Source organism: Euleptes europaea, chromosome 5 (assembly GCF_029931775.1).
Source record: "Euleptes europaea isolate rEulEur1 chromosome 5, rEulEur1.hap1, whole genome shotgun sequence".
In the NCBI taxonomy this organism is placed as follows: Eukaryota; Metazoa; Chordata; class Lepidosauria; order Squamata; family Sphaerodactylidae; genus Euleptes; species Euleptes europaea.
Genome location: NC_079316.1, coordinates 45,429,342 through 45,492,617, shown reverse-complemented (window position 1 = coordinate 45,492,617; position 63,276 = coordinate 45,429,342). Strand labels below are relative to the sequence as shown.

The 63,276-nt window shown below is 42.8% G+C and overlaps 2 protein-coding genes across 2 annotated transcripts; one reads left to right on the top strand and one right to left on the bottom strand.

Annotated features, from left to right (window-relative positions):
• Nucleotides 1-13,203: 13,203 nt before the first annotated feature.
• Nucleotides 13,204-49,544, bottom strand: CEP63 (centrosomal protein 63). Its single transcript, XM_056850028.1, has 13 exons — nt 49,480-49,544; nt 43,083-43,260; nt 41,053-41,148; nt 37,472-37,600; nt 31,850-31,963; nt 29,356-29,589; nt 28,951-29,096; nt 23,046-23,160; nt 22,107-22,304; nt 21,777-21,842; nt 18,098-18,303; nt 17,306-17,594; nt 13,204-13,504 (listed from the first exon to the last, which is right to left on the bottom strand). The coding sequence occupies exons 1-13, from the start codon at nt 49,521-49,523 to the stop codon at nt 13,346-13,348; spliced, it is 1,974 nt and encodes a 657-aa protein (XP_056706006.1). The 5' UTR covers nt 49,524-49,544; the 3' UTR covers nt 13,204-13,345.
• Nucleotides 49,545-56,298: 6,754 nt separating this feature from the next.
• On the top strand, nt 56,299-58,806 carry ANAPC13 (anaphase promoting complex subunit 13). Its single transcript, XM_056850164.1, has 2 exons — nt 56,299-56,419; nt 58,571-58,806. Exons 1-2 carry the CDS (start codon nt 56,321-56,323, stop codon nt 58,694-58,696), a joined length of 225 nt encoding a protein of 74 aa, XP_056706142.1. The 5' UTR covers nt 56,299-56,320; the 3' UTR covers nt 58,697-58,806.
• The last annotated feature ends 4,470 nt before the right edge of the window (nt 58,807-63,276 follow it).

Genomic DNA, 63,276 nt, shown 5'->3' with positions numbered 1-63,276 from the left:
TTGGGCTAGGGAGAGAGAAGGAACGTGCACTTTGTGGCATCGATGTGAGGAGCTATAGAATCCAAGCAAGACATGCTTTTACAAGATGATCATCATCTAAGTGGAAGTTTTCTTGTGCACTTCATTGTCTTACAAATATAAATGACACTGCGAAATAAACAAGTTTTTACACCAGTTCTTAAATGCGATTAAAAATATTAGTTTTGATCTCATTAGGTTGTGTTGCTTTTTAATCAACCAGTGCCTATGAAATGCTTTTGTATGAAAGAGTCATCATGGCTGCTTCTCCATGGCATTCACAGCAGCGGAGAATCCACACCAGACTCTGTATTTTCCTTGCAGCTGCCAGTCCCTCCCACCACTAGGGTTGCCAACTCTGGGTTGGGAAATTCTTGGAGATCTGGAGATGGAATTTGGGGAGGTCTGAGTTTATGGGGGGAGGGACCTCAGCAGGGTTTGTGATGCCACTGAGTCCACCCTCTCGCGTTGCCACTTTCTTTAGGGGAACTAATCTCTGTAGGCTGAAGATCAGTTGTGATCCCAATAAGATGTGTAAATCAGCATTTGCAAGCTAAGAATCACCCCCTTTTCTCCCCTCCCCTTGGAGCAGCTTTTGAGAGCATTTCTCCTTTGGGTTCTAGTTGCTCTGTACCTGGATGGGGAAAGTGGTAAATGGACAGGCAGAAGCAGAGGCAGGACTGGAGCCTAACGGAGAAGCTCTCTCAGCAGGAGTTCCAGGGGGAGAGGTGAAGGCGGCAATTCCCAGCCTGCAGGTGCTGATCACCACACAGCCCGTGGTGGGAGGGGGAAGAGAATACCATTCTCCAGTCCTGCTCAGCTTCTAACCCAGCTCTGTGTACTAGTCCTGTAAAAACAAATCATAAAAAGCCCTCTGATGGAGGGGAGGCAAATGACAACCCTGAGGAGACAAGGGCCTTGAAATAGCCCTGATGTGGGCAGGGAAACTCAAAAATCTGAACTGTCCCATCCACACAATGAAAAAAAATCTTATTTGACTATGATCCATTAGGAAAGGTCATAGTGAAGCAGGTTTGAGAAACAATGGGGCAAAGTAGGGGAAGCCCCAGAAAGTGGACAATTGGGGGATGATCCCGTGTAGAGCCTCTGTTTTACCTGTTTTGTCACTGTATCCAATATAAAACATCCTTGGGTTGGATCCAATGGTTCCTTTCCACTACATGAGAAATCTTTTATTAGAGGAAGAGTCCTTCCTCCAAACAGGATTCCTCAGTTAGTGGAAAAAAGCCACTGGATCCAAGACACAGTCTCAGGTTACTATCACTTTGCTAAAGCATGGCTTCCCTGTGGAGCATAATGGGGTAAACCGAGGACAACATGCAACATCAAAAGAAAACTCAGTGCCCTATCTAGAGACAGACATTTGAATATTTAAGTTAAAAATGAGTAGATTTCTTTAAAGAAACCCATGTACTGATACAGAACATTTTTTTAAAAAAAGAACATCTTAGATCTAATTAAACATGCAGGTGCTTGATGGCCCTGGAGGTCTTCCAGTGCGCCAACATTAATTTTTGATTACACACTTCATACATTCATTGAATAGGATGGATTCCTTGCATCAGCCAAAAAAACCCCTTCAAAACTAAACTAGTAATGAATTTTCCTGAATGCCATTAAAATAGTATGCTTTATCTGATTTCATGGGAATGTACCTACTTTGTGAAAAGCCCTTATCAAACAGGCCATTCTTTCTGCTCTATTGCTAGGATAAAACTAACAGGTACCAGCTTAGAGTTTATTGCAAGGATTAAGGGCCCATAACTCAAACACATACCAAGTTGCTTGGCTATATTAATAACATACACTATCCCTGTGTTATACACATGTGTCACCCCATCCCAAGACTCCCATGCCTCAATTCATACAAATAGGGTTGTGCAAAAAAAAAAAAAAAGTAAATTTCAGGATCAGCTTTATTGGGCCCGATTTTTTTTCCAGTACACCCGGAATAAGCTGAATACCCATACCGGTAAATATTGGTATTCGGCTTTATTTCCGGGTTTACTGAAAAATTCGGGTCCGTTATAGTCTATGGGGATTTTTTTTGAAGCTCCTGTGGGGCCATTTTTGGAGGTAGAGTCACCAAATTTGCAGCGTGGCTGCAAGGGACTCTCCTTAGACGGTCATCGAAGTTTGGTGAACTTTGGCACGTGAGATCCAATTTTATGGGCCAGCAAAGGGGTCACCCTCGTCCTCCAGGCATTTGCAAGCTGAGTTGTCCATCGATTTTCAGGTACAGAAGTTCAGCGTTGCCAAGGACTGGCGGAAGTAGCCGATTGGCAGGCTGGTGCTTCAAAGTCTGGGGCTCCCTTTGCATCTGGGACACATAGTATGATGTCCATGCAAATTAGCTTCCACACTGAGGAAAAAGGCTTAAATGCAAGAAAAATAAGGCACGGAAAACATTTCTTCTGGTGGCAAATGACATCCTGTGAACTGTCCTTTATTGTGTTCATCAAAAATCTGATTTCAAGAGATGGTCATGGTGTGGGAAACAAAGCCTCTACTCGGGGAGACGGGTTCTTGTTAGTTGGAGGGTATATCCTCTGGACTGGACTGGGTGAGCCCCAACTTTTAAAAAACCCTTATGCTTGATCCAGATCAACCCACTGAATGCTTGGTCAGACCAAGTTGGCTCCAATTACATGACCCCAACCTCAAAAGGGCCCCAACTATGGGGCCCTAACAAAACTAGTAAAAAAAAAAAGATAGAAAAATGGGAGAAAGCACAAAGCTGTGCATCTGAGCAAAGGCGAATACTCGAACCCGAAAAAGCCAAATAATTATGCAGCATATTTGGCTTTCGAGAGACCCACAGTAAAACCAAATCCCAAATATTGCGAAAACGGCTAATTTCAGGTTTATTTTTGGTTTGGATATATCAATATGCACAATCCTACACACAAATCTCCCTCCTGCGTGCAAAATGCAACACTGGGTGCACACAGCTGGAAGAAACTTGTGTAATGACTGCTGCACTAACCTGCCTCGTCCTGCACAGGTGCCACAGCTGAGTAGACAGAGGTTTAACACACAGCATCATTCATTCAGTAAAGAACTGTTTTTAAAGCGTAAGTAACAAGGGACGAAAGTTTTTTAAACAAAAGTTGGCAGTGGGAAAACACTTTCCTTTCACAAATAACATTTTCCAGAAGCTCAGGTAACAAAGCAATTAAGAACACGCGCAAAGTGCCTTTAAATTATCACTAATGGTGCCACGCTGTGCAGGTTTAGTCAGACGTAAATCTGCCTATATTCAGGATAGGGTTCCCAGCTCCGGGTTAGGAAATGCCTGGAAATTTTTTTGGGGGTGGAGCCTGAGGAGAGTGGGGTTTGGAGAGGGAAGGGTCTTTAATGCCATAGAGCCCTGTCAAGGAAATGGGTTCCCATAATCGCTTGTTTTTTATAATTTCTTTGGTTCAGGCTCTTGGCCTACTTTGGTTTGATGTTGGACTCTGAATAGTTGGGAGTTCAAACATGCCAGCTTGCAACTTACTGCCATGGGAACAGTTTCACTTCTGAAAGATTCACTACTGTGGGGGGAGAGATAACGCTCAGCTGTGAATCCTTTACAGCCCTCCTTCCTAAAATTGGAGGCCCAAATTGAAGGCCATCTATTAGTTACTAAGGCAACAAATTTGTCGAGCAAGGCCGTATCTCTCATTGAGGAGGTTCAGGTGAATTGAGTTCTGCAGGCTCATTCTCACCTTTGACATACCCTGATGCAATAGTGGGGCAATGTTTGACACATCATTAATTACCGGTTTATGGATTTCTTCACAATCTCATTGGACCTTGTGAGCTCACCCTAATGAAGTTGGGACGATAAAAGTAGGCCAGTTTGTAGCCAAAATCTCGAACGCTTAGGGATGGCAGGTACCATGCCCTGCTTCAGCAAAACCCATTTTGATTTGCCCAAACTTTGTCAGACTGACTTTTGGAGCAACTTTGGATGCTGAACCAAGATGCTATGACTTTTGTGGAACTGGTAAACTTATTTGAAACTTGCCTAAAGCTTTGCCAAACTTTTGAACCTAAAGAATCTTACTGTGTAGTTATCTGTGTTAAACCTGTTATTTTCTGCTTAAACCACTTCATTAGTCTTTTGCTTTTCTGTAATGAGCACAAATCTTAGGAATAAATATTTAACCTATATTTTGGCTGTGTTCCCTGACTTCGGGGGCTTCAAGTCTAAATCGGAGTGCCTTATTGTTTTGTGGGTCCACCTACCAACACCCAAACATTTGTGTGTGGATTCTCCCCCTGCAGAGCCTCCTACCTTGCGAGGTGAGTTTTGCACACTAATTTGGTATCAGCAGGCAGAGGTTGCCCTTATCCTCTGCCTGAGGCTAACTGATTGAATAAGGGCTGGTGGCAGCTTACCCGCTGAGCTCAGGAAGGCTTCCTGTGCTCAGTGTTTTGGTTAGAAGTAACTTTGGGACCACCTTTACAGAGGACCGGCCAGCACAGGCAAGGCGGCTTTCCTCTAGACACCCATCTTCCAAATCAGCCATTTGCTCCAGGGGAAATTATCTTTGTTGCCTGGAAATCAGTTGTAATAGCAGGAGATCTCCAGCTACCACCTGGAGGTTGGCAACCCTAATTCAAGAGGATTCATTCTCTTAAGTGTGTATAGGATTGCAGTCTGAAAGAGGGTTGGCTTTCTTTGGGCAAGGAAGCTTATCTTGCAAGGTGTGTGTGTGTGTGTGTGTGTGTGTGTGTGTGTGTGTGTGTGTGTGTGTGTAAGCTCCAGCCTTTTTTCTTAAGCACATAAATTCAACAACTGAATCGAAATTTTGTTCCATAGCCCTCCTTCAGCTTTGCAGGCCAGGGAAAAGGCTGAAGGACAAAACCTTTTCTCCCTCACACTACAGAGAAGCTTCTCTTTTCATTCTGCAGCACCAAGATGTCATTGCAGACACATACCTGTCAGAATTCATCTCTCCAAGATTTCCCTTATTACTGAAAATGGCTCTTTCCTCCTGAGTTTGAAAGGGAGGGTGAAATGTCCTGAGTGTGATGGGCATTTGTTAAAAAAAAACAAAAAACCACGCTCAATTTATTCTGTTGTATAGGTCTGATTCTAAAGGGGAGATGCTTTAAAGAGAAAGTACACTAGTTCATTGGAGCTTTGGTAGCCATACAATTTCTCCGTCTGATCAAGCCCCTGGTCCCCTCCCTCCACCCCCAAAAAAGAAAATTGACGGGCCTAGACAATGGATTCTTATGGATCCATTGACCAATCAGGGACTTAGAGGGAGACATAAAGATGGCTCTTTGCCACATCTCCTGCTATGGCAGAAGAAGTCATGCTGGCAACCCTCTCTTCCCACTGCTGTTTTTTTTAGTAGTGGAAGAAAAAAAATTAAACCCCTAGCATTGTGCATGTGGCGTGACATCACTTCCAAGGAAAATCAGGAAGTGATCTCATAATTCTGGGAATCACTGGAAATTTTTGTAAATTCTTATTATATAAATGTAATATGTATCACTATGTTTCATTATTTTATGTTGTAAACCACCTGTGCCCTCTTTTGGTGGGAGGAGGGTGGGTTAGAAGTGTAATGAATAAATAAATATTTACCATAAAGTTTCCAACTATGCCTAGAGTGATGTGACACTTCCTGTTTCCCCAGAAGTAACATCACACCATGCATGGCATCAGCACTTGCCTGATGTCTCCCTCCCCATCTCTCACCCTACTGCCAACTAGTGTACTGTGTGGATGGGTCAGGTTTAAATGAAGGGGACTCTGAATCAGGGGAGAAAGTTACTTGATTGCAGTGTTGAGTTGAAGACAAGACACTTACCAACCGAGCCAACTACACCCCGAACTATCTGGTGAGGATCATAGGCAGGCAGGAGCTGAACTGGTAAGGGCAGTACCCCCAATGGACCAGCCTCCACTTGTGTGTATAGGATTGCAACCATATTTCACCAGTTTTTAACACTTGATGTACATATTCCCTGGAAGGGCTGCATACTGCACAGGATCAGACTCCGTGTTCATAAGGTCCCAGTACTGGAGCTGCATTCAGTGTCTGCCTACAGTTGTTACTGTGGGACAACAGGCTGGCCCCAAAAGTCAGAGGCGGGATTCTGGTGGCACAAACCACATAAGATGATGGAACAAAGCTGGTGCATGACACCCATTTTGCATTCTTGATTAGGGTCCTTTGGCAGATGTTTTTCCCCATCTTTCCTTTTGATGTAAAAAGGGGGAAGCTTTCATGCATACAATCCTAAGCTCATTGGAGAAAGAGCAGGATATAACTGCAAAGAATTGAAGGGGGAGGGAGAACATGTATGGTGCACATAGAGATAAAACAGTTTGTGTGAGTTTGTTCATTCCCCACTCTGGATCTTCACAATGCATAGAACAGTCCGGTCAGCTATTTCTTTGTTGCTGTTCTGCTCCTCCCACCCCCCAGGATAATGAGGCAGGATTCAGACCTCTGTTTAATTCTGCTACCCAAATCAGTCTCCACAATAGGCCTTGTACATACAGAGTACCCTAGACGTACAGAACTTAAAACACAAGTTCAAGGGCATAAAGGAATCATTTTACTTTGTTGTGTATATTAGGCTGGTCTTATCTCTGTGTTGAAGACTGAGGCAGCTGGAACTGGGGGAGGGGATGGCGATAAGAGGTTCTGATAGACAGGATGAGTATTGGACCAAGCCATGTGTGCATGTGTGTGTGGGAGGGAGGGAGGAAGGGTGGGTAGACAACTGGCTAAACTACGATCATACCTGGAGTCATAATATGAGTTGGTCTGGATACAGTCAACAAGGCAACATAGGCCAGATTGGAGGTAGGTGGGGAGAAGGCAGCATGATATAGCCAATCTCATCAGATCTCAGAAGCTAAGCAGGGAGACCACCAAGGAAGTCCAGGGTTGCCATGCAGAGGCAGGCAATGGTAATCTGCCTGTTAGTCTCTTGCCTTGCAAACTCTATAAAAGGTTGCCATAAATTGACGGCAGCCTGACAGCACTTTACACACACACACACACATACGCACACAAGGTGGTAGGTAGGGGGTGGGTTCCTGCCCACCAAGTAATTCAAAATGAAAGAAAAAAGTCCTTAGGATGGGGACAATTTTCAACTATTTTTATAGCATTTTTCAATATATGTTGGCAAAATGCAACATCTTTCATACCCATCAGTGGTAATATGGCTGCATTCATATATCACAATAAACCTATTTTTGTTGGGGGGGAGGGGTTACGACAGGCACAAACTCAGTTTGCTTTCCTGCTTGCACACTGAGCATGATCAAAAGCATTTTGGTTTGTGCATTCCATTGTCTGAGCACAGGCATTCAAGTCAGATTGGAGTTTTTCCTTCCCATAAATCATTATTCTAAACCAGGGCTTAATCCCAGTTCACTGTGCTGGCTGTAGATGACCTGCCCTGTGCCCTATAATATAATCTGTATTTATTGTATGTACTAAACTGTTTTTAGTGCATTGCTACCTAAGTTTGTAATTCCATTTCCTTACATTGTTGTGTATGATGCTATTCTTATTGCATTGTCTTTAACTGTATAATTTGCCTTGAGTCTCAACAAGAAAGGCAGACGAACAATGATGTAAATAAATAAATAAATCATGTGCATAAAGATTATTCCTGATCACCTCTGAAAAGCTTAATGGTCAGACAAGCAAGCTGTTGGGTGCTATCTTCTATGTCTGATAAATACTAAATATTAGCCAAAGCAGAATCCTTAAATACTCTTTGAACTCTTACAATACAGATTACCAATTAAATGCACTAATGTACAAGTTGATTTCCAAAAGATTTTTAAATGTGTAGTGTAGAAGGCATACATCTGGCTCAGCCTCACAAATTAATAAGAAACTCTTTGGTGTTCTTAAAAGTCTCAGTTCAAAGACAAAACTCCCCTCCAGCCTAATTAATTATAAAACCATTAAAGCTAACTGATTATTCTTAAGGGATGTTCAACATTCAGAAGGCATGGAAACCCTGCAGCCACAGATAAAAGCGCCTCAGAAGTTTGCAGTAGCTTTGTCATCCCCCTCCAGGATAAACAAACTTCCTCCTCTTCCTCCAAAATATGCAAATTTAGAGTCTCCACACATTAAGCCCACTCAAGAGACATTTTGATAGTGCTCATGAGCTACACATATACCCCAACTTTTCACTTATCCGGAACTATCCGGCAGCTCTAGTATTTTCTGCACCCCTGTATATGCAGGGAAGGACCAGGAATGACAACCCCCTAGTGCAGTTGGCTCATCTCAAATTGCATGTCCATTTTGGGACTAACAGATTGCTCTGCCAAAGTTCAGAACTGTCTCAGGTTCTTGGCACCTGTGTTATTCCAGCTCTCTTTCCAAGAACAAGTCAATGTTCCCCTAGAATTAACAGACAAAACTATGTCTATTGCTGTAGGAAAATACATTAAGCGGCACAAGGCATGGGAGGAAATTTTGACAGTTCGTAGCCCGTTGTGGGCCACAGATTATCTCAAATATGTAAGAGGTTTAAAAACAACTCCGAATATCAACGTTTAGATGTGGTTGGCTCATGGCAGGGGAGATGATCAATCTAAAGTAAACTTCCTCAGATGCACTATAGCTGGCTCAAACTAGGACAGGGTTTTCAAAACGTAAGATGCTTTTCAAGATTAAAGGGCAGGAGAGACACTTAGGCACCATCATCTTAACTATGAAACCCCAAAGAAAACTAGGCTGAGTTCACACATACTTATTTTTGTGCCTGGAATATATTCACTCAGTTGAAACTTAAGTTTCAATCTACTTCACGTCAAATCTCTCTTCCCCCACACCCCACAATAATATCCTTCATATTTTTCCTTGCCCCATCCACTGCAGATGACAGTAGCTGTCATTATACAATGTGAGAGCACCCACTGGTATCACATGACTTTTACATATAACGTTGCAGGACCTTTGCAAACAAAGTTAAATAGTTAGGTATCAACCGGAGCCACTCCTAAAGAGTTGGTTTTTATACCCTGCTTTTCTCTACCTTTAAGGAGTCTCAAAGCGGCTTACAATCGCCTTCCCTTCCCCTCCCCACAACAATCTTGTGAGGTAGGTGGGGCTGAGTGAGTTTGGAGAGAACAGTGACTAGCCCAAGGTCGCCCAACTGCTTTTTATGTGGAGGAGAGGGGAAACAAACCAGTTCACCAGATTAGAGTCCGCCACTCTTAACCACTCCCCACGCTGGTGGGGAGATGTATAGCTGTGGCATTACAGTTATATTGGCTGCTGCTTCACACAATGCAATGCAATTGTCTTATACAATATGCAGGAAACTGTTGCAAATGACAGAGTACATTTCCCACCATTCATACCCAGTAGTATAGCCTTGTTGAAACCTCAAACACCTCAGTTTGTAGAGTTTGCAGCCCAACATTGGTGGGGCTACAGTGGCAATATCAGTGACACTTCAGATCAACAATAATAAACTCACTCTATCTGGCTGCATTGTATAATTTGAGTGGAATTCCAGGGGGTGGCTAGTGTGCCCCCACCTTTCCACCCTAAGTTGGAAAGAAGTTTGACTTCCAAGTCACAAGTGTTATTTTTCTCAGCTGCAGGAAGGAAAGGAATGGGCCTCTCCTATATTTCATACTTTATCACCTGTCTCCATTTCCGACTCCATTTCAAACATTGAACCTAACTAAATGAATGACAAATCACTGCACTGATTTAATAAAATTAATCTGAAGCTGCATTGGGAAGGATCTATAAGTACTTGCAAGTTAGGGAAACTCCATTACCATGAAATTCATTTTCTCGTGCAAGAAAAGATGTAGAGCTGCCTTATAGGTATTCAGCCATCCGGAATCTGTAATGATTAGGGCTGTTGGGAAAAAAAATTGGTAAAATTCAGATTCAGCAAAATTCGGCCTGTTTTGATTCGGGAAATGCCGAAGTCCGAACTCCCCCAATTCGGATCCATGGATTTGGCGCGAGATTCGGAGTTCGGGGGGAAATTCGGCCGTTTAAAGCCATTAAAAACACATTTGCGCCTTTCCGCGGCTCCGTGGTGGGGCATTTTTGGAGGTAGAGGTCCCAAACTTTCAGTGTAGCTTGAGGGGACCCTTCTTGCAAGAACCCCCAAGTTTGGTGACAATTGTGTCATGGGGTCCGGAGTTATGGGGCCCAGAAGGGGTCCCCCCATCCTTAATGTGCATCTTTATTCCATTCCTTCATTGGAATAAAGCCATAAAGATCCCCCCCTCTCAAACCAGTTCGGCTCGGCCCCAAATGGGAAAAAAACCAAGGAGGCGGCGGAGCGGGTGCCAAGCGGCACCGGGGACTCACGCAAGCCGCACTCAACCCCAGGCTAGGGGCAAAAAACAAAAGCAGAGCACAGCACACACTCCCACAGAGGCGAGCGGGCACCCCCCCAGGCAGAACGGGTGAAAGACCCCCCCCCTCAAACCAGTATGGCTCGGCTCAACCCCAAACGGGAAAAAAACTGAGGAGGCGCGGCCCAGGTGCCGAGCGGAGAGAGACTCGCTAGCCACTGCACAGACTCAACATTAAAACTTTAAAAGCAGAACACACACTCCCGCAGAGGCGAGCTGGCACACACCCCTCGGCAGAACGGACAAAAGCCCCCTTTGGCTCCCCCCACACACACACAGACTCTGCTTTCCCCCCCCCCCAACACACACACACAGGAGAAAAGGTATAGAAAAAAAAAACCAAAATCAAACTGTGTGGATGTTTTCCAGCAGGAGCATGGAGAAGTAAATCCAATCCTATTCCGGTAAGCACCGGCAGCTCGGCCCAGTCAGGAATCGGATCTCTCAGCAGCACCGCCACCAAATTGGAAGGCAATTAATACAGTCGGGATGGGAGGGGAGGGACGGGAGTTTTTAGACTCTTCTCCTGGCCATTTCAAAAGTGAGAATCCCTGCTCTGTTTGGCCAGGAGAAGACCCAGCTTGGCCACCACTGGCCGCAGGAGAAGGCTGCTTACTAACTGATGGTTATGCTGCTGATTCTGAGCCCCTGAATTTGCCAAATTTATTCGGTACGCCCCGAACTCCCGCCTTTTTTTAAATTTGGTTCCATCCGAACCGAAAACCGCCGAATCGGGGGAAATTCGCTGTTTTTCGGTTCGGGACGAACCAAATCGACAGCCCTAGTAATGATAACTACTAGAGGCAAAATGCACATGTGCTTCCAGCCACTTTACAGGAAAACAGGGCTCTTGCACAAGGACAGGGCACATTCATTTTGTTGGGACAGAACAACCAGCTTTCAACCACTTCTTGTTTATTTTGACAGCCATTATTTACCATCCCTACTGAACAGAGTAAATCAAAACTCATGTTATTGTTTCAGCATGTCTTCGTGTTGTGAGTGATTCTGTGTCATCCATCAGCGTCTGTGAGTGCAGGTGCTGGGAAAGAGTGGTGTAAAGCCATAATAAGAAAAACTCAGCAAGCACAGCACACATTAGCAAGCTGAGAAGACGAATGCTCTTGCAGGCAAAATGCATATATATGGATACAGACCAGTGGTAGAGCATCTGCTTGGCATGCAGAAGGTCCCAGGTTCAATCCCCGGCATCTCCAGTTAAAGGAACCAGGTGATGTGAAAGACCTCTGCCTGAGTCCCTGGATAGCCAGTGCCGGTCAGAGTAGAAAATACTGACTTTGATGGACCTAGGGTCTGATTCAGTAGAAGGGAGCTTCATGTGTTTAAATCATGATCTGAGTAAACAGTCGCTAGTGAAGCCCAGCAACAACGGTCTCCGATCTGGCACCAAGATTCACTGTATCTAAAAATACAAGCGTCTCAAACTTTCTATCAATGTGACTAAGATCATCATATTGTAGAGGCAAATGAGTATGGGGGGAAAAGCAACTCCACATCATGAGTCCACATTTCCGAAGCTATACATTATAAAATGAGAGCTAGTGTGGTACAGTGGTCAGAGTGTCAGACTAGGATCTGGGAGACCCAGGTTGAAATCTCCACTCTGCCATGAAAGCTTGCTGTGTGTCCTTGGGTCTGTCACTCTCTAAGCCTACCTTACCTCACAGGTTGTTCTTGGGAGGATAAAATGTAGAAGGGATACTGTAAACTTCTTTGGACCCACATTAGGAAGAAAAACAGGGTATAACTATCTGAAATTTATAAAAGAAAAAATAAGTCTTCTTTGTCACATTCATGGGCTTCTTTGACTTGTGGGAATAAAGGCAGGCTAAAAAACAGATCAACAGAAAATATTGAATAAGAAAAGGTTACAAGATTTAGAGCTCAGCTGAACACTTTTGCTTCAAGGATTTGGGTGGCAAAAGCCTGAATGTCTCTTCACATTTTGAAATTTCACTGTAAAGGAAATTTTAGGTTTAGTAATTCTGAGATATTAAATCTTATTAGAAAGTCAGCTAAGATTACCCAAAGAGCAACTGGTAGACAGGATGAGCTGGAGGGAGGAAAGGGTAATTGGTTTTTCCAAGGACAAGGTCCAATACTTGCTGGAGCTAAACCACCTCTTAAAAGCTATCTGGCACACTGACCAAGCTCCTAAATTTGCTCTTATGGCTGTGAACAGCTGCTTTGTACTCCCATAAGGCAGCTGTTGTGTAAGTAAAACTGATCTCATTTATCGGTGTTTATTGCTTACATAGAATTTCACCTTCTGAACCAACTTACCTTATACAATAAAATGCCTTCCCTTTTTAAAGAACATTCCAGTGGAAACAGCTGATCATTAATTCAGTGTTTGGAACGCAAGTGAGAACAAGAGCAATAAAACACAGGAAATGTTTACCAACACCACAGGAGAACAAGAATCAAATCTGCAGAACTTTTACATGTTTACACAGTTTCATAACATGTAGCAAACAATCATGAAAACAGACTGTTACGTGATACACTAAGCAGCCATTGTGATGGGTCTTTATTTATATAAAAAGGAAGATAAAATGAGGAGCATCCTAACATTTCTTCATATATATATATATTATATATATATATATATACACATAAAATTAAATTCTTTCCACAGTCTCTGCTACACAACTCCCTCCTTTGGGAATCCAAGTTAGCGTATTCTCCAGGGCAACAGAACACAATATGGCAGCCGGGAAAGTTTTTTTTGCAATAGTTCAGTCACAACAATCAGACAAAGAATTTTGCTTCAGATAAAACTCACTTTCTTGGTTTTACCACTGCTGAACAGCCCAATAACAGCTGCATGGGCCACAGGCACTTCTACCCACTGATGGACGTGTCTCAAATTAAGCTGGCTCTCACCAGTCCATACCCTTTAAAGCAATGTCACTGCCGGTGTGTGTACTGTTGCACTGTCTTTTCACTCTTCCTTTTCAGTTCCTCAATATGCGCATCTAAGCGTTCCAAGATATGCTGAGATCGTACTTCCTCTTCTTCCAGGAACTTGGTAGCAATCACACCAATGTTTTCAGTAGGAAGGGGGCTCTAAAAAAAAATGCAAGTGTTGGAGGAGTCTTCTGACCTACATGCTAAGTTTTGCCACGAAACTGTGATGGAGAAAGCACTGTACTATATTTCAGGATTACAATATTCTTATGTTTCTCTTGTTTTAGTTGTTGCTAATTATGCTTTTAACTACATTATAAACTGCCTCTGCCCTGACCTGGATGGCCCAGGCTAGCCTGATCTCATCAGATCTCAGAAGCTAAGCAGGGTCAGCCCTGGTTAGTATTTGGATGGGAGACCACTAAGGAATACCAGGATTGCTGTGCAGAGGAAGGCACTGGCAAACCACCTCTGTTAGTCTCTTGCCATGAAAACCCCAAAAGGGGTTGCCATAAGTCGGCTGCAACTTGACGGCACTTTACACACACAAACAGCCTCTAGAACCACTAGGAGGCAGTAGAGAAAGGTTTAGATAGCATGTATGGTCTATTGCCAAAAGCTTACAATCAATCACATAACAGTGAGCTGTTCCGCCAGGCATATGGTTGAGGACAGTGTTGGTTTCCATCTTGCAGGCCTCCCTTCCCCTTCCTCTCTTTTATTATTACGGAATTTGCCTATTTATTTATCTTCTGTTGGAATATGCTTATTTCCTTATATTCCCCTCTGCGTGGTTTCCCGCTATTGCCATTATGTGCTGCTTATGGTTTGAGGGGGCCTGGATTTTTAAAATCATGTTATAGTTTTAATTGTAAATTGTGGTTGATTTTAACTGTGTTGAAACTGTTTGTGAGCCACTATGAGCCTGACCTGGTCAGGAAAGGGCAGCATAAAAGTCCAATAAACAAACAAACAAATAAAGGAACAGCCACGGAGCTTACAGAAGTGGACTGCAGGCCCCTGAAGGCTTCTGGCAGTCCTTCCCCTCCTTGCCTGGTGCCCAGCTAAACTCATACTGAGTCTCTGAAGTGGGGCATAGCCAGCTGCCTTTAACAAGAAGAAGAAGAGATGGTTTTTATATGCCGACATTCTCTACCACTTAAGGCAGAATCAAATGGGTTTACAATCACCTTCCCCTCCCCACAACAGACACCCTGTGAGGCTGAGAGAGTGTGACTAGCCCAAGGTCACCCAGCTGGCTTCATGTGTAGAAGTGGGGAAACAAATCTGGTTCACCAGATTAGCCTCCGCCGCTCATGTGGAGGAGTGGGGAATCAAACCCGGTTCTCCAGATCAGAGTCCACCACTTCAAACTACCACTCTTAACAACTACACTACGCTGGCTCCCCGCTCTTAACCACTACACCACGCTGGCAACACCATGCTGGCTAGAACGCAAGGCTGCAGCTGTGTGCCAAGATGCTTACTTTCTTGCCCAGCTCAGCAGCAGCTAGCTCCGTTGTCATCCTAGGTAGATAGCTGAGGTGAACTTTGGGGTGATTGCAAAATGCATTAATCAGCAGTTTCTGCTCCAGCTGTTTTCTACCTTTCCCTCTCCATTTGCCAACTGATAGGAAGAGGGACGGAGGCTGGATGCCGCAATGCAGGAGGGAGGGAATGGGCAATGGTGAACTGCTTGGGGATATATTAAAACAAAGGACAGGAATGCCCTTTGGAAACAAGGGGAGAGGCCTGAGAGCCCATCGGATATAATGGGAGCCAGGAACGCCAACTGACTTGCCTGGGCTCCACTGAAATACATTACAGCACACAAAAGTTGCAACAAAAATGCAGGACACTTTGAGAAACCTGCCTTAGGCTTGGAATGACAGCCCCCAAAGTGGAATTACGGTCCCTGGGCCCAGATAATGCGTTTATAATTAAAGTCCCGAGTGGAAAGATGGTCCCTGGGAATAGAAGTGTTCTAGGATGGGAATGACAGCCCCCAAAGTGGAATGGCAGTCTCTGGAAGTGCCAGAAGTGTCCGCTGACTGGAATGAGTGTCCCCAGAATGGAAAGATATTACCTGGAACCAGATAAACTGCTCTGGGATTGGAATGACAACCCCCACAGTGGAATGACGGTCCCTGGGAATAGCAGAAGTGTTTTAGGACTGCAATGACAGTACACTTCTGATATGCCAAAGGGCCATCACTCTACTCTGGAGCTATCACTCCAGTCCCAGAACACTGATTCCAGTGTCAGGGGCCATCATTCTACTCAGAGGACTGTCCTCCTAGGCCAAGAGCAGTTTATCTGGTTCCATGGGCTGTCACTCCACTCTGGGGACTTTCATTCCAGGCACAGGACATGTCTCTCTCTCTTAAACCGTTCTGCATTTTTGTTGTAACTTTTATTTGCTGTAATGTATTTCAATGGAGTCCATGCAGGTCAATTGGATTCCTGGCTCCCATTATATCCAATGCACCTTCAAACACCTCTCATTGTTCTTAATGGGCATTCTTGTCAATCGTTTTAGTATACCCCAGCTGCTTGGAGCTTATCCCCCTGCAACATGTTAGGCAAGTTTAGCTGTTGCTTTGAGGCTCCTTTTTAAAGTTGTCATTTCACTGGATAAGGTTTGTGATCAGTGCAGTAGCATCGACGGAGGAATAGAATGATCTTGTACCTTCCTCTCATATGAGTATATATTATTTTTTAATCCAAGAAGGATCTCTCTGATGTGCTCCCCAAGCCTGTATCTCACAAGCTTAAAATGCCAGCTTCATTCCCTCCCTCACACCAGCCACTGACAGAGACAGAACGTGTCTGGGACTCTGGATAGGATGTACTGGCCAGAGCTGATGATCAGAAGAAAACAGAAGGTGCTTAATTCTCGGAAACAGATGTGTTTCCCAAAAGGAGAAATGTTCCAGTGAAGTTAAATAGAATACCAGGGGGACAGGGGAGAGATCCTTCAATTCTAAAACAGTTTTGTAAGAGAGAGGAGCTTCAGGTTTAGAATCTGAAGCTTTCAACTAATTAGGGAATGACCCAAATAAACCCCAACCTATTTTCCATGTTTTGCTTTCTTAATCTCTACTTTAGAAAAGAAGTAAATGGGGTGGCAGGGGCTGAGACCTGGCTCTGTATGCCCAGGTGAGGAACTCCCCCGACCCCTGCTTCTCTGTGTTTTCTCTGAAGTAAATCCTATTTTATTCAATTAGGCTTATTTACAAGGCAATCCTATGCTCACTTATGTGGGAGTAAGCCCTGTTGCATACAATTACTTACTTTTGAGTAGACATGCATTCTGACAGGTATGGAAGAGATGCATTAATTCTTAGTGATGTTTTTTTTTAAAAAAAAAATTAAATCTTAAACAGCCAAAGAGTAAATAGACCTGGGAGCCTTCAAGGTTCAACAAGATCCTTTTGCTATGCCTAGGATTTTTATAGCTCATGAAACTATAACCTGCAAATAGTTGTGTTCTTACATTTGTATTAAAAAAACCCTGTGAATAACTATGTAAGTGCAATAAATATTTCAATAAATTCTATATTAGGTGCATCAAGTAAATTTTTGCTTGGCTTAATTAAGTAATGGTTATAAAATAGGCAAACTTGCAGTTAAAATGCATAAAAACAATCACTGTCAAAAACCTCTGGTCCAAAATTCATGTGACAATAAATTAACAGGTCACTGCACCAAGTACATTTGATTGTGTGGGTCACCATACCAAAATGGCTGGGAACCAATGACACAGGACATAAAACATGACCCATAAATAACATTGTTAAAATAACCAGATCTGAAAATCCTTGTCAACTTCACTTGAAAGACATTTTTTGTTTCATTTAGAGGAAAACTTTTCAAGTAGGTTATCTGAGAGACAAATAAATCCCAGCACTCTCACTGTGATGTCAGATAGTGCATTCATATTTTTTTCTTACTACTTACCAAAGACAAAATTTCCCTTTCATTACTTATGTCACGCTTTTCCGACTCATCATCAATACATTTCTTGTTTCCAAGCTGCAACAAATCTGACTCCAGGTGAGGGTCACAGGACAGGGCTTCAGGTGAGGCACACCTACTGATCTGAGGGGATAACGCAGCTGGAACCTTTCTGACTGACGGACGCTCTGCTTTCTGGATTTCTTCTTCACAGCGTTGAACAATTGTGTCAAGCTTAACCTGAAGGGCTCTCATTTCCTCGTCATGCTTGTACTGCAGCTCCTCCACTTTCCTGGACATAAATTAGCAACAATAATTTAAAATCATGACAGGCCAGCAGCTTTTACCTACAAATATTACACACAAATGCCTGGAGTTCCATTGGAATAAACTCCATTGCTTCAGGTAAAAATTACAGAAGCAGAGAAAACATGTAGAGAATTGAAAGTGTAACAATACAATGACTCTTAGTGGTACTCAGTATATAGATTAATATATAGTGTATAGATGCCTTTGCCACCATCAATGATCCATCAGAAGACCTGCAAGGAGTGGGGGGAAGATGGACAGATACCAACTGGTTGAATGCATACATCTTTTTTCAGTGTTAACTCCAGACCTGCTTTGATAACAGTGGCAATAAATGGAAGCATAAATCAGAGCTCTCCCACAATCCAACAGAAGTTATTAAAAAGGGTTGGAGGTTCTAAAGAAGTATTTCAGAATGGTTTCAGCATTTAATACTGGCTAAAACCAGCTGCATTATAGACTTCCCAAGGCTGTGCAGATTCTTACCTGGCCTCTGTATTCTTGAACTCAGTCAATTGTTGCTGCAAATGTTGCAAAATATTCTCATATTTGTCCTGGGAGACCTGAGAGGAAGCTTCCAGTTTGGCTCGAGTTTCTGCTAGTTCTTTCTGTAGTTGCCGGTTCTCAGCCTCCACTTTATTTAGGGCCTTGGCATAACTTTCCTGGAGTTCTGTCACAGACGTACTTTTCACCTTACAAAGACAAAAATAAGTCACTGAGTGGTGCCTGGTTTTGTTCACAAGCCCAGGTCTCTCTAAAGTTAGCACTGCAATTTTAAGAACTAAAAAATCCAAGCCTTCTACTAGGGAAAAAAAAATCCCTTCAGAGTAAAATAAATCACAGGTTGTCTGACCGAGTCTATATCTAGACAGACTGAACTAATCAAACCTACAGAGGTACCAGCTTCCCTCATTCATCTCAATTGGGTGTGAACTTCAAGACCAATTTGTGATCACTTAAATGACAGTCGCATTAAATGTGCTCCAGCTGTACAGCTCGCCATTTTACACCCAAAGCCAATGGGCTGCCTGCTTGGAGCTGGGTGTACTCTGAACCTTCTGACATTCCATTCGTTTGAAACTGCTGTGTGATTAGTGTGTTTGCTGCCTGGAGAGAAAGGCTTAAATAACCAGCTGGGAACTTACTCCTCTAGAGCAATAAGTCCAAGATCCTATTACAGACAAAACCAACAACACTTGCAAACACAAATCAGAGCATCAGGATACCAGCTCCACAGCCTGGAGTACAAAAATATCAGTTTTTAGAATGCCACTTCCAATTTTTCAATTTAACAAGTAAATTTGAAATTATGTAACTCAGTTCATACACACTTCATCATAAAGAGCTTGCACAGGTTCAGGACACACTGAAATCTCATCCCAATTTTTCAGGTGAGGTTTTCCATCTTTGTTTCAAGTGGAAATGTACAAGTTCATAGTTTTTCTTGTTCTGATCCTCTCACCTTAGGGCCAAACTGGACAAGACGCTGATTACATTCATGTAGTGAAACACCTCACCCCACAGATAGCTTGTGTGAAAATTTATAATGTTGGATAAGATATACTAAATTTCTAGTCTCCTAGCCGCTCAGGGGCTAGTTTAATACAGGCATACCTCGCTTTATTGCCCTTCGAAGATATTGCGTTTTTTTTTTTTTTACAAACTGAAGGTCTGTGGCAACCCTGCGTCGAGCAAATTTAACAGCGCCATTTTTCCAACAGCATCTGCTCACTTCACGTCTCCGTGTCACATTTGTAGCAATAAATTATTTTTAATTAAGGTATGTACACTGTTTTTAGACATAATGCTATTGCACACTTAATAGTACAGTAAACATAATTTTTATATGCCCTAGGAAACCCAAAAATAAATAAAATTGTGCCTCGCTTTATTGCGGTATCTGGAACCAAACCCACAATATTTCCAAGGTATGCCTGTATAGCCTTTCCTGCTAGACAAAGTTTGCTGCACAAGTTCTCTAATTAATTTTCAACCTGCCTGGATGGGGACAATGGTGAGTAGCCCCCCCCCCCCCGTCAAATTAGAAATCTTGCGTATGCAATGGACTTCTGACTTATGGGTCCAAGAGACCAGATCAGATGCCTCCACAACTTCAGCTTCCTTTTAAAAAGCACTGTGAAGGTCCAAGCACAGATGTTCCAGCATCTCATCCAGATTGCCCTTTATCCCTCCTCTATAGCTCATTTGCTTTCATGCAACAAAAAGCATGTCATGCCACTAGCATAAACTTTGCAGCACTCTTGGTACATTTCACCCCAGTATATGGAACGTTTGTAAACTGAAACAGACAAGACTAGGTACAGGGAAATCTTCTGCCCCACTCTACCTACTGGCCTAATAAAATACTACTCCCGGCACTGCATACAGAGGGACAAGGAATGGGTAGCAAGCTTACCCCTTTCCACACACCCCTTACCACATGTACATGAATGCCTGACTAAGGTGTTTCCAGGTCAAGGAAGATGCTTCCTTCACATAAATACAGGAAATTTTGGTCTGAATGTTCACTTCTATTCATGGTAACATGAATGAGGGAAGATGTGAGGGGAAGTGTGCAGGACCAAGCCAAAGGAGAATCAGTGTTGTATAGTGATCAGCGTTGGACTAGGCTGGGGAAGACCCACGTTCCAATCCTTGCTCATCCATGAAGTTAACTGGGTGACCTCGGGCCACTCACACACTCTTAGTCCTTACAGGGTTGTTCGGAAAGTGAAATGGAGGTGGGGGACAGATATGCACACCACACTGAGCTGCTTTCCCACTGCACTGAAAATGAAATTGTCCAAGTGTCTTTTAGACACTGAAAAACATTTTCATCTAGGATACACTGGGTGAGCCTTGGGTGAGCCCAAGTCTAGGGCCTTGAAATGAAATTGGCCAAGGCTTTTAGCCATGGAGATGTGCACCTCCAGGAAATAATTTTTTTAAAAGGATAGGAAAGACCCTGGATCTGGAGATCAATAAGAGGAGTGGGAGGGAAGATGCCACCGACTGATGAATGTCACCTAATGTGCAGGAGACATCCAGCGATGGCTTGGGGCAAAGTAATCAAGCATGCCTGATCAGCAGCTTCCCAGGTATGTGGTAGGGGGAGGGGATGTGGCTTAGTGGAAGAACATATACTTGGAATGCAGAAGGTCCCAGGTTCAATCCCCAGCATCTCCAGTTAAAGGGACTAGGCAAGTAGGTGATATGAAAGACCTCTACCTGAGACCCTGGAGAGCTGCTGCCAGTCTGAGTAGACACTACTGACTTTAACGGACTAATTGTCTGGTTAAGTATAAGGCAGCTCCATGTGTTCATGTGCCATGCCTGATACTATTACAGTCCAGATGCAAACTTTCTCACAAGACTGCTCATTGTAAATGGCTGGTTTCAAGAAAAAGAAGAAGAAAGAAGAAAGCAGGAGGAGGAGGAAGGGGGAAGGAGGAGGAGTTGGTTTTTATATACTGACTTTCTCTACCACATAAGGCAGAATCAAACCGGCTTACAATCACCTTCCCTTCCCCTCCCCACAACAGACACCCTGTGAGGTGGGTGAGGCTGAGAGTGTGTGACTTGCTCTAGGTCACCCAGCTGGCTTCATGTGTAGGAGTGGGGAAACAAATCCAGTTCACCAGATTAGCCTCCACCACTCATGTGGAGGAGTGGGGAATCAAACCCGGTTCTCCAGATCAGAGTCCACTACTCCAAACCACTGCTCTTAACCACTACCCCACACTGGCTCTCTGTGGTTCAACCAAAACATCATGTGGACAGCATTTAAATGCCACTTTTCACAGCTATTTCCCAATATAGGTTTCTTCACAAATCTTCACTTAAGACTACTTACACTGACCCCTAGTGGTCACAACAAATAAAATACATGTACTGGGAGTCCCATGCCCTTTTTTATCCCAATCCTCGACATGTTTACTCAGAAGTCAGTCCTGCTGATTTCCCTTAAGCTCCACTGAGTCCTTGTACACTCTCTGTCCCTAAGTCTCCCAACTTCAGTAGAAAAAATATCAGATCGCCTTTCTGCTTTGTGTAAATATATGAAAGATGTTCTTCTCTGCACGACAAACACAAGAGCTAAGTGCTATCCAAAGGCAACAAGTATACTTCACCGCAAATGTCACATCCCTGTCACTTCACACCCTACCTTCTGCAGCATTTCTGAGAGATGGTGATTTTCTTGTCGGAGAATTTCCAACTGAGACAGAACAGCCTTCAGAAAGAGAATTTTTTAAAAAAAGTTAGCACTTGATTCTTCCAATTGTTATTACATGCCACCCACCAAGATAATTGTTGTTCAATCCATAAACGTATTAGACTGCATGAATCCCAGCTCCTATCTTGGGAAAATGTTTAGTCCTTTGTACATTTACATTTTCAAATTTAGCCAACAGTGCTAAAGGGCCAGAAACAAACAGGCGTTCAGGGTTTCTATCATAATGAATCAGAATATCTCAAAGCAGACAAGCCATTTTACCCTGTGCTCCACTGCCTTTCGCTCTGCTTTTTCAACCTCCAGTCTTAGCTGCTGATCCAAGTTCAAGGAAGAACCATTAGCTGAGGCAATTGTGATGTCGCGGTGGTGTAGTTCCCATGTTAGCTGGGAGACCTCCTGCTTCATTCCTTCCAGCTCACTACTGTGACTTTGCTCCATGTGGGACAACTGCTCCTTCAACTAGGCAGGAATGCATATGAATTTTCAATTACACATTGCAGAGATGATCGACAAATGGATTGGGGATACTGCCGCATGGGCCAACATCATTCTCTGGAAGCACACCATCCCCAAGTCTCCTCACTGTTTGTTTTGAATCCTGAACTGCAGTCTTATTATGCAATGTCATACTTCTGTCTCATTTTACAGTTCACAATCACCTCCTACATTCTGAAGAAGACATACTCAGCTGAATCAGGGATTCATTCTTGATAAACTGGCAAATTAGCCACAAGCATATCAGCAAAGTGTCTTATTCATGTGCCGGTAATTGTAATAATCACTGTCCCACCCTCACCCTGCAGCTACTAGGCTTCTGTGGACACACTACTAATAAAAGTTGTGGTGTGATAAAGTAGGAAATACTTGCTCTGATATGTGGTTTTGTAGTGCTGATCCAACACTGACATAAGAAGAATAGAACAGGACAGCCTCCTAAATATTGTAAAACGTTTCAATTGTTTCAATGTTTCAAATAAATAAAATATACAGTGCCTAGAGAATACGAGAAGGTTAAATGTGATGCAATCGTGGCACAGGATGGCATCCTATACCTTATTCGCACGTCAACATCTTCTAGTACCTAACAGCCTATATTTGACTCCAACAGTCTACATTTGACTTTCACACATACCCCAATGTGCAAAGCTATTTTAATGAAAAAACAACATACAACTTCTTTTTGCAAGCAAGGCCCCTTACCTTTTTGATCTCAGACTTTGCCTGGGAAAGGCATTCTTCAGTCAACTGCAGCTCAAGGCATTTCTCAGTCAGTTCTTCATTCAGCTGGATACACTTTGCATTTGCTGGCCCTAGACTAGAGTCCAGAAAGATAGGCTAAGCAAAATCATCTATAAAACTACTGTAGCAGCACAACACAAGGCCCAAGGAATTTGTCAGCTGTTTTGCCTTCCTGACACCTCACGTTTAGCCCAGATCATTGCGAGGCAAATCCCACCCCCGTATGCTTCTGGACACAGCCAGATGATAGGAATTTTCCTTGACAGTTCATGATTAGCTCAAATATTTTAACTGAAGAAAACTCGTTATTTTTTTTGACAATATAGCAAGCATGCATGATTCTTCAACCTTATGTTTATCGATTTATAGTATTTTATAGTGCTTTATTCTAAAGCAACACATAAAAGCCATAAACGGTATATGTCTGAATTCTAAATGACTCACTGTGTCATATTAAGCAGATTGGAACCTTTCTAAGACCACTTATGGCAACGTACTTAAAAGAGTGTAACACTACTTAGAATGGCACTATAAAGCATCCAAATTACCAAACTTTTAAACTATAGCTTAAAATTTTAGATTTAGTTTAGATATTTGATATAAAACCACCTAAGTATACAAAATCAAACAACAGGCAGGCAGGGGTTAAATAAGCCACTAACAACAATTATGAACAGCAATGAAAACCAATGTCACCTGCCAAAGGCCAATTGAAATAGATCACTTTTAACCAATCTTCAGTACATCAGCAGGATATATCAGATGAATCGCTCAAGGCAGGAAGTTCTGAAGTTCAGATAATATGGTATCTGAAGTAGAACCTCGCCTACTGATCTCAAATTTTTGGAATCCTTATACTGGAAAAGACGCTCCTTGAGATACAGTGAACCAATGCCACTTAGGGCTTTATGGCCCAGACCTAAAATCTGAATTGAGTTCAGAAATTATTCAGTAGCCAGTGCAATTATGTCATTACAGCCACAATTTAATGGTATTTGCTCTCAAGATCTATCTATAGCTGAAACAGAATGCCTCTGTTTCCAAACCACCTTCATAGCCAGCCCCATACACAGTGCATTACAGTAACCTAATGCAGATATCATGAAGACATGGATGGCAACGACCAGGTTTCTTTCAGAAGCAGATACAGCTGGAAATTGTCAAAGTCTGAAAAAGTGGCTCCATACCACATCCGACATAAGAGCATCCAGGAATAAGGCAATGTCTGTAGCACCGCAACCTGATTTTGCAAGGAAAGATAGGTCTCACCCCTTTCTAGCTAGTCTACAAAGTCCCACACAATCATTATTTCCATTTCATCTGGACTGAATTTAAGATTTTCACTCTTATCCAGTCCATTACAAAGCTCAAACACAGATTCAGAATAGATGTCACCTCATATGGGGAAGATGAAAAGGTCAACTAGAGCTTTGTGTTATCTGCATACTGATGGCACTGCACTCCTTTGCTCCAGGTGACTTTATTCAATAGCTTCATATCGATATTAAACAAGGTAGAAGATAAACTGACCTTTGAGGAACTCTGTAGGACAATTCTGATGGGAAACAACAATAATCTCCTAAAACTACCTTCTAAAATATACCCCCAAAGGAATGGAACTACTAGCAAGCTGTGCTCTCAGTCTCTACCTCTGCAAGGTGTTCCAGAAGGCTACCATGGTGTATAGCATCACACTGAGATATCAACAAGAACTAACAAGGTCACGCTCCCCATCCTTCTCACAATAAGAGCAAGGTTGTTGCCGTCCCCAAACCTGGCTGGAACGGATCCAGGTAATCAGCTTAATCCAGGAATGCCTAGAGAGGTCCAGCCTATTAGATCGTCTTGCCCCAAAATTGTAAATTTTACAGTACTCTATAATTATTCATGTCAAATGTATTGAAATCAGAGTCTGACAACTGCTTCTTTCAAACTGTAATCAAGGTCTGACAACTGCTTCTTTCAAAGCAGCTTGCAGACAGCCCTCTAACAAAAAAAAGTAGCTACTACCTGGTGACCCAATTGGCCCATCTGATACAGATCACTGTCACAAGCAGTGAAGGACAAGGGCTGAGGTGGTAAATAATAGACGGACTTCCCCAAGCACCTAGTCTGCATCCTCAGACAAAACTGGAAGAAATCTATCCATACAATGGTAGTCAATGGGTGCCTCAAGGATTTCAGATACAACCAAAATAACATCCAAGTCAGACTGGACATAAACACTTTATCCATGAAGTTCTTTGCAAAAGAAGTCATAGCAGATTACTGATGATCCCAATGGGATTCTGTGAAGGACTTTGAGTCAATTTCTTAACTAACTGGAATAGCTCCACTGGACAGTGACTGCAGATTCAATGTTAGCAGAGAAGTAAGTTTTCTTATACCAGCTCTGGAAAAAAAAGGCCTTCAAATGGGCTCTATTAAGTATCTGGCTGGAGTCAGCCTGGGTCTTCTATCACTTATGGTTAGAGCATATTTATTATTAATTTAACAGCCAGCTATCCTTTAGGACAACGGTCACAGCTAACATAGCCAAAGAAAATTCCAAAAACGTGCAAATGAGCATTTTTAAATAACCAGACTATCCAGGCACATTAAGGATGCAAACCTTATTTTCTATATACCAACTACTTCCCAGAGATGACACATTTCTTTTGTATGATAAATTTTTGGGTTGATCATCTACCTGCCCTCAAGGTGAGTCACCTCTGCTTGTAGACTGGCTTTGTTCAGATGTTCATGATCTAGCTGCAGGAATATATGCTCCATCTCTGGCCCATCGTGGCAGATTTCTTGTGCTCCCTCATTGTTGCGTAGGCGCTCTTCCAGTGACCTGTACAGAAATACAGGTCAGCCTCTAAAAACCTTAACCTCCTAGCATACAAACAAAAACTGCCACACCATTTCCAGTCTATAGGCAGCCTACCCCTTACACAGGAAAAAAACTGCTGCGCTTTGCATATCCAAAGTGTCAATGAAACCATAGCAGCAAGCTACTGCTCTCACCATCAGCCCTGCAAACTGAGGAAGGCAACAGGCACACCCCTTACCTCATTTACCAGCCTGAACTCTAGGCTGGCAGAGGCAACAGTGAACTGCTACTGTCTTTCTCCCCCTCAAAACAGTGACTATCAGTCACTGAGTTTTTTGGAATTTATATCTAGATTTTAGGATTTAGTACAGAAGGAAGGAAAGAATAATTCCATCCCAGTATTGTTACCACCCAATTTCTGCCATTTGGACAGTGTCCAGCTTTAGAAAGCTCAATGCCTGACGAAAAGTCGTCATCTTAAACAGCTAACATGTGGAGGAATATATAGAGATGTTTCTTATGCATACTCAGTAGACAATTTAATAAAATTGTTTCTGGTTTCATAGGTATATCTATTTCCAGAATTTTCGATACAATATTAATCACTTTTTCCCAATAAGTTGTACCTCTAATACATTCCCACCACATATGATAAAAATCTGTCCATTTTACAGAACCACAATGAAATGCAACAAGTGCACCAGTTATCCTTGTGCTATCTTAACAGTTCTCAGAAGAGTGAGATGGGTCTCCCAAAGAAGAAGCTGCCAGTTTTCAAAGGAAGTTTTATGCTCTGCTGAGACCTTCCCATAATTTCTTAAATGGACTGCATATCGAACTAGAAATAGTCGCGTTGATCATCAGTGGACAAGTGAAAAAAGGAATCCTTCAATTTTTCTATCCAAGAAGCATTTTCACCGACACCTTAAATTGTGCTGTAGGCCACTCTCTGCTCTTATGTTCCTTATAAACATTGGGTTGGATTTGGCACAAACATTCCATTTGTGCTACAGATCTTGAGCAAGCAAAAACACAAGAAAAAGGCTGCAATGTTAACCTTACAGCACAATCCTATGCAGAGTTACTCTAGTCTAAGCCAGGGGTCAGCAAACTGCGGCTCAAGAGCCACATGCGGCTCTTTGGCCCCTTGAGTGCGGCTCTCCGAACTTGGTTCGGAGCCCCTGCTCTCGCGCCCGCTCGCGCCGGCAGCCGGGCTGCAGAGCCGGCGCGCTTGAGAGGGAGAGAGCGAGCGAGCGAGAGAGAGCAGGCGAGCGGGCACGCTGTCTCTCCCCCCCCCCCCCGCCATGGAGAATGTCCGGGTCCCCCTTTCCCTTGCCCTCAATGGTTGGGAGGCTAAAGCCTCCCCTCCCCTCTAGCCGCGCGACTGCTGGGCGGGCGGCTGGGCGGTTCCTGGCCCGGGCCCGCCAGCCTATCAGCTGTTGGGTGGGGCGGGCTTCCTTTGGCGGCACGTCCCCAGCAGCGGCGCTGGGTCACGGTGCCCCGTCTTCTGCGGCACCGATTCAGTTCCCCCGTCGTCTTCTGGGCCTGCGGGTCCCTGTAAGCCGGGAAGAGGCACACTTTGGAGCCAGCGCAGGGGCTTGTTTGGTAAGTGGAGGGTAGCGGGAAAGCCCCGGGGTGCAGGGTGGGGCCCCCGACCCGGGACACATGTAATGCTACAACTCGGGGTCGTCTGCTGAAGCTGGAGGGTGGGAGATTCAAAACTGATAAAAGGAAGTATTTCTTCACACAACGCGTGGTTAAATGGCAGGACTCCCTGCCCCAGGAGGTGGTGATGGCTGCCAACTTGGAGGGCTTTAAGAGGGGAGTGGACCTGTTCATGGAGGAGAGGGCTATCCATGGCTACTAATCAAAATGGATACTAGTCATGATGCATGCCTATTCTCTCCAGCATCAGAGGAGCAGGCCTATTATATCAGGTGCTATGGAACGGAGGCAGGACAATGATGCTGCACTGGTCTTGCTGGTGGGCTTCCTGGAGGCACCTGATTGGCCACTGTGGGAACAGACTGCTGGACTTGAAAGGCCTTGGTCTGATCCAGCACAGCCTTTCTTATGTTCTCATGTGTTTACTGCGTCTGTGAATCTAGAAGTTTGCTCACATTGTTCACATTGTTTGTCAGTCATTGTCATGATTTAATTTTATGGATACCTTACTTACTTTTTTCCCTCCTCAGAGGCCATGTCTACCCACTGGCTTTCTTGGCGGTAGACCTGGACTCCGAGGAGGGGGAAAAGTCCCCCTTCAGAGGCCAGGTCCACCAATTGGCTTCTATGGGCCTCCGGAGGCCAGGTCTACTGCCAAGAAAGCCAATGGGTAGACCTGGCCTCCCAATGGGACTCAGCCGGAGGCCAGGTCTACCAATAGGCTTTTATGGCGATAGACCAGGCCTCCAGACGAGGACTCCGGAAGGGGAAGGGGAAATGGCAGAGACTTACAATTTAATAATGATCTTATTTATTGATAAAAATTAAGTATGATATCAAGTTTTATTTAGTGTACCTAAAGACTTAAAACTTTAATTAAAGTTTATTAAGTTAATAAACAGTGTACCTACCTATATAGTTTAAGTTTAAGAAATTTGGCTCTCAAAAGAAATCTCAATCATTGTACTGTTGATATTTGGCTCTTTTGACTAATGAGTTTGCCGACCCCTGGTCTAAGCCAACTGAAATAAATGGGCTTAAACTGGCGTAACTCTGGTTAGGGTTGCACAGTCTCTGCATTCCCACATACCTTTCATCTTGTGCAACAAATTTCTGGTCACTATATTATATATGGAGGAAAGTGTTAGTAGGTGCACAAGATCTTGCACTGTACTAAGTATGCTAATGTTTATGTTGTGCAGTATTGAATCCAAGCCTAATCCTTTTTTCACATTTAGATACAGTAGGCAGCCTTTTTTGGACTTGGAATGGAGGGGAAAAAATCAGAATCAAAAGAACCAGACTTTTACCCTGGGGAGGAGAATATATCCCAGGTTACAGGCAAATGCAAATGATTTGGATAAGTTCAGAGGACAAGGACCATACCTGATGACAGCTTCTTTGTTGTACAAGGTTTCAGTCAGCCTGGATACCTCTTTCTGCAATTGTTCATGTTGAACCTTTAAGCTGTTGAAAAAGTCTTCTTGAGACAGAAGTGTGGCTCTAAGTTCCATCTTCTCCTCGTGTAAAACCTTCAAAGAAGTTGGAAATGATATGAACACATGTCAGTGTCTAGATTTAAGCTAAGTATTGCGCCTGTATGTACAAGTCCAACTCCTGCCTTTGAGGACCTAAGTTGTCCTTCCCTTCTGCTACCAAGCACAGTTTCTCAGTGTGACAGAAGGCTCCCACACAATAATGGGAACAAGTCAATTCAATGAACAACTTGCCAGCACAATACTGTTTCTTACAGACCGTGCATTACCATTCCCAAGGAATTCACACACTGACCTCCAGTGAGTTCTTGGAAAGTCTCAGTTCATCTTGAAGTCTTTCCTGTTCCTCCAGGATCTTTTGGTTGATGTCATTCAAATCATCCCCTCTCATACTCAACCTCTCTATTTCCAATTCATTAGCACAGATAGTGTCATTGGCTCTTTCCAGTTTACTCATTAAATGCTGGATTTCAGACTGGCTTGCCAGCTCCACAGATTCAAACATTTGTTTCCGATTGCAGAGCTGAGACTGTAAACACAGAGAATGTTATGTTAAATCTAGGCAACATAGTACAATACTAAACATGGAGCTTGGCTCAAATATGAAGTCCTTCATGTCTATGCTTCACAATGTAACAGGTAATTTTGTTTCCACTGTAGAGAAGTAGTCATGGTTAAAAGCTCAACCAAACAAGGAACTCCAGATCTCCACCAAATAAGTATTGTCTGCTTGATTTTCCTCCTGCTTTTCCTTCTTAGATTTTTGTTAGTTTGCTACTACCTTTCCCACACCCTGCACAGCACAGCTTCAAATACTACTACGTTCTTTTTTTTCCAACTGGTAACTCCCCCCGCCAGAATTTAATCATCTTCTTAGCATCCCCTGCAGTCTGAAATAAGAAGTGGATCCAGGGAATCACCATTAGCACACAGCTAAGGTGGCTAGTGAAGGGCATCGCCTCTCTGGTGGCCTGGCCATCGTTTCTGGTAGTTGCACATTATGACAGCCACTTCTCTGTCCATTCTACCTCTTTCAGATTGTTTTCCTTTCACTTTCGGAGCCTGTTTCCAAGCATTATGGCAACCAACTACCCTCCTCCAAATGTCAGCCCCATTTATTAGGTCTCCCCCTTCCTGCTTTCCTTCCCCTCTTGACGTTCCGTGTGCAATAAAAGACAAGGGAATACTACATGCCATGTTCCTGGTTTGTCTGATAGCTCATAAATTCACAGTCTTCCTCACACTGCTCACCTAGCAGATTGACAAGAAAACAGAAATAGCCAACATTTCTGTGCTTCAGAAATTTGACACTGCACAGAAAGCAGACATGGCTGTGGTAGCCAACAAGGCAACCTCCACGGTTTTGGCAATCATGTGTGGGAAAACCTCATGGGATGGAACAAGGGAAGAAAATGTTCTTGAAGGCACGTGAATGAGCATAAATGAAAGGTATTTCGTTCTATTTTTGTCTGCTTGACTTGTACGTGTTGAGCATGACACTACTTCTGAAGGAAAGGCGTATCAAGGGCTTTGCAAGAGCAGCTTCTCCAATTGCAGCAAAGGTTATCAAAGGAATCTAGCACTCTTTCTCTGTTAGGATGGTCACCATAACTGAAACATGGGACAGGGCAAAAACACATATGGGATCTGCAGACCTCGCCCCCATCAGCTATCACAGGAAAAAAAAAATCAGACATACGATCCTTTGTGCCAGATGGCTCTTCTTCCCTTTTTTCTAGCTGAGGCTTGCAGGGCAATGTAAGCGCACACAGTTTTTAACTGCAGATACTTATCTAAAGTCCAACAGACACGTGTGCCTTCAAACACCCATTTGATTTCAATATGGCTTACTATTAATTACATGTGCATAAGACAGCCTTAGGCACACTCAGAGTGCTTTGGAAATTAAAACTCTATCCCTTACTTTTCTGCAGACCTGTGATTGAAACAGCACGCCAACCAAGGTTCCAAGGAAGTCTGCTTTCAGAAGACTGAGCTATCAAGCATGTACACACAAAGCTGCAGCAAGGCCTTTCTCTCAAAAGGCTCACAGTTAGTCCAAACAAATCCGCCAGCACAAAGCTACCATCAGTGTCAACTTCAATTCCATCACTGCCATCTTCTGCCAGGCAGAACCTCGATTCAATAGCAACTCTGGAGTCCATTAAGTGCAAAGCTCCCAGCAAGAGCTTCTTATCAGTGTCTGCTGTGATTGTGTCAGAGCAAGCTTCTTCACAGCTGGCACCTGGTCGGTTAAACTAAACTAAGCTACGGCAGAACTAACCTCAATAAACAGATTAATTTTTCAGAAACAGCAGAGGCTTTGTGGTCTTATTTCATGAGACACAAACAGCAGAACAAAGAATTTACACCCCTTTGGTTATCTTGCCACAGGAACATTTTGAAGGAAATGCACTTAAAAAAATAAAGAAGGACATATTATTTAAACTTCTCATGCACACTTTGTAGTATGGTATCTGAAGACATGCAGCTTTGAACAAAATAAGTATTTTAAAAATTTCACTCTATGTAATTGCCCCCCTGCAAAGTCTTTTGATGGCCTCTCCCCTGTTACCACTTGACAAGAGGGGAGCATTTGCCTTCCAACCACTGAACAGATTTCATATGATTTCCCAGCAATGAGTACATATTGGACAAGACAGGGTTATTCCATTACGAGAGTCAAGGTCCTTTCAATGGTAACCTGAACTGGGCTGAGGCTCAGGGGATTGCCATAAATCCTTTCTCCTGCCTTCCAAGGCAAACAACTCATCATCCATTAACTCTACCTGAATGAGCTCGGACTGCTCAGCCAAAGCCTTCCTCTGTGTTTCCAGGGAAGCCACATGCTGCTGGTAGTGCAAACGCTGTTTCTCCCAATCTAGAGATTTTTGGCGGAACTCCTGTAAAAACAATTGCAATTTACTGTCCATGTAGGGGTGGTATATGTTATTTTCTTGTCCTCTCCCTTTCTTTGTAAACTTACATACTTTTACCCACAGCAGGAATCCCATTTAGCCAGCCATTTGATGCAAACATTCAGAAGAACCACTGTGCTTTTTATATTGGTTCCCACCCCCCAGGGTTAAAATCCTGATGTCAATTGTTGCTTGTATGGATGCTGAACACTTAACAGACTCAGGACTGCCCTGATAGATTTGCTGCCAAGAAATTAAAGTTCCATTTTCTAAAGAGGCTGCTACGTAGAACACACATAGCTTGAGAGCACAGAGTAGAATATCAAGCAATAATAATGGATCAAGAAGCCACACACACTAGTGATATTACCAAAGAAACACATCTGAATTTGTCATGGTAGAAAGGCAACTCCTTGCTAATAAAATAGCACAAATGGGGAACCCACACGGACTTGAAGGGGGCATCTCATTATCCCCTGCTTCCCTCACTGCCACTATTTCCTCTTTGCCTTCCCAGGTATCCACTGTAGCCTTTCCTCTTTTCCTGCTTCCTTTTTTCTTGCCAACTTCAAGCCAACCTACAATTACCTTCCCTCGTCTTCAGCTTTTCCTCCTTCCCTACCCCTGACAGCCTCTCCCTGGGAAAAGTCTGGTCAAAGTGTGTGGTGGTCTCCATAGCCAGACCACACCTGGGGCACAGTGGCCTAAAGCACTGGGCCCAACCTGCTTCCTTCTTTCCTTCCCACCAAACAGCCAAGCTACTTTTACCTGCCCCCATCTCCTCAGCTTTCTCTCCTTCCTTATCCCTGACAACCTCTCCCCAGGAAAATCTGACCCAGCTGCATGGTGGCCAGCAGTGTGCCGGGACAGACTGGGCTGAGTTATGTGCTGGCTGCCACTGCTGGGCCAGGCAGAGTTGTGGGGATAGTGAGTTTCCAGTAGTCGCCGCTGGGCCTGTCCTTGGCAAATCCTCCTCCATCAGACGGCATGTCAGTGGAGGGGAGGGGCTTTTCCAGAGTTGTTTCAGACACCCAGGTCATTCCTGCTTCCCCTTCCCCCCATCGCTTTGCGTTAGAGAAAGACTTCGCAATATTGTCGTGGTTTCCTTGCAACACCCAACAGCCACTGAGAGTTCTGTGGGCATTCTTTTCTTAAAGCTAAAGGGTTGGGTTTTTTGTTTTTTTGTTTTTGTTATTTTAAGGACTTTTAATCCCCCTAATTTTATTTTTATTATTTTAGATTTCAGGTTTTTCTGCACCCCTGGGACTGCCTTTGGGCCTGCAGAGAAGTCCCCTTGGTCTGTCCCTCACTTCATTTAGAAGATCTATCAATCATATCCTCTATGTGCACTTTGGATATAGATATACTGATATCAGCAAGAGAGGGTCTAGCCTTACATTTTGCATGTTGTGCTAGTGTTCTATTTACAGGGTATTACTGGTGTAGGTAAACTTTAAAAATATCATCCCTCTCCTGAAATCTGAAGTCATGCAGTCCACTTCATGATCTCAGCATTCTACCACCCCATTTACTACTGCGCTGCACGTACACATAAGGAAAACAAAGTTGCACTTACCTGTAACTGATGTTCATCGAGGGTCTTCTGTGCAGGCACACATCCCGAGGCAGGCCTGCACGAGCGCAGTCCCCAATGTGGGACTGCACAGAAGAACGAAGATGAATCACAATAACCCACACCCAGTCATTTTCCTATCTCTCCTCCTTCATTACCAGAGCCTACCTTCTCATACCTTTTTCGTACAAAGTTATTCTTATGAGTAGGGAGATAGGGTTTTGTGCAAATTCAGTGTTTTAAAACCACTGGATCCTATGCTGCAAGTGTTGACCGGAAACAAAGCTCAGTAACAGCACAAGTGATGAAATGCTAATGAAATTAGAACAAGTGCTTTAACACAGTGATACCCTTAGTGCAGGATGCTCTATGCAAATTCTCCTGCTGACACTTTTACCAGTTTTTTTTCTTTTCTCTCTCTCACGCTTCTAAATGGTGCATTAATACACTGGTTATTTGGCAAATGTTTTAAAAGCTGTTTGGAACTTGTTATATATTCTGGAAGAAGAAGTTCATTAATAAAGCCAGTTAATTACCAACAAAATTAACACACTTTTAAGCAGCGTTCATAAACAATCTATACCTTATTTTAACAAGCCTTTCAAAATGAGTCTTGACAAGATAAAAATAAGCGATCAAAAGCACCAATCACTTTTACTAATGTCAGTGTAGAGAAAAAAAAACATGTGTAGTCTACCTTGCCTTACAACAAGGGTTCCATTAATCACAAACTGCCTAGGAAGTGGTTTTTTTGAATTTCAAGTATCTTGAAATCAGAATAGCATCCCAGACTACTTCTGTAAAACTGCTTTCACATAGGAACTATCAGGCAGGATGTGTGCATGTAAAGTGCCGTCAAGTTGCAGCCAACTCATGGGGACTCCAGGAAGGGGCTTCCAAGGTAAGCGAGAAGGAGAGTTGGTTTTTATATGCCGACTTTCTCTACCACTTAAGGAAGAATCAAACCGGCTTACAATCACCTTCCCTTCCCCTCCCCACAACAGACACCCTGTGAGGTAAGTGAGGCTGAGAGAATGTGACTAGCCCAAGGTCACCCAGCAGGCTTCATGTGGAGGAGTGGAGAAACAAATCCAGTTCACCAGATTAGCATCCACCACTGATGTGGAGGAGCGGGGAATCAAACCCGGTTCTCCAGATCAGAGTCCACCGCTCTAAACCACTGTTCTTAACCGCTACACCATGCTGGCTCTCAGAGGTGCTTTGCCATTGCCTTCCTCTGCAGAGTCTTCATTGGTGGTCTCTCTTCCAAGTACTGACCCTTCTTAGCTTCTGAGATTGGGCTATGCCATACCGCCTTCGCTCCCATCAGGCAAGATACACAAATATACATTATTTATTTTTATTTATTTTAGTTATTTATTTTTCATAATTATAGCTTGCCCTCATTCCCAGTCCAACTGGGCTCAGGGCAGGTAACAACCTTTAAAAACACATAAAATCGTAAAACAGCAATTAAAATCCAACAATTATAACAACTATAAAACAAGATGGCATTAAAGTAAGAACACAGTAGCCACTGTGGGCCGGACAAGGAGATGAACCCCCACCGATGATCGTTGTGGGGGGAGAGCTGGGGAGGCCAGAAATGATGGCCAACTTGCGGCTGCCCTCAGTTATAGGCCTGGTGGAATAGCTCTGTTTTACAGCCCCTGCTGGCATAACTATATGCACGTTTGTTTAATTCAGTAGGAATGACCCCTTCCTCCAGCACATATATATATAGTCAAGCTGCAGCTCTAGATAATAAGACTGTAGCTGATCACAGTACATGTAAGCACTTCATAATCTCTGCTAGGATACCCATGTCTCACATGATGGGCCATGGGTCTATACTGCTGTGACCTTATGCCAAGCACATGTGGGAACTTTGTGCAAAAATGCCTTTCTAACCACTGAACAGTCAAGGCTGATAACCATCATAGGAAGAACATATTGCTAATATTTGCCCCCTCAAAACTTTTATAGGTCATTCACCTCAGGGTACAAACACAACCAGCATCCTACACTCTTCCATCCAGGGAAGCAAGGACAATTCACCCATGGAGGTAAGCAAGGAAGGTGATCCCGTTTTGAACACTGACAGCTGTGAGTGTCTCCAAGTGTCCCCTGTCCCAACATGGACCTTCTGCATATTGTCTCACCAACCATTTCTTCCTCAACAAGGGATGGATAAGTATTGCTCCAACAACTACACTGTCTCCCCAACAGGTGTCTTTTATACTCACCAATGGAGAAATGGAGAGGTACAATATAGGTGATACACCTATCTCAAATCCATAGGTCACACAATATGTAGACTAATCATATGCTGTCTGTCGCTACTGCTGTACATTACTTAATACTCTTCACTGCCCTTGTATTTCTTTTGATTCTTTGCAAGCAGCACTCCAGCAGAGGAAGAGGCTAAGATGGACAGTGCAGTACCAACAATTTGCTAAGTCTACAACAGGGCCAACAGCTGCAGTGGCCAGTGTGCATCTAGCAACTCGGCCGAGGGGTTGCCACTCTATTTATTGTTTGAGCTTGGCACCTGCTCCTTTACCAGATGCTTAACAGACAGATGTTTGACTAGCACAGCGGCCCCTCACAGACATGCAGTGATATGACTTATCTGTAATGATGCAGTCTGCCCATGCAAAGGCTCAGGAGTCTCAGCAGACCTAGGACACTGGCAACCCCATTCACTTGACTTGCTTTCAGAACACTTATTACTGTGCTATTCAATAAATGTTTGGATTATTTTGCTGCTATCATTCTAATACAGTTTGATAGGCTGGGTTCTTCAACACGGGGCTCATGCTGGGAGGGAGATGTGGAGGTCCTCCAGTATCTACACAGTTGTACAGTAACAAGGGGAGGGGCAAGTTCCTCTATGTTCACAATCCCCCTGATCAGTGTCAGTGTGTGAAAAACCATGCAAGCTACACGACAGTAGGGGAGATGGAGAACAGGAGTTACTGAGATGAACAGCAGCAGGCAGTGGCAATTAATTACATGAATCCATCAGAGCAACACTAGATAGGAGTGTGCTGATCAAATTTACTGGAGTCTAAGGCTGCCAATCAGTTTGAACAATCCATCTCTGGTGACTGGATCTGATGGTACAAAGCCTCAGCTGTGCCCGGGACTCCTTCCATGGATGTACTGTAACTAGCCCCATGCTGGGTTTGAACCAGGGACCTCCCTCAGGCATGCTAAGCTTGTGCCAGTGCAGCTGTGTTTTCTTTTTCGCTTCTACTAATGTCTGCACCCTCCTTGCATTGCAAAATGCTGCTCTTCAAGGAATTCTTTCACCACACTCCACAGTGGAGCTCCCAGGTAGGCATAGGATTCTAACTTGCATATCACAGTTCTCCATACAGTGGAATGTGCTGTGTTGCCTTTTTCTTTCACTCGTTCTGCGGATGGGTGGGTCAGGATGACATCACAGAGACATGCTACCATTCATTGGTTGGTTCCTTCCATATATGGCTCACGTGGGGATATTCTCAGCATGATGCTCCGTAGTTGCTTGGTGTTGGTGGCCTCACTATGGACTCCACTGCTGTTGCTATGCTGTCAGCTCTTTGAGGATGGATCTTTTTGCCATTTATTTTCTCTTCCAATTGAGCATAGGATACCAACTAGCTACTGCTCGTGTATGTGCTGGTATCCTGGGCCTTAGGAATGGGTTGCTCCACAACTTTGTTCAGGAAGCACTTAATTTAAAAAAAAATACTGAAATGGAGACTTGCTGTCTAGCAGCTGCTTTAGCAAACTGTAAAGGAAGCTTTTGAAACTAGGCTACCATTAGTACTGATAAAATGTTTTAGATTCCTAAATGCACAGATTTCTCAATACTGCCAAACAGTTAGTTAAGTTTACACAATACAGCTCATAGTTACATTTTATTCTCCCACCTCTAATTTCTTGGTCAGAATGTTTACTTCAGACTTCTCAAAGTCCTCCCCATGACATCTGGTAGTTTGTCTAGCTTCTTTCAGCTGTTTCTTCTGCAGTTTCTCATAACTTCTTTTCAGCCTGAGGAGCTGCAAGGAAAACAGGGAATTTTGGAGATTACGAAGTAGTTCTGAAGTAGAGTGATATTAGTTTACTGAGAACCAAAACCCAGAACTGAGTCTGAGGAGAAGGCAGGATAGAAATATTTTAAATAATCCAAATATCAAAAGCTTGCAAGTGAATAGCACACAGAAGTGTTCACGCCATAATTGATGCAAATTTCCTTGACCAGTTACATAAAATTGGTTGACTACAGGTGGGGACAAAACCTCTAGTCAGCAACAGCAGAAACATTTATTTCCATATAACCTGTTTAGTTGCATTCAGGAGCTGTCATTTCACAAATGATCTTACGGGACTTGTAACTATTACTATAGAAATTATTTGCATAACAATACAGATTAACTACCTCTCCATAAAAAAAAATACTGCTTCAGAACGTGGAAGATCTACTTACCCTAATTACCCTTAAGAGACCCTTCCTCCATTGATTTGTCAACTTCCCTTTTGCAACCACTGACACATACTGTGGCAATAGATTTCAAACATTAACTATATATTGTGCAAAGTTATGCTTCTTTTCTCCAACCTGAATCTGCTGCCATAAATTTCTTTGTGTGACCTCAAGTTCTACTGTTATAAGAAAGAGGGGAAGGAAACATTCTCTATCCCTCTCCTCCATATCATGCATACTTTCATAAGGCTCTGTTATGTTACTATTTTTTTCTTAACTAAAAAGTTCCCAAGGGCTTTAGCCAGTTCAGGCCCTCTTTTGTGCACCTTTTCTCATCCTCTAGGTCCTTTCTGAGACAGGATGGCCAGAACAGCACATCGCATTTCAAATGCACCTCTACCACAGACTTACGAAAAGTAATTACAGTATTGACCTTTTTCATTTTCAGCTCCTTTCTTAATAATCTCTAGCATTCAATTTGCATTTATTTTTACTGTGAGGTTGGGGGACTCGGATCCAGCACCCATCAAGGGTCACATTCTTTCTGGGCTTTGAGGGGGATGCAGGAGAGGAAGACAAATCCATGATATACACATTTTACCTGCAATCAAATCTTGTTATAAATACTAGTGTAACTACTCTAAACTGGATATTCCAAATACTATCATACTCTTAAAGGGAATCATACTAAAGCAGGAAAACCCAAGCAATGCAATCCTAAACAGAGTTATTCTGCATCCATTGAAGTCAGCAGACTTAGAAGGGTGTAAGCTTGCTCAGAAATGCACTGCAAGTAGCTCTTCCTAGTGCCATTACTAGGAGAGCACTCTCTGCTACAATGTTTGTTCAATTGCTGACGTTCTTCAGCCTTGAAATGCTGCCATTCCAACCGTCAGTCTTTGCAATTATCTGCCGCTGCACCTCAGCCATGCTTGACAGCATCCTTACTATCCCCACAGGGACCCCTCCTGAAACAAACGCAATTACTTATGTTGGAATGAAGTGACTTCTAAAAAATGTGGATAGATATCTTCTGCTTGCGAAGGCAAGACCACAACACTAATTTTATCTATGGCCTAGAGTAAGCAGGACTCGAACCAATTCTCCAGAGACAAAAGGTTAATGCATAGGATTCTCTTAGGGCATTTAACCCCAAGCAATTGACAAGTGAGGAGAGAAGAGGACAAAAAGTGAAGGCTGAACATGAAATTCTGTCACACCAGCTGCAGAAAATCTCAGCACCCAAATTCTTATAGGAAATAGTGGTAGATTACACATGGCTGTTTTGCCTCTGTTCTCTCAGGAATGTGGCGAATCCAAGAAGTTGAAACGCACATCCTTCTCCCACGCACGTGCTCAACCCACCTCCTATCGCTACATTTCTGGGTTATCCAGGTCCTGGCTTATTGCGACTTTTAATGGGGAGTGCACGACACTTCCGGGAGTTCGCTGGTGCGTTTTCAGTGCCCGGGTCAACTCCCTGCCAGGAGACTGCCCGGGCCCGACAACAACAATGGCAGCTCCTTCTGCCCCACCCATGTCTCTCTCTCTCTCTCTCCCCGTCCGTCTCTCCCCCTCCCACGTCCTCCTCCGCCTCCTCTTGCACTGAGCACACAGCCATGGCTTTTGTCCAGCAAGCAGATAGTAATACATCTGGCACTCCATGCAGCCTGCTGGATAGCCCCTTGACCCCTGCTGGCTTTCTACCTTCATAACTGGTATTTTATTTATTTTTGGTGTGTTTACCCTGGACATGAAAAGCAATGTGCCCTACGTTCTATGCCCTGTGCTTCTCCTGTACTGAATAAGGACCTAGCGCCTGGTTTCCTTGCCCTGCTGCTAAACTTGCACAGATGCTTATCTCACTAGGCTGCTTCTCGTTATGCCAGAGGGGATCCAGTTGAGAAAGGGTTAACAGCCTTGGTACAGTATTGCTTTCTGTATTCAATTCAGAGCTCCCCATGGCTGTTTTTAAGTGAAAACAGAAATACTGGGAGATCTAATCATGGATCTTCTGATCCATATGTAGCTTGGCCGAAAGCAAATTATTAAAGTGTTTAGAGAACACTTCTTTTTCATGAATTCCTAATACAGGAACAATTTGTCTTTTATATCTGAATTGGATATTTAACATTTCAAATCTAAGCTGAACCAACCAAGCGTTCTATGCAGTGAAGTCCTTTGCCTCTGTTCCATTAACGTAGTAGAAGAAGGAACAAATCCGGGAGCACATATCCTCTTCAGAGAAACAAATACCCAACCTAAGTGGAAAGAACTATTCACTTTTGATTTCCTGCATCAGAAATACCTAAAGTTATTCATCTTTGGAGAACTGAAGGCTGCCCATAGTCTCTAATCTTCCCACTGCACACACCAAGTTAGGTAAGTTTGATGCTCAGCTTCAAGTTTAGAAGAACTTTTGTCTCAGAATCATTTTTTATGAAATACTTCAATGTAGCCTTTTGGCAAAAATATATCCCCATGCCCCTCACCAAGATGGCTTCAGTCTCAACATTGCTTAGGTGGTAAAGGAATGGTATTTTACATTTCCCTGTATCTGTTGCCATACAATGACCTCAAAACATTTGTAACTCTCTAAAAATGATTCACATATAGAAAATACATTTATTTATAGAAAATAGCAGGAACATTCAGTTGCACCTGATGACTTTTTTTTCTTACTCACAGAGCTTGAGCTTCTGTAGGCTATTAACTACATCAGATGCTAGTGGCAATGTTAGCTGCCCACTGTAAATAAAAATAATAGCTATTCTTAAACATGCAAATGGATTTATATAACAAAATGAAGTTCTATATTACCTTTGGGGAAAGTTAAAGAGTTTTAGGAAAAACTTATGAATGTTGCAAATGTGTGTTATTTTGTCTCTACCAAGTTATTGTTTTAGTACTGCCATTAGTGCATGTTGTCCTAAAAAGACGTTTTATAGACATGAAATGTTAAATAATTGCATGATAGCCCATGAAGGACTCAATATCACAAAATAAAGTTATATTTTTGAGACTCACCTCCTCCTGAACTTTCTTTAAATGTTGTTCATACTCCATAGTAATAGCTTGATTGAGCTGTTCCATCTCTTCCACTTTTAGGCACAATCTCTGAATCTAAAACAGGGGATCAGATCATATTAGTACAAAGGTGAAAAAAGTCTGGAAAACTTACTAGGTAATGAAAAAATCATAGAGACACAGATGCTGAAGATGAAAAGGTCATAATGTCTGGCCTATATAAAACAGGAACATCCCCACATTATTTTCCCTAAAAGTTAACCCAAATTTTAAGCCTACAGAGACTTAGGTTCAAATCCCCATTGCACCATGAAGACTGCTGAGTAACCTTGGATCAATCACACATTCTCAGTCTAACCTACCTCATATGGTTGTTGTGAGGATAAAGTGAAATGTATGCTGCCCTGAGCTTCTTGGAAGAAGAGTGAAATAAAAATGTGGTAGGATTTTCCCACAATGATCCTTTGCCTTCAGCTCAATAAAGAAAAAGAATTGCTGAAATACTCATTGGGTTGATTAGCTGAGAGGGATACAGCCCCACAGTTGCAGAATGTGTTTTGAGGCTTTCCTTACATTTTAAAAAACAGCAGGTACCTTGGTCAAAAGGGGACAGGAAAACAAAATTAATTCTCAGAGATTAGCTAATGTCACCAGGGTCAAAATTCTTTGTTAGAACCAAAAAATGTAATTGCCCAGTCCAACTATGGGGATTTTATATAAAATACTATTTATATAAAACATCACCACAAAGCCACTGCTACCTGTTTGGCGAACACACACTGGAAGTCCACAGGGAATTGCCGAGGGGGGAGAGAAGAAGTGGGAGCAGGTTCATAGTTTAGGGTACAGCTGGATCCTCACCTATGGTAAGAGGCTCAGGTCTCCTCTGTGGCACACAGCATCTTTTATGATGTGGCCATGGTAACCCATGCTCTAATCAAAACCAGGTTAAATTACTGTAACACAGTCTACATGGGGCTGCCTTTGAAGATTGTTTGGAAGCTTCAACTAGTCCAGAGCGTGGCAGTCAGGTTATTGTCAGGGCTAGATACAGGTACTTTATCATATCTCAGTTGAAACATCAATACTAGCTGCCCAACTGTTTCCTGGCACAACTTCACGTACTGGTTCTTACCTTTCAGGACCTAAATGGCTTCAGGGCAGGGGTATTTGAAGGACAGCCTCATCTCATATTATCCAGCTCACCTATTAAGACCATCATCTCAAGCCCTGCTCATTGTGCTCCCACCTGCCCAGGTGAGACAGGTGGCAACCAAAGACAGGCCTTTTTCAGTGGTGGTGACTCATACTTGGAATGCCTCCCATGACATTAGGTTGGGAGGCTTACCTGACATCTACTTTTAATTCCCCTTCGGCAGCAGAACAAAACACTTCTCTTTTCCCAAGCATTTATTGAAGGCAGGGGTGTCAAACATAAGGCCCACAGGCCAGATCCAGCCCCTTGAGAGCTCTTACCTGGCCCACGAGGCAGCTACTTCCTACTCTTGATCTGGGCTGGCGAGGCATGGCCCAGCCTGACCAAGTGACATTTATCTTGCCCTCGTAACAATTGAGTTTGACACCCCTGATCTAAGGGGATCAATCTTTTACAGCTGTTTTATGATCTGCTCCAAGCCAGAAGACCATTTTATCAATATAATTTTAGATTGCTATTTTTTTGTTTCCATTACCCTGTTTATATTGGCTTGTTTTTATTTACTTGTTGGAATTGTTTTATTGTTTAGTTGCAAGCTGCATTGAGCAGGTTCTGGAGAGGCAGCATTCCATTTTTAACTATATTATTTACATATAATTTGCAAAAACTACTAGAGGACATATTGGACTTTATTTAAATAAGTGTCCTTATTTAGAAATTCTCCATTCAAACAAGGAAGTTTGATTCAGCAATTGTCAAATGCTGATATAGCAGTTTAGGATACAATTGTATACATGGTTAATTACTATAGTGTCATTTTAGAAAGGAAAATATAGTTGAAACAAGTGAAGAAAAATACAGCCACAGAAAATACCTCTTTGTGCTTTGCATCCAACACATTCTGAAGAGAGGACAGCTCCTGCTCTCGGACGCCCAAGCAGGACTCAAGTGCCTGTATTTGGCTTTCCCATTCAGTTCTCTTATGAGCCACCATAATGTCTATCTGCTTCATCAGCTCCTGTAGTTCAGCCTCACATGAAGTCAGGAAGCCACTGTCGACAAGACAATAGCTTGTTATGACCATACAGCAGAAATCAGTATAGAGATACCAAGTACGCAAAGCTTTCTTTGCCTTTGTCATACATACCATGATTACTCCCTGTAATTCCCAGGATTTCAATGGCAAGAGATACATTTTTGTCAATCAAAAGCTATAAGGTCATTCAAAGACAGTATGTAATCGGTGGTGTGGTATAATTTGGGTGTATAGATTGTCCACAACACACAAGATCAGAACAGAGGGAACTTGATCAGAAGCTAGGGTCACAGGCAGGTGGAACACAGGCAGGATGGTGCTGCTGCACTCTTCTTGTTAGTGGCTTCCTAGAGGCACCTGGTTGGCCACTGTGTGAACAGACTAATGGACTTGATGGGCCTTGGTCTGATCCAGCAGGGCCTTTCTTATGTTCTTATGTCACAGACATATATAATGAGCTAGAAGGCTTTATCAAAATTTGACAGACTTTGATTAGAAGATTTGGTGATCCCTTAAACTTCAGCGGTGTTAGGGAAGCAAAATTCCAGTGAGCTGCACAATACATTGGATCATGATGCAAGCCTCTCCACAGTTAAAGAAAACCTGTTTAAATTTCTAAAAATATAATAACATTAAAACAAAGATGCACAGGAGGGGGAGTTCACTTGTCAAAAGCAAGAAAGGTAGCCCATGCAGGCTTATGAGACTTTCAGCATCCTTTTATAAGACCCCTGCTCTGGGGAAGCAAAACACATACTAAACTTTAGAATAAAACTATATTTCTTGTCTCTCCCTTCCCAATCATAAAAGAGAAGTGCAATAATTTTGGGATGACGAGTATCAGGGCAGAGTGCACAGCCCCTACTAGCAAGTCCTCAGTGGCCCATCATAATTTTTGTTTCCATCCAGGAATACACCCACACATCATTAGATATTGTATTAATTTTGCACTGCAGTAATCATTTATGACTGTGTGGACAAACCAATGTGGACAAACCAATCCAGTCTAACAACAGTGGGGGGGGGGAAGTATTTGATCCCCTGCTAAATTTGCCCGTTTGCCCTCTGACAAAGAAATGGCCAGTCCATAATTTTAATGGTAGGTTTATTGTAGCTGTGAGAGACAGAATAACAACAGGAAAAATCCCAGAAACCCAGAAGACAAAAGTCAGAGATTGATGTGCATTATAATGAGTGAAATAAGTATTTGATCCCCTATCAACCAGTCAGGTTAGGGTTAGGGTTCTGCTGTCGACAGAAGCAATCAATCCATCAGATTCCAAACTAGCCACCATGACCAAGACCAAAGAGATGTCCAAGGATGTCAGGGACAAGATTGTAGACCTGCACAAGGCTGGACTGGGCTACAAGACTATTGCCAAGCAGCTTGGTGAGAAGGTGACAACCTTAACCCTAACTGTCAACCTCCCTCGGTATGGGGCTCCATGCAAGATCTCATCTCGTGGAGTTGCAATGATCATGAGAACGGTGATGAAGCAGCACAGAACTACACGGGGGGAACTTGTCAATGATCTCAGGGCAGCTGGGACCATAGTCACCATGAAAACAGTTGGTAACACACTACGCTGTGAAGGACTGAGATCTTGCAGAGCCCGCAAGGTCCCCTTGCTCAAGACAGCACATGTACAGGCCCGTCTGCCGTTTGCCAATGCACATCTGAATGACCCAGAGGAGAACTGGGTAAAAGTGTTGTGGTCAGATGAGACCAAAATCGAGCTCTTTGGCATCAACTCAACTCACCGTGTTTGGAGGAGGATAAATGCTGCCTACGACCCCAAGAACACCATCCCCACCGTCAAACATGGAGGGGGACATATTATGCTTTGGGGGTGTTATTCTGCTAAGGGGACAGGACACCTTCACCGCATCGAAGGGACGATGGACGGGACCACGTTTCGTCAAATCTTGGGTGAGCACCTCCTTCCCTCAGCCAGGGCATTGAAAATGGGTCGAGGATGAGTATTCCAGCATGACAATGACCCAAAACACACGGCCAAGGCAACAAAGGAGTGGCTCAAGAAGAAGCACATTAAGGTCCTGGAGTGGCCTAGCCAGTCTCCAGACCTTAATACATCGAAAAACTGTGGAGGAAGCTGAAGGTTCGAGTAGCTACACATCAGCCTCAAAATCTTACTGACTTGGAGAGGATCTGCAAAGAGGAGTGGGACAAAATACCTCCTGAGATGTGTGCAAACCTGGTGGCCACCTACAAGAAACTGTCTGACCTCTGTAATTGCCAACAAGGGTTTTGCCACCAAGTACCAAGTCATCTTTTGCAAAGGGATCAAATACTTATTTCACTCACTATAATGCACATTAATCTCTGACTTTTGTCTTCTGGGTTTCTGGGGGTTTTCCTGTTGTTATTCTGTCTCTCACAGCTACAATAAACCTACCATTAAAATTATAAACTGGCCATTTCTTTGTCAGAGGGCAAACGGGCAAATTCAGCAGGGGATCAAATACTTTCCCCCCCCACTGTATAGCACAATATCCAATGATACGCAGGAACAGCCCTGGGTCACTAATGCACATACAGGATTTTACATCTAAATGAACACCCCAAGCCAGTATAATTCTACATATAATACTGGCCTAAATCAAACACTGTCACAGTCGACAAAAGGTCTTCTGCTGACTTAGGTAGGACTTAAAAACCTAAGTTGCATACTTTTGAATATTCCACTGTCACTTCCCACAGTATCCTGGGTTGGGGCATGCAGCAGGGAAATCCAGGAACAGCCCTAAGAGAGGCTGCACTCTTGTTACCAGGAGGACAGGAAAGCAGGGCTGAGCCCCAAGGCGCTCTGGGACCATCATCTCAATGGGACCGTCTTTCCTGGCATGCCCCCAAGAGAGCATTACGCCCTTCAAATAACAACTTATTGGGGGTCCCTGGCCCAACAAGTATCTGGCTGTCCTCTAGGGCCAGGGCTTTCTCTGCCCTGGCCCCGGCCTGGTGGAACTCTCTCTCTAGTGAGACTAGGGCCCTGCGGGATTTGTTACAATTCCACAGGGCCTGTGAGATGTTCCACCAGGCTTATGGTTGAGAGCAGCAACAGTATGTTATCAAAGCTGGCCTCCCTCCCCCCCTTTTTGTTTCTGTTTCATCGACTGAATTTAAGGGGGGGGTTCCTAATTGCCATCCCCAGGCTCCTTATGGACCAGTATGTGAAACTGGCACAAAGCGGCAGTTGAAGATTTAAATTTTATGCTAGTTTTATTGAATGCACTTGATTTTATAGATGATATGTATATTTTGATGGATGTGAGCCATTCTAAGCCCGGCCTAGAGCAGGGTAGAAATTTAATAAATAATAATAATCATGGCAAAAGACTGCCAGGATTAGCCTCCTTGGATGTTAATGCTGCCTAGACCTCCTTAGGAGTATAGGCTTACTCAAGCATAGCCCAAGACAGCCAGGAAGCAAGCGTGGCAGAAGAAAGGGGAATAAAAGGTCAGAGTAGGAGGAATGGAGGGAATAGACAAGCAGCAGAGAATGGCAGGAAGACTGAGAGCTGGCAAAGCCTGGGGCTTTGGAGGTCAGAAAGGACTAAACACCCTCCCCTGGACCAGGAAAGTGGCATTCTATGCCAGCAGAGCAGCAGACTGCACACTTAGGGCCTACCTACCTCAAAGCCTAACCCTGTGGTAAGGGTGTAGAGATGAAAAAATTTCAGAAATTTTGATGCCACAGAAAAAAACTACCCCCCATGCCACAGGAAAAAACAAAAATTGGTGGGGAAATTAAAATATGTGCAATACTTAGTGTTATATCAAACCTGAACTAATTTTACTGCTTTACAAACATAAAATGCATAATCATTTATAACTTATTTAGTGTATAAAACTGCAATATTCGACATATGTATGGAATTTAAAAGTTATAAATGCCTTAGTTTCGTACAAGCAAAATTACAAATGTACCCAATACTTGAGAGAAAACTGCAAGTTGGTGCACCCTATGCTATCTCAGCACAGGTACCTTAATTTTTGCTATCTGGTTAGAGAGAACTACGTTCTCAATGAAACTTTCAGTTTTCCTCTGAGGCTTTGGTGCAGTTTCTGCCCCACCTCCTTCTGATCTTTTTTCTCCCCACTGCCAGGTAGGGCAATAAGCTCCTTTTTACCCAGTCTGTGGGGTAAATGTGTCACAATGGTTTGAAGGAAAGGTGAGAAGGCTGACCACGTCCTGCCAAAAGGACAACAGATGGCATGCAACTGTTGAGAAGCAATGAAAGCCCAGCATGCTCACCTCGTGAAGACTAGGTACTCTTCTAGGTGCAGAAATGCATCTTGGATTTAAGAGCTGTACATGGCCATTTATGCATGGCTGTTGCCTCACAGTAGCTCCACCAACACATCTCTATAAGGGTGTGGTGGATAGAGGCTACAGTTTTTTAAAAAAAAAAAAACACCTAGGAAATTACCAAGGCCTGGGAAATTAATCAGAATCCTGAGGGAATCAGTAAGGGATAGGTGGAACTCCAGGCTGTAATCTGGCATTTGAACCCAGAACTCTGTTATTGCCAGCAAGCCAGAACCATAATTGTTTCCCTCCCTCCCCCGGTGTCTGCCTTTATTGGACAGGCTGGAGAACGATGAAGTGGCCCCTGGCCCCAGGGACTTGACACTCATCATAGGAAAACAAGCTTGCTTAAAGAAATAAAGATATTATTAGCTTAATTAGAATCTAAGATCATGAACACAACTATAAATACTATCTGGAATCTTGATATTTCACATACAACAGAGCAGGTTATGTTCAAATTTAAGCTTTGCTCTCTAACAAAGAGTTTTTATGTCCACTTCCATCCACCAGAGACAATGTAAAGCCCAGTTATTAGCACTGCAAACAGGGGTTTATGCTATAGATGCTGACAAGTCCTTAAGTACAGCAGTAGGGATGACAACACAGTAATGAGACAAAAGACATTTGCAATCTACTATCAAGGATCCGCTCCTTAGAGATTCTGGGATTTCATTCTTTTACAGTAATCAGTCAAACTTGCTCAGCTAACTTCTTTGGGATTCAGTAAGTTGGTAGACCAGAGACAATACTAAGAATTTCAAGATGGAGCCCAGGAGAGAAGTTCTCGCTGATTTTTACCCTTTTAATTTGCCTGTCAAATACAAGACACTGAAAAGAAATGGAAATCAATAGGTTAAGAGATTGAAATTCCTCATTTTCCCCAGAGACTCCACACACTTTTGCTACTTCACAGCTCTTCTATCGGTGGAAAATACTTCTTAAAGAACCCAACTTCACAGTTTGAAAGTTCACTCTATTGTGCCAGATGACCTGAAAGAAAGCCATATGCTCAGAAAGGGCATTTTTTCTTTAAGATATAAGAAGTCAGCTTCTTACATTCTTATATTTAATCAAACCTGTTTAGCCAAGTTTTGTCAACCTTAATTGACGGCAATTCTCCTGAGTATACGCAGAGGCATATCCCAGCCATGCTATGAAACACCCATAACCTCAATCAGCTTATCTAGCAGGGCAGATGAGGTGTCTCAAGTGCAGAATCAATGCTCTACTGAACAGCTCACCCTTCCCGTAAGTATGATTATATAATTCATATTCATGTTCTGAGATCACCAATACTGAGAACTTGGCCATCATTTTCAGACATTGTAGAAATATAATGCAATGCTGTAGATGTACTCTTTCATCTCAAATGCAACAAAGTTGGTTAACAAAGAGTGGCGTTTTTTATGTTGCAGACCATACTGTATTTATGTAAGCAAAAGTAGCTTCCCATGAACACTCCTAAAACTGCAGCCCTTATTTTTCCATCTGACTGGCAATGTCCATCAGAGTGGGTGCATAATGCTAACTTAAAAAATGCTGTAGGGACAATAAATGTGGAAGCAGCACATTGCACTATTACACAGACATGCACATATGAAGCTGCTTTATATGAAAAAAGACCACTGGTCCATCAAGGTCAGTACTGTCTATTCAGACTGGCAGTCTCAGGTGGATGTCTTTCACATCACCTACTATCTAATCATTTTAGCTAGAGATGCTAATGATTGAATCTGGGACCTTTTGCATACCAAACACATGCTGTACCATTCAGCCTCTTCCCCTTCCCCTCCCCCTACTTCAGGAGGCAAGATTGCCTTCTGTGTAGTGAGAAGAACAAAGAACAAAAAGCAGCTGGTGCATGAAGTCCATGTACAAAACAAGAAGCAGTATACACATACCTGCCTTGTCCTTGCCTTTGCATTCGTTCTAGCAAAGCCTCCATTTTGACATCACATCCTTTTGGGCAGCTGAGAAATCAAACAAAGCAAAGGTTATCTTGCAGCAATTCATCACCATGTCCAATCCCTCTCCAGGTGACTGCAAAACATGTGATGTGTGTCTGACAATTGGGAAAGGGAAAGAAAAGGTGAAGAATTACACAATTTACAGTAAGAATGAAGGAAATAGTTGTCACCTCAATAAATTTACAGGCCATATGTTGGACAGGTAATAAATAAAACTCAAGGAAATAAGCCAGAGTTACCACTCACAATGCCAGATTTTACTAGCATTTTACTTCAGTGTGCTTATGTTTTCTGACCAAGAAGACAGAATATACAGTGATATGATCTCCTCTAATCATTTTAGATTACCAGTAGCAAGGGCTTAAATACATAGAACAGGTTGCATGCAGTCTGTTTCATTTATTTCGCATTTTTGCCCTGCCCTTTCTCCGGCAGAACATAGAGGGCCCATCCAAACACAGATGTGCTAACCTTCAAAGACAGAACTACTGTGGATAATCTTCAAACCCATTTTTGGAACATTTTTTGGGGAAATCTAGTTAATGCAAGAGATTCTGATGTGTGCTTATGTTTCCTGTGTGTGTCTTAATAGCCTGATTAATAATTTGGACAAAAACCAATGAATAAACATACACTGCATTTTAAAAGTATTGTTAAATTTAAAGCACCCATATTAATGAAATATCTTTTTGCAGAATCATAACTGTAGTTGGGTAGGAAAATTTTTGCTGTGTGCACACAGGCTGACAGATCTTGGGTAGCACAGACAGTGCACCACCATTAGTTAGAACTGACAAATCTAGGGTCAGTTTAGACCAGTGGTTCCCAAAGTGGCCAGTACCACCCCCTGGGGGGCGGTGAGATTACCTAGGAGGGCACTAAGAGGCAAGAGGGCAGCAGGGGGGCACTAGAGGTGGGCCCCTTCACCTGTGTTGTTCACTAATTTACAATAGATCACGCTATTGCACCTTGCTGGAAAATTTGGTGGAAACTATCAGAATTTTTTTCCAGACTTTGAAGAGCTGGTACCACTGGATCAAGTTCATCAGCTTTGTTGAATAAATTTCAACTAAGAAGTTTTAATTTCATTTTGAATAGATGCACAATTGTTATTGTTTTGAAATTTTATTGTTATTATCTTCTTTAGTGAGATACCGGTAGTTATTATCTCTATTTTGAATAATGCTTTTTATAGGGTAGGGTAGGGTAGGGTAGGGGGCGCTGGGGTTGAGTTTGTGGAACCAAGGGGACAGTGGCCTGAAAAGTTTGGGAATCACAGGATTAGACACTCATCCAGTTGAGCATTGGCATCTATGTTAAAGGGACAAGGCACACCGTTCCCCACAATATAAAGTAACATTTGATCAGTTTCTCCACATAAAGGACTACAAGTATGGACACCTAACTGATATAACCCTTGCCCCACCGTAAATGAGGAACTGGGCAAATCAAGTCTACCTGAAACCAGGCCTACACATGGATTGCTCAACTCACTCAATGGCTAAAATCTGAGAATACAAATCTATCCTGGACTAAATTGCACTCTCTCATTAATTTTCAAATCTGAACATTAACTTCTTGAACACTAACCAAGATACAGAAGATCTGAAAGCTGCCTTCTAGCATTTTCAAACTTAGATTAGCCAAAGAAATATATTTTTCCCTGTACAGTATCTACTAAGATTTTCATTTCTGATAAGTCAGGGAAAAACAGCAGCATAAAACATCAGGTTGAAATTCTTGTTCTTTTAAAAGTTCAATAGCTATTACAACATTTTTACTTGTTTATTGTTCATGCTATTTCTCCCATGCTCCCAATAAAACCCAGTTTTTACCAAAAATTATTTTGATACTGAGATTCACTACCAACACGACCTAAATCAGTCTTTCTTGCAAAGCTGCTGACTTTGATTTCATTAGCATGCTGTAGATACCAAATATATGTTCTCATCACCCCAGCAGAAAGGACATTTGGTAGAGCATACTTGACCTCTGACTAGATCTCAGTGCAGACTACAGCCTATGCAAATTCATTCTGTCAGGTCCCCAAAGATATAGTAACTCCTTCCATGTTGCAATCCTGCTCTCACAAACTGCAGTTTAAGGACCAAAATTAACCAACTGACCTTGCTTAATAACATACAAGCCTACCTAGTAAATCAATAGCCAGTCTACATTAAGCAACATTATACAAAGATACTTACAGAACAACCCTATGCAAAGTTATGTCAAGCTAAGCCCCTTACTTTCAAAGGATATAGAATGCAGTAATTTTGTATGTGTACTATCAAAGCAGTACAAGATGCACAATAGCCAGCATTTTAAAATAAAAGATAAAAGGAAAAAAGTGAAAAAGCTCCATCTGTTAGTTTTATTTATTTGACTGAGCCCACAGGACACATGAGTGTGGATTCAAGGTGGTTAAAAACTCATCAGTGGATATACATGAAGGCTTGCAGTATGTACACAGATATTCATACAGCCTTCACACATTATCTCATAGATGTGTGCAACCTAAGAAGTCTGCAACCTAAGAACTAACTCACGTATCAGAAAAGTAGCCCTAAAACATTAGGTAATAACACAAAGAACAAAAATAGACTCCGATGCAGATAAGAGGGGTGCCAATTCAAGACAATTATAATTTTATAAAGTCTCTCAAACAACTCATTAATGGATTCTTGCAAGGTCTTCAGTGTAAGCGCTTTTATGAGTTTGCATTTAGGTATGGAGACATACAGAAGTGTAGGCTCCTGGCCCCAAGGATTCAGCATAGCCTTTTCCACAAATTAGTGGACTCCTATCACTGGTGCACTGCATGCCATTATTCATGAATGCAATTGTTCACAGAAACTGCTCTTCCCTCACCACTGACACATAAAGGGCATTAAAAAACCACAAGCAGAGCCAGATTCTTTGAACAGATCTTTCCCACCTCCCCATGCCTTCTGCAGTCCCCTGGACCAAGCAAACATTTGGTTCTGGGGGTCAGGGAACTCTTAGGAACAGCATGGATGCAATGAGGGAACTGCAATTTAAGCTAAAAATCCCTGGGAAAACACACAAAACCTTCTTTTAAAAACAACTATGGACTGATGTGAACATTCAGGTAAGCATGTTTATTCCCAGGTAAGTATACTTATCTTGTAGCTGAACTCTTAGGAACAGCATGGATGCAATGAGGGAACTGCAATTTAAGCTAAAAATCCCTGGGAAAACACACAAAACCTTCTTTTAAAAACAACTATGGACTGATGTGAACATTCAGGTAAGCATGTTTATTCCCAGGTAAGATACTTATCTTGTAGCTGAATCCTAAATATATTTATTCTAAAATAAGTCACACTTCCTCCCCCTAAAACGTGCATACATTTACTTTAAAAATGCTTCAATTTATTAAGATTTTTAATGTCATAAAAGCTAAATAAAGGCTCATAACACAAACATCAGAAAAAAATGCTTATTCATTATGCCATCCACTGTAGGCTCATTCCGATCAGAAACTTAATATGCTAATAATAAATCATTTCTGAGTTGACCCTTTTGTTATAGCTACACTTTTATCTCAGCGGAATAAGGAAAAAATGTGAAAGGGCAAGCATGCGTCTTTATAATATTGTCGAAGGCTTTCACGGTCAGAGTTCATTGGTTCTCGTAGGTTATCCGGGCTGTGTAAGAAAATGTAGGAAAGAAAATACCAAGACCACGGTTACACAGCCCGGATAACCTACGAGAACCAAGGCGTCTTTATGCTTTTTTTTTAGTTGACAAACACATCGAGAGTCAAGATAATTGACTACGACGCAAACTTGAATTGCTTCCGAATAAGCACGGGTTCACACACGCAAGGCTCCCAACGCGCGGGAGTTGGCCACAACGCCTCCCCAATGAGGACCAGGGCGGCCAACTTTTCAGCCCTCCTCCACGGCTGGGTTTTGAACACAAGACGTGAAAGGCAGGCCTCAGAGAGCGAAGCCCACCGTTTCCACTGTTCGACCCGGCTGCCACTTGAAGGCACAGCTGCAGGGGCCCCGCTGAAGAGCTGGCAACCCTAGCAAGGCAACAGAACTGCGGGGTAAGAGGCGGCAGGAGGCAGCTCACGGAGCCCACCGCCGCCGCGCCGCCTGGGTGCCTGACTGAGGGGACGAAAAGGTGAAAAGGTGAGGGGACAAAACGAGCGTCGGCCTCTTTCTCTCCTCCACGGAGGCCTCCCTCAGAAACCAGAGCCGCGCTTCAAAGCGGGGGGAGGCTTCAAGGTTCTAATTCAAACGAGAGCAGTAGAAATACGATTAAGGGAATTGATTTAGATTAAAAGAACTGTAATTAGACTGATGTAAGAAATATATTATAAGGAATTAGAATGTAAATGCAAAGGGGACAATTTAAGTTATCGAATAGATAAGAGGAGGGGAAGTCAGTGAGATGCTAGCGTTAATTCGTTATTTGGTTAAGGAAAATAATGTTTACCTCATAGAACAATGTTATTGAACGGCGCAAATTATGGTGATAATTTTAAAAAAATATTTTTTTAAAGAAAATAGAGCAGAGCTCGCCACCGTCGCTGAAAGCATTTACCTCCGTAGCTAGAGGAGTCGACGGTGGGTTCGCAAGCCCCGAACCAGCAAGCCCTTGAGAGGACTTGAAACATCCGCCTTTTTTATTTTTGCGCTTCGGGGTCGTCTCTATGGTCTGCGTCTCCTAGAGGCGCCGCCTGTGACGTCAGATCCTGCGCTTGCGAGAGGGGCGGCGGATGGGGGGAGCGCTGAGCTGAGTAAGCGTCCCCCCCCCTCCTTCCCCTAGAGTCAAGGCTGGTGGCGGAACGCGGCGCAGGGGGGGACACGTGGGCGCTGGAGCTGGGCTGCCCGTGAGCCACGCGGCGCGCGCGAGACGGACATCCCGCTTGGGTTGGTGCAACCGACAGGTCTGGCTGTGGATGCAAAACGGGTGACGATAAAGCAAGGGCAGAGCGTGTTTCGCATCTGCAGATCGCTTCCGTGTTATTTTAGCCCGAGAGAAGGTAATAGCTTCTTCAGCCTTATCCAAATAGAAGGATCTGATGTTGTTTCATCAAGAAACCCCGTGGCCTTTATCCGTTTTAATTCACAGTGGGCAGCCGTGTTAGTCTGTCTGCAGTAGTAGAGAAGAGCAAGAGTCCAGTAGCGCCTTAAAGACTAACCAAAATATTTTCTGGTAAGGTATGAGCTTTCGTGAGCCACAGCTCTGTTAGTCTGTCTGCAGTAGTAGAAAAGAGCAAGAGTCCAGTAGCGCCTTAAAGACTAACCAAAATATTTTCTGAAGAAGCGAGCTGTGGCTCACGAAAGCTCATACCCTGCCAGAAAATATTTTTGCTAGTCTTCAAGGTGCTACTGGACTCTAGCACTTTATCAGTTTTAGTCATTTAAAAAAATCGCTTAACGCGTTAAATTCAGTAGGGGCCGTTCCAATCTGTTCTTAATACAGCCAAAGTATATATAAAAAAGGATTAATACTGTAATTTAAGCTTTTGGAAGGTTAATTGTACTTTGGTCACATTACGAGAAGACAGGAGCTACTGGGGAAGACAATAATGCTAGCAAAAGATGAAGGCAGCAGGAAAAGAGGAAGACCCAACATGAGATGGAAAGAAGGAAGCCATGGCTCTCAGTCTGCAAGACCGGAGCAAGGCTGTTAACAATAGGACATTGATTCATAGGGTTGCCATAAATTGGAAGTGACTTGACAGCACTTAACACATTATTATAATACCTTTTTATTTTTAAAGATTCTTTAAACTGCCATTAAAATGTCCATCATAAAAAGGAGGGTGCAGAATCTGTGGTGTTTTGCCCCAGATTTTTTAGCTGGGCCTGTAGGCAATCCAAAGCATTCCCATGAATGGTGTCAGACATTATAAACTTTTCCAAAGCTTTTGTCACAAATCTCACCATTAAAAACTTCACATTGAGTTTAGCAGCCATGGGATAAGAGAACAGATGTCCTTATGGATTAATAACATAGCACAATCCCAAACAGAGTTACACTCTTAGAGCACAATTTTGAAGGGGGGTAGTTGGGGTGGGGATGGCACAGCTGTGCTGTCTCCTGAGCAGTTTGATGCCAAAAGCAGCAAGCCAAAAATGCTGTTTTTCACTCAGAAAAAGTGAAACCGCTCCATAGGATTTCATGGGGCTATGCCACCACTTTCACAGGCACAATTTGGTCCCAGGGTGAAAGGGCTTTAGTCAGCTCCACCCCAGGGAATATTCCCTTTGGTGCTGGAGTGAGCCCCTGCACTGGAGCTACACTTCCATAGTGGCTGCACCAGCACCCAGGTGAAGCGCTGCCGTGCTGCTCCCCACTGCCATTATAAGTGGCCATGCACCAGCATAGGTGCCACTTTAGACAGTGTTAACGGCATCTACACCAGCACAGGGGTCATGCTGCCTCCAGAGGCATTTTGTACGCTCCCTCCCCTTTGGATTGCTCTGCCCCGAAGCCCACTGACTTAAACAGATTTAGAAGAGTGAGCTCTTTTTAGGATTGTACTTTTAAACAACAGGAAGCACCAAAGTTCTTGCAAGGCAGGGAATTAAGCAGTGCGATACCTTAACCATCTGTATTGGGATCGATGCTAGTAAATTTATTATCAGTTTATCCATGATGTAGCTGGGTTTGCGGGTGGATCCATGGGATTTCCTTAAAAATTCATGTATATGAGAACTGGGCAGAAGACCATAAGCCAAACACAATTGCTTTCTTTGTATCATAGATGTAGCTGTTCCTAAATTGTTCAAAGATGGACAGTGAGGTACAGAGAGATGGGAGAATACTGGATTTGATTGATGATGCATGGAGGGAAGATAAATTACCATATGAAGATGTGGCCATACCACTGGTGAGCGTATGAAGTATTAATTTGGATTGGTTTTCCTGTGTCAGTATCTAACTCTTTTACTTATTCAAAAATGTTCATCCTGCCATTAAGTCTGGTAAGTCTCACCATAATAAAAAATCATAAGTAAATTTACTCAAAACCAAATAAAACTAACATATTAATCACAACACAGCAATAGAGACTTTGGGGCAGTGAAAATGCATAATCCTATGGAGAACTCATGGGTGTAGCATGGCACTCTCTTATCTCACCTCTTTCATGAACTCTTTAACCTGCTTCTTGGATGGACTCCTTCTGCCTTTTTAAATCCCTTTTTTATTTTGCCATTGTTCACCAAGGCATAACAATAGTTAAAAAGCTCAAAAGAAAGGACTACTGGTTTTCAGTCTTATTTGGTGAAGTTCTGTGTTTTGTTATCTCTGCACCTGATTGTCGATATAGTGGTCATCTTTATCAGTGGGCGATAGGAATTACCAAGGAGTTTGATGTTCTTTTTTGGAATAAGTTTGGGTGGTTTTTACAGTTTTTATATACAGAATCTTCTTCTGGATGACAAGTCTAGGAATGACTGATAGCAGCTATAACAAAATGGAGCCTCCTGTACAGAGGCAGCATACTTGTTGGTACCAAGGGGATAAATCAGAAGTGTCCATTGTTTTCATGCCTTGTTTGTGAGGCGCCATTTTGTTGACCACTAGAAGAAAAAGCAGGCTGGATTATCCAGCAAGTGTTGCCCGCAACCCAAACTCTGTACCCAAAAGAAAAACAGTTATTAATCCACAGATAAAAGGAGCTCCAGGTTTATTGAGGCAGATATGCAAAATACATACCCAGCAACTCATTCTGGAGTGGAATCACAATGGCCTAGGCAGACCGCAAACGATGTGGCAAATCAGATTAGTTAACGAGATTCTCTTATATACTCTTTTATTTCCCTGCCCCCCATGCTAAAATTTGAAAAGGCAATGAGGTTTTAAATTCTTTCTGCACCTTCCATTTGATCAGCTTATCTATAAAGCAGCCAAGTAACAAATAAGAAATGAATTTCCTTGACCATATAGAAATATATTTCCTAAAGCTTTCTAATTACCAGCATCCAGGCAGTCAGCCCTTTCTACAGGCAAGTAAAACTTCCTAGAGGTAGTTGGTGGCAATTGAATGTTGTTATATCATTCTGACAATCAGGTTCTCTGAATTCTCAGCTTTTTTTTTTTTAAAGGAAATCTGTAGCCCCTTCCGTTGCAGAGGTATGCCTTTCCCCTTGAATCGCCACAAAAGGGGGGACTTCAGGGATACTTTTTAAAATGAAAGGGAATCAGAAAGCCTGTTACTCATATTGTTATAACCATGTTCAGTTGCTGATTTTAAGAAGACTGAAAGGCCCCTTGGTGGCAGGGGGATGGCAATTGCAGGGGCAGTATCAAGGAAAATGGCTACTATGTGGCTGGGAAAATGTGAACTTTTCCAACCATGTGGCAGCCATTCAGACTTTACTGCTATCTTTCCTACAGCTTCACAGTAAAGCAGGTTTGAGAAAGACTGGAGAAAAGCTGAGGAAGGCCTGGGAGGTTCACAAATGCACCCCGATGCTGTAGGAAGGCAGGGGGGGGGAACCTGCTTCCCAAAAGCATTGAATGCAGGGCAGATCACCTGTGCGGAAATGGCCTCCATGTCCCTTCCCTCCCAACTGCAGTCCCAGGACAGATAGCAGATAAGTGGACTTCTTTCTCAAAGGTTGGAAAACAAGCTAACCGTGGCTGCATGTTGTCCGGCTGATGGCTGGGGCTAGAGTAGCCCACTGAACAAAGAAGTGGCTTGGAGAGGAAAGCATAGTTCTTGCTCCAAGCCCAGACACCCCCATGCATCATCTGGCTTGCAGTGGCTGGGTGAAGGAGGCTTGGAGCAAAAAGCCTGTCCTGTATGTTTTCTGCTCCAAGCCCCCTCTGTTGATCCATGCATTCAGACATGAAAGATCACGATGCATCTGAGAATAGATTATTCCAGGATATGTATAGCCATGTTTAGAGTAGCATATTCAGCTGGCATATCTGTTTTTCTTGCTGTCACATTTACTGGTTCTCACGTTCATCAGTGTTAAATATTTTTCTCTCTGTGTGTGTGTATTTTCAAGTGTTTGTGTTCTATTCACAGAATGAGCTTCCTGAGCCAGAGCAAGACAATGGAGGCACAACAGAATCTGTGAAAGAACAAGAAATGAAATGGACTGACTTGGCTTTGCAGTATCTTCATGAAAACATTCCTCCAACGGGAAATTAGTCTATCAGTAATACTTCCTGTAGTGGTTTCTCTAGAAAATGTTTCTGGCAACTTTTCATCACTCTGAGATGGAAAAAACAATTCCTGCTCCTGAGTCAGTGACCCAGCTTTGGGCCTTAGGAGCTCTGCGCAACTTAAGTTTGTTGATATTTCCTAGAAATATACTTTAAGGTATCATGGTTTGTGTCTGTTTGTTTTTAATAATGACTCAAGATTAGGTTATGCAATAGGAGCCAATAACATGAAATCTTATCACTGTAGTAATAAACGTCAGCAAAATGTAGGTGGCAAATGCTTGTCTGTTTTGCACATAGTTGCAAGGACTTCTATGTTGTAAGGTCAAGGGAGGCAAAGGTTTTTTGCCTGAGATCTTTATCTGGGGGACCTTTAAGCATCTCACTTTATCCTCCTTAGTGTCTGCACAGAATGAAGTTGTGCAGTAGGGGGTGCTGAGTAACTGTCTTGTGCAATTTGTCAGTGACACCGTGCTTTCTTAGATCATCCAGCAGAGGTCACAAAAGTACAACAGTTGACTTGGCTGGCAGGCAACCTTTTTGTACCATAATATTGCACAATTCATTGTTCCATATGTGTGGGGGGGACACACGGTAAAGTACATTCTTATTCATTGTGGATGGAATTTGATGGGAAATCAGAAAGCATCGTCAATAAAGCTCTTTGAGAAGACTTGATAGAGGCTGGAACTATAAGCTATTTATTTTGAACATTTCTATCCTCCTAGTCAGCCCAAAGGTTCTTGGTGTAACTGCCACCCCAAAAGGCACAGTAGGAATAATCTTAAAGCAGCATTGAAAAAAGCTCGCTGAAATAAATGTATACCAAAATAAAAGCAGATCCATAAAAGACCATAAAACAATAAAAATAAAATAGAGTAACGGAACAGAACCAACTAATGAAAACTAAAGCTATAAGTAAAGTACCTAAACAAGAAGAAGAATTTAACAAAAAGCCTAAGTGAACAAATTCATCTTCATCTGTTGTAGGCAACTCATCAGACCCAGTGCCAAGCAAACAGCAAGGGGAGGGCATTCCACAACCAGAGTGTGTCTTATAGTAGTCCTCTTCTGTTACAGGTCACCAACAAAGGAGAACCTGACTAAGACCTTAGTAAATGGTCAGGAATATTGCCCTCCAATGGAATGTATGCATGCTTTGTGAAGCAGGACTTCCCTGCTTCCCCTTCCTGCTGTAGGACATTGAAAGCCCTGACATTTTGTTCCTCATAGTCAGTAAATGCTCAGAAATTGGAGGGGGGGGAGTAAAATGGAGATCTGCAGTGGGAGGAGGGAATTGGAAATCACCTCCTTCTGTCAATGGAAATCCTGGTCCATTGGAAAAACTGTGTGATTGGGTATACCACAATATGTCTCAGAACATATGGTAATGGTTGCTATTTCTATAGAAATTCTCCTTCAGAAGGGGGAGTTGTGCACCAGAAAAAGGATTGCTTTACTCTTTTTCCTGCCTACAGTTTTTCCATGACAGTTTGGAACCCTCCCTCTCCCCTTTTTTGCAGATGGAATTCTAGATGAATCTGGAATGCCATATAATTGGGATATAACAGTTTGGAGTATGGAGCTACAGAGGAGAAGTGGTGTGTAGGAGATCAGTTAAGTTCTTCCTCCTCTCTCCTACTGCCTTCTGAACACCTTCTAAAACAGTTTTCTCTTAAAAGCAGCTTTTGGTGTTTTATTACAGGTCTTGACATGTGATGTGTAAATCTCCTGTCAAACCACCAAGTTTGACTTATCCTGAGGGTATATTTGACCATTGGACATTTGAAAGTCTGTACAACAGTGCTACAATTTTTGAGAGTCCTGCCAAAGGCCGTCTACTTGTGGTCCTCCTTACTGTTGTTTCGGCAGCTGATAGAAACTAACATTTTACAGAGAGACCATAGGATCCAAGGAGGTCTTGTTTTGTATTGGCTACTGAGTGTTACTGGATTTGGTGATGGCTGGTTTTTATGCTGCAGTCTTTGCTGGTTTATTTCTTTATTATTTTGTTATTTCACCCTGGGAATCCCACACCAGATGGAAGGGCAGGATAGCAATGTTTAAATAGATTTGTAGCCTTCACACATTGAGCTCCCTGGAGAATTTAGCAGTCTGCAAGGATTCAGCATGTTGTTCTCTATGGGTAGCCTGTTTTTCTCATCAACTGCACAAATTCAGCTTCTTGGAAGTAATGTGGTTGCAGAATCCATCACATTTTTGACGGCAGTTCCACAGGAAGTCCCCAGTATAGTATGCAAAATACTGGCAGTTATGGATGCATCTGTAAAATCGCACAATTATATAGCCAGTAGGGTGTGTGTGTGTATATATATATATATATATATATTTCTTCCTAATAGCAGCTTCTCAACATGATATTACACAATTTTTTTTCCAGCGTGGAACTTCAAAAATATACCACTGGGGAGTCATTGTTAAGGGGGAAAGTGGCAAGCTCTGCTGGACATACACAAGCTTTCCACATGCCTAATGGGTCTCACTGGATTTGTGGCTTATGTGTTTTAACTATACAACATATTTTCCCCTTTATATAATATGGGATGATGTTAATGTGTGCTTTGTTGGACTGAAGTGAGGGGGCCGTCTTCATAAATCACTGCCTTCACAGGATTATCTTTATTTTAAGTGATGTAAAGTCACTCCCCAAGTTTTAAATTTTTGGGGGGTATGTCATAACTTTGTATTATGTCCAACCTGCCCCTTTCTACAAGGCAATCAAGGCCTTGGAGGGACTAGATTTACTTGGGAGGTGAACAGCCTTTGTATAACAAGGAAGGGGACAACACAGCGTAGGAATTGAATCGGGAAAGCAGCCCCCTTCCTTCACTTTTGTAGCCCTTTTCCTTTAGATGGACTTGTATGGAGGACTCAAAAAACAGGTCAAATAAAGATGAGGTGACCTGTGTGTGTTAAGTGTTGCCAAATTGCTTCCAACTTACAGCGACCCTATGAATTAATGACCTCCAAAATGTCCTATTAACAGCCTTGTTCAGGTCTTGCAAATGGAGGGCCGTGGCTTCCTTTACTGAATCAATCCATCTCATGTTGGGTCTTCCTGTTTTCTTGTGCCTTCAACTTTTCCTAGCATTATTGTGTTTTCCCGTGACTCTTGGCTTCTCATAATGTGACCAAATGTAATAGCCTCAGTTTAGTCATTTTAGCTTCTAGGGAGAAATTCACACTTGATTTGATCTAGAACCCACTTAGTGACCTAAAGAGGGCTAAAAGTTGTTTTTCCTTGAGATCCTCTCTTGAGGTCCTGTTCTAGGCAGAGTAGATGTTTTCATGCAGCTATCTGCAAGCCTATTTGGGTGAGTAAGGACTAAACAGCCCAACCTGATTTTTTAAGCCACAGGCATACTTACCCATACATACATCTAGTAGGTAAGGCACAGACACACACAGTCTGGTATTTCACACACTGGGCAATGCCTATCCATAAGGCGTTTACTTGCCAGTAAGGACTCCCAAATGAGCATTTCAAGCATCAGTCTGGCTCACCTATCCCACAAGCATCTATTCATTGTTTTGAACATTTGCACATGTCCTCAACAAATGTCATGAGTTCCAAGGCATAATATCTGCTCTGCTGTGGTATTAAAGTAACATTTAAATACATAGCTCAGTAGAGGCTATTGTCAAGAGAGGGACCATACTTTGTTTACTGCATTGCTACACTGACTCTGCAAACACCAGAGTTTAGTTTACAGTGTTGTATTTGATATACCAGTTTTTAGCTCTTAAAAGCCCTCTCACAGGATATCCATTCTGTTTGTTAGGTGATTTCCGTTATAACTGTAGATTTCAAAAGTGAAAACTATCAGTTCTTAAATCAAAGGGCGGTTTTGGAGTGGGGCTCTAGTGGCTATGGTGAGAGACTTCATAGTTCAGTCCCTACTCACAGCCGTTAGTTTCAAACAACCTTGCACCTACCTAGTTCTTGATAATACTTAATGAGTTCTTGATGTTCCTCGGGGCCCCACTGCTCTTTTGCAGTTTGAACAGCATAACAAAGTTGTAAAAGTCATTCTTCTTACTATTCCTGAATAGGATTTGGGCGTAATTGCAACCTGGATGGCCTGTGTCAGTCACTCCAGCAACCAAACCAGGCTGCCCCCACATAAGGTAAGGGTTTTTGAATAAGCAGTTCCCCAGGTGAGCAAAATATTTTTGTAAATTAACCCAAAGAAAACCCTCCAAACAATCAGATGAGGACTGAACATGCTCCTGGAAGCACAGAATACTGAGAGCCCTTGATAGTCAGTGAAAGGAAGGAGGGGCTCAGAAGGAGATGGGAAACATGACCTGCTGAAGCCCCAGATATACAGGAAAATGTTATTTTGTAATTTTTTAAAGAAAGGTCAAAAAGTGCTTGATGAGGATTGAGCATGCTCATTGCCCTCAAAACGTCCAGGGCAGTTGAAAGCCAGTAAAAGAAAAAGGAAAAACAACAACAACAAAGGACGATAAGGAAATTGACCTGCTCAAGCTTATAATAACTTACAAAGGAATATTTGAGGAAATAAATCCTCAGTTGTTTAT

Excerpts from the sequence above, each read along its gene's own strand:
- CEP63 (XM_056850028.1), bottom strand. The coding sequence starts at position 49,523 with ATGGAGGCTTTGCTAGAACGAATGCAAAGGCAAGGACAAGGCAG. Across the intron at positions 29,590-31,849 it reads AGCAGTCCGAGCTCATTCAG|TCTCAGCTCTGCAATCGGAA; the intron begins GTAGAGTTAATG and ends CTGTGTTTACAG. Across the intron at positions 17,595-18,097 it reads TTCAAGAATACAGAGGCCAG|GAAAGTGGAGGAGCTGCAGT; the intron begins GTAAGAATCTGC and ends ATTTATGTCCAG.
- ANAPC13 (XM_056850164.1), top strand. The coding sequence starts at position 56,321 with ATGGACAGTGAGGTACAGAGAGATGGGAGAATACTGGATTTGATTGAT. Across the intron at positions 56,420-58,570 it reads AAGATGTGGCCATACCACTG|AATGAGCTTCCTGAGCCAGA; the intron begins GTGAGCGTATGA and ends TTCTATTCACAG.